General features: G+C 37.8%; 1 protein-coding gene across 1 annotated transcript; it reads right to left on the bottom strand.

Moving 5' to 3' along the window:
- Positions 1–27,095: 27,095 nt before the first annotated feature.
- LOC113934759 (60S ribosomal protein L12-like) lies at positions 27,096–27,655 on the bottom strand. The gene has a single exon (XM_035723754.1). It carries the CDS (start codon positions 27,591–27,593, stop codon positions 27,096–27,098), a length of 498 nt encoding a protein of 165 aa, XP_035579647.1. The 5' UTR covers positions 27,594–27,655.
- Between the last annotated feature and the right edge of the window lie 44,434 nt (positions 27,656–72,089).

The following is a 72,089-nucleotide window of genomic DNA, read 5'->3' as shown; positions in this document are numbered from 1 at the left end:
AAAGGGGCGCCTGGGTGGCTCAGTTGGTTAAGCAACTGCCTTCAGCTCAGGTCATGATCCTGGAGTCCCGGGATCAAGTCCCGCATCAGGCTCCCTGCTGAGCAGGGAGTCTGCTTCTCCCTCTGACCCTCCTCCCTCTCGTGCTCTCTATCTCTCATTCTCTCTCTCTCAAATAAATAAACAAAATCTTTAAAAAAAAAGAAGTAAATAAAGAAAATAAAAATAAATAAGTAAAAATAAAATAAAAGCTATGAGTCACAGATTTAGCCTAAAAATGAATTAAAAAAAGGCTTGTAAGAGTAAAATTAGTTAGTGTAAGCACAAGACAAATAACTTTGACACCTTATATTATGGGTTATACCATAATTACTTAATACCCCTATCCTTTCAGTTACATTCATAATAGCCTTCCTAAGTCTTTTAATTTATCCCATATAATAACTTCATTATAATGTTTAGTGGGCATAATATCATTGTTATTTATTGTAATACTGTATTAGAACTAAATGCTTAGCACTTCTTCTAAGACTGATAGGTATACGCTTGTTTTTTTAATTTCAAAATTCTCAATCCATATCAACTTTAAAAATTGCTTTCCGACCTTAAGTATGGTGCTCCAAAACAAATAAAATCTGAAGTAACTACCTCTTAAAACCTCATTATTTAATAAATTTATTACATAAAGAAATAAGCTTTATGTTTTTATTGTCCTATTTTTCAACTCACTATCTACACCCTTGCCAGTAGATACAAGTCGATTATCACTATTCATACTAGTTGCTAGCCAATTTCACCTAACGTGCCTGAAATCCCCAAATAATGCTCTATTTCAATGTTTATTTTGGTTCAAATAATTTTAATCAAACAATCACTAGCACAAAACTTATCTTGTTTTATATATTATTTGAAGCAATATTAGTTCCAATATTTATTATTGCCATTTGATAGGAAATGAGACCCCAAAAAATGAATACAGGATTCTGCTTTTCATTATATAAATTAATAAGATCCTTTCCACTTTTAATAGCACTGATTTATATTCAATATCATAGACTCACTAACTTTACTTATAATGCTGTACTTTCCAGATAATCCCCAATAGGTGATCTCATAAATTACTATGACTAGCACCCATAAGGACATTTAGAGTAAAAAATAACCCTACAGAGGCTTTATCTTTGACTCCCAAAAGTGCACATCAAAGCACAAATTGCACCAATTATGGAATGAGATTATGGAGACAGCGCCCCTATCATTTTTTTCCTAACATTTACTATGCCTTAATATGCCTTAGAAATGTCTTCCACTGAGGGATACCTAAGACATTATTTAAATGTTGATTAATTAAATTAAAATATGCTAAGTACATTATTTTATCTATTTGCTTTTGGAAAACATTTCTTTTGAATTCCTATCTTTCTAGACTCTAATTAACCTCCAAAATTAGTAGATATACATACTAGCCACTCCTCATCTTAACAATATTCCAATTGATCATGCTTCCTGTACGTACTTACAAAGAAAATTCTCAATGAATACTACTATGGAAAAGATAAAATTTCCCCTGCCATTCTTTTTTCTGTGGGTAAGAAAATCTGAACAGGTGTTATCACCAAAATCAGCAACTTAAATTATTAAATAAAACTACTCTCTTATTCTTTTAGCCCCAGCTTCTGTTCAGTTTAAATGCACTAGGATTCTGGTCCCTTCAGTGGGAATACAAGTGTCAGTAAGTATCCTGGATACTTACACTCTTCCATTTTCTGCCTGTCACAATGGCTGCACATCTTCAGTTCATGTTGTTTCTTCTCCCTCATCTACCTGATCTCTTCACAACAATGTAAAATGGAAACAGTTGTAAGAATTTATAGCACTCTTTGAAGACTATTCAGAAAAAAAAATCTTGAAAATTAGTATTGATAGAATTATTTTAATTGGAGAATTTAATATGCTCTCATTTCATGGTACTTGAAGAAAAACAGGGAATATAAAACACTTGGATTGTACAATTATAATGTTCGTAGAATATACATGTGTTAAAAACAAGGCCTGGATGACTGGTACTCAGGAGGCGCTCCCATCTCCCATACTGGCACGTCAAACTGGGTTAGTTGCTATACCCAAGCTCTAAATATCCCTCCTTCTAACTCGTGTGTGATTGTTCATATTGCTTACATGCAGTCTTACTCTTAGACTCAGGACCTTGTTGATTTGTTTGCATTATTTTGTTTTTATTGTTTCTCTCTGTTAAAAGAAAATAAATAGGGGAAAGCAGGAAGGATCCCATTAGCTCTAAGGAGAGGAGCAGCCATTTCAACAGCCTTTAGTCTGTAAAGAGTTTCCTATCTGCCTCTAACATTGGATGTGTATTGTGGATGCAAAAAAACCACTGGAGAAAGAAATTAACCATAGTATGCCAAGATGAAGGAAGATCTAGGAGATGTGATTGGTTGTGTCAGGTGCTACTGATAAGTCCGATAAGAGGGCTTAGAACTGACTTTGGACATAGCAATATGATGGTCAGATGATGGCCTTGACAAGAGCTGTTTCAGTGGAACCATGTAAAAGCTCAAATGAAGTTTGTTCAAGAGAGACTGAGGAGGGAGGAATTACAGACCTCAAGTATACAGAGATCTTTTGAGGGGCTTTCTTTTTTTTTAATTTTTTTATTGTTATGTTAAGTTTTTGATGTAGTGTTCCATGACTCATTGTTTGTGCATAACACCCAGTGCTCCATGCAGAACGTGCCCTCTTTAATACCCATCACCAGGCTAACCCATCCCCCTACCCTCCTCCCCTCTAGAACCCTCAGTTTGTTTTTCAGAGTCCATCGTCTCTCATGGTTCGTCTCCCCCTCTGACTTACTCCCCTTCATTCTTCCCTTGAGGGGCTTTCTTGAAGGGGAAAAGAGAAATGAGCAAGATTTGGAGATGCATGTGAGGTCAAGAAAAAAATAACATAAAGTGAGAAAATTAATGGCATGTTCTTAGGCTGACAGGAATGACCCCAAAAAAGAAAAACTTTGAAAATTGAGGAAAGAAAAGACACAGTTGTTAGCCAAGTTTCCAGGAGGGAGAGATGATGCATTCTAGTGCATGAGGGGAAGAACTGAGAGCAGCCGAAAGCACAGACAATTCTCCCCTAACAACAGAAGTGAGGAGAGTATGTGGTGCAGACGTAGGAAAGTTAATCTTCTACAAGTGAGGCTAATTGCTGACGAACTAAGAGGCAAGGTCATCAACTGACAGAGTATAGCAGGAGCTTTGAGGAGAATGAAGGCACAAAAGGATAATTTCAGGGAGTGGAAGAGAAAATAGGCTAAGGAAATGTCATATGATTATTGTTCTATTCTGTTATTTGCTTTGTTTTCCTCTTTTCCAATATTTAAATGAGAACAGGCCAATTCTACCAAGCTTGATATTTGAAAAAGACATTTTTTTTTTAAATGGAAGAAAAAAAAAAAGTACTTTCCGTATATTCTACTTAGGTCTCCTTCATGTCTGTCTGAACATTTGAATTCTCCCTAAGGTATGGTAGGACCGGATGTTGTAGATTTTGATTATTCATTCAGACAGAGGAAAAAAACTATTAAGGGAGCTAATATTATGCAGGCAGTCACAATTGGAGAGATACATTTTTGCTTTCTGTCTCTCTAATTCTGCCTAGAGAGAGTTTTAATCTTAGTAGTTGTGGCACTCAGCTCACAAGATGGACTCTAATCATTCCCGCCTCCTCGTATTCATATTTTTGTCTAGTTTCTTCCTACATTGAATCAGGATGGGTCTGTGTGTCCAGTAGATACGGTGGAAGTGTGATTTCCAAGGCTAGACCATAAAAGGTATTGCAGTTTCTGTTTTGGGTTTTCAGATTGCTCACTCTGGGGGAAACCTATCATGATGTGAGGACATTTAAGCAGCCCCAGAAAGGCCAGGAAAAGGCACTGAAGCCTCCGAGTAATACTGACCAGCAATATTGCAACAGCATCTCCTAGAAGTGGATCCTTCAGCTCTCTGCAAACTTTCACGTGGCTGCAGCCCCAGGAGAGCCCTGAGCCCAAACTTCCCAGCCAAGTCCCTTTCAAACTCCTGACCCCGAGAAACTGTGAGAGATATGAAATTATGACAGTTGGGTTTAGAAGCTAATATTTGGAAGATCTGCTACTAAGCACCAGATAACTAATAAAGGAGAATTTATCCCATTGGAGAGATATGTAACTTGGTGAGATTTCATGGTAATGGAAACTCCTATGGCTCCCTGATTTTCTCTTTTCTTCAGACTGCATGCATTGCTGGTAAGAGTCTGTTGGAATTTGGCTCCAAATAGGTTGTTCTCCCTTTTTCTTAAATTCTCACAATATTTCCCCCATCTCACATTTATTTTTTAGCTAACTCTAGATTAAAGAAAGTATTGTCTTAATCCTTTTAGCATGAATTCCACATTTCAAAATACATTAAAAATGCCATGCTGGTATCAAAGTAAATAGGCCAAGTAGACTATAAAGGTAAAGAATCCTAAATATCTACCATATAAAAATGATCCATCATTACTTTAGGAACTCAAATAGGGAGAATATAAAATACAGATATATTTAAAAAATAGCAAGCTATATAAGCAATATGCAAAGAGAGAATAAATAAGGTCACTTTGACTGAAACTCTCAGATTGTCAAATACAGGGAGTCAGCTGATAAAATCACACACTTTCCCAATTGCCGACACACCCCAGGGGGATCATCTGCTGAACAAAGATAAGCCATAAAAGGAAAAGCAAAGGTATTAGATAAATTGAAGAGTATTAAAGCAAAAAACAAAATGATGATATAGCACTATTTTCAAGAAATCCAAGAAATATTTTTCATTTCATACAGAGCTTCATCTTGTTTATTTTTTTAAGATTTTATTTGAGAGAGAGAGAATGAAAGATAGAGAGCACCAGAAGGAAGAGGGTCAGAGGGAGAAGCAGACTCCCTGCTGAGCAGGAAGCCCGATGCGGGCCTTGATCCCGGGACTCCAGGATCATGACCTGAGCCAAAGGCAGTCGCTTAACCAACTGAGCCACCCAGGCGCCGGAGCTTCATCTTGTTTATATTTCAAGATTAAATATCTTGACATCCTCATCACTTTCTCCCATTTTTTACCATGAGAGTTTCTAAATACTATTCGTTCAATCAGCATGTATTTATCGAGCACCTACTATATGCCAGCACTATTGTAAGCACTGGAAATAGAACAGTGGATAAGAAAGACAGTCTCATCCTTCATGGAGCTTAAAACTAGTGCAGATAAAATTATTAAATAAGCATATCACATGAGATGAGTATTAAGTGCTATGAAGAGAAATTGAAAAGGTAAGGTGAAACGTAATCAAGATGGATGGTTTTGATGCAGGCCGACCAGGTCCAAGAACCCAGAAGAAGTCCCACAGGACCAGCCAAGAAGGTCTTTGGCTTCACACAGGATGGAAATCAAACACAAGCTGAGAGGAAGTGAGAGTAGTTTGTGGAAGACAAAGAGCAAATACAGAGTGTCTGGGAGACCCAGAAGGGAAAGAAGAGAGAGTCTTGTCCTTGCTTGGGGTCCAGAGTTTTTACTGAGGACTGTGGTCTCTTTAGGCATCCAGGAACAAAGACGAGTGTTTAGGTGTTCTCAATAAGTCACTTATGCCCTGGAGCCAGGGGTCTTGATGAATCAGTGGTCTTGGAAAATATTCCTGATGATCCCACCTGGGCACTCCTTAGATGTTACCTATTGTGCTGGAAGACTCCAAAGAAATCATTAACTCCTTGACCTTTACAAGGAGCACATCCATTATCTGTTCTATAAGGCAGGCGTAAGGTGAGGGTATAGGTCCCAGCAAGAATAGAAGCAGGAAAAGGAGCAAAAAAGCAGTTTTTCACTGGGTCTCTTTAGTTTCCCTGTCTCAGCCTATTTAAGAGAACATAGTCAAAGTCTAACAAAGTCAGTTACTATTAAATGTAAAATAGGTATAAATTTGATTCTCAACACTTGAGTGCATAAACTCTCTCTCCCTATGTTCCAAATTGAGTTCAATTTGTCTTTGAGGACTTCCTTATCTCTACCCTCTCCTTGAATGTTTAATAAGAAATTCAATCAATCATTTTGCAAGAGACTCACTTTCTTAAGGTCATTTAGGACTCCAAACATAATAACTTTGGAAAGCTTAAAGGAAGACCACAGATCTATGCGTCGTGGTCCCCACAAAGATCTTCATTGTCCAAAGCTGCATGGGTCATTCAAAGGCATACAGTGTTGATGCTCTAGACCAAGTCCCAGCTTTCTCATTACTATGATTCTCAAGACTCTATCACTTATTCTTCAGTTCCTAGTAACTCAAATGCCCCATTAAATGTGCCTACTACCTCTGGGTGAAGAACAAGTCTGTCTTTAACCTCAAAGCATTCAATTTACAAAACTTAGGGAATCCATTTGTCCTCAGGGTCTCCTCCCTCCTTTTTTAAAAACCCAGAATTCTACTAGGCTCAAGACAGTTCAGCTTTTACCTCCTGAAAACTCTTATTCCAAGAGAGAAAGAGAAAAAGAGGCAAAGAATTCCCATCATTCTTTCCTGATAAGCCCAGAGGAAGTGACTACAGCAAATTTTTCAGTGAGGTTGTCTGCCACAGATACAAGAATAAAGAGGAATTAAATCCAATTCCTCCAGTTTTTATAGAGTTACACTTGTCAGAAATCAAGATTTGACTACTAGATGTCACAATGTATTTGCAGCAAGACAGAGTAGGCTGGAGGAAGATTGGGGCATAGCACTAAACTTACATATTTGGAGCCAGTGAAACACAATTTAGGTTACAAAGCCTGTTGTAATCAGTACAGAAATCTCTGTTCCTCCTTAAGGTAAATATTTGAAAAGGGGGAATGAAATGAAGTATCAAAGAGTCTTAATATTCTAAGTCAGTAGAACAAAGCAGGGAAAGTTTGGATGCCCAGACAGCCCAATAGATGGTCTCTTTAGGTATGATCAAAAGGAACCATGACCAGAAGAAGCACTGGGCTTTGGATCAGGGGCAAGACTGCTAGTCTCAGGGAAAGAAATTGATAATAACAAGACTATGGATTTCTAAATAAGCTCTTGGCAAAGAAGGGTTTAAAAAATAAAACAAGCAAATAAATATAGATTGTTTTAGATGGAATACAAAATAGAATATGGTTAGGGCTTAGACATTCTTGACAAGGTGGGTAAAGGCAAAACACTGTATCTCATGGAATGGGTCAAGAATACCCTTTATAGGGCACCTGGGTGGCTCAGTTGGTTAAGCGACTGCCTTCGGCTCAGGTCATGATCCTGGAGTCCCGGGATCGAGTCCCACATCGGGCTTCCTGCTCAGCAGGGAGTCTGCTTCTCCCTCTGACCCTCTTCCCTCTCGTGCTTTCTATATCTCATTGCCTCTCTCTCTCAAATAAATAAATAAAATCTTTAAAAGAAAAAGAATACCCTTTATAGGGGAAACCTATAAGCCCCAAGTTACTAAGTGTAGACACATACTCCACCGTTCTCTCATCATACCACAGAGAAGCCAGGTGAGGATACAATGAGGCTGGAGGTAATAGCCATGCAGTGGTACTCCAGGGAAGGGCCCTGTCCTCTCTTCCATACCTACTTATAGTGCAAGTTGGTGCATAGTCTCTGAAGCGAGGTATAAAAAGGAAAGTACCTAGGCACTAGAGAGTCTATAAATGCCAGTGCATTTGTCTGAGTTGTCTGAGAAATTGTATTTAAGCCACTAAATCAATGTTCTTCAACCAATTTTTATTATTGCCCTACCTCAAAGAGCCTTTCGTAGACTTTGCTCCTAATAACATCCCTGATGAAATTTTAATACCCAATATACTATATTTCTGTCTGTGTGATATATGTATATCTTATGCTTAAAAAGAAGATTTTTCTCAGCATCCTCCCCCAAGAACCAGTTTTTACCCCCTTGGGGGTGTATTACCACCACTGAGAATGCATATACCGGAGAAAGGAAGGGAGTCTCACTATCTGAAGGTTAAGTTCGGGTGCAGTTCCTTCCGTGAGGGAAATGTGTCCTTGCTCATGGTCCACCTGTGATGGGACAACCTGAGCTTCTAGGGTCATGCATACGATAATCCTGCTTTTCTTCCTCTATTGTTTGTCAAATAAATGAATAAATAAAACACTCAGTCTTAAAAACTTAGCAATAAAAGCCAAATTGCTGATTCTGTGTTGTTATGGTGGTTTCGGGTCTTCTTGCCTATCTAGTAGTGGTCATAAAATATTTTAACAACTTCTCTTATGATACTGATGTTGCAATTTCTAGTTAAGTTAAACAGACACCTAGTTTGTGACACACAGCAATTCCATTCTTAGATATATTCCCAAGAGAATTGTATCATGTACAAGAATGTTCAAACCAATTTTATTTGTGATAGTCCCAAACTGGAAAGAGCCCAAATATCTGTCACATAGTCTAGAGCATATTCATGGGGTAGAAGACTATTTATCCATCCATTAACAAAAATCAACTACTGATGAGTATAAACCTATGTCAGAAACATTATGTTGAGCAAAAGAAGCTAGGCACAGAAGATTTGTGATGTATTTTATATATATATATATATATATATATATATATATATATATATGAGTTATCCAGAATATATGATGTATGATACCAGTTATACGAAGTTCAAGCCTAGGCAACACTAATCAATGTAGAAAAATCAGAAGAGTGAATGCCTAGGGAAGGGGGTGGATTGATAGAAAAGGGCCATGAGGAACTTCTGTTAGGTGATGAAAATATCCTATATCTTGATGTCAACATTTGTCAAGCTGTGAACTTAAGATCTGTGCATTTTACTGTATATAGATTGAACCTCATAGATAAAAAGATACTGCCACCAAAGTGATGTTGTCAGCAAATGTCATGGCAGTTTTCATGGTGGAATCCATTTTTAGTTAAAAAGTAACTTTTTCTGCCAAGAGGAAAATACTCTGTAATTGCTATTTGCTGCAACATAGCAGAGGATGCTGATGGAGCAGGCCAGCATGCTCCAGATAGAAAGCTTCCAAGCAGACTGACAAAAGACATTCCTGACTTAAAAAGGCACCTGTTTTGTGCACAGCCTAAAATCAGCAAACAGCCTATACACAAAGTGAACTTTGAACATTTAAAGCCTACATAAAAGGAATATGTGAAATCACATTTCAGGTCATGAAATGAGTAAACATTATCCCAACAGAAAATGATAAGTGATCAGATCCCACAGGACTCAGAACAAAAGGGTCAATTCAATGGATGCAATGAAAGAAAAACGAAGGTCCAGCCTCATCCAGACCAAGGATTATGATTTTAATCCAACATAGTAAAGAGAATTACTGTTTCTGTGCAATAGCAAAGAGCTGGGAATTCATGAATAAATTTATGTTCATGTGAATAAAATTATCCAAAACATAAAATGTACATAATAAAAGCATCATTTTCTTTACATTCTTTTGAATGGGTTCAATCCATTTCAACGAATATATGAAGTAATATCTACAGTGAAAGAACCTCTCCAGCCATTGTTGCAGAGTTACCTGGACTGAGTGTATCCTACCTAGTAATTCTACCTGATTGTGCTAAAGATTTTCCTTTAAAGCACAAAACATAGTGCTTCCTCCCTGAAATCCATACAGGCCTGAGCATTGGAGCAGGACTGGTCCAAAGGCAGGAAGGAGACCACACAGCAAAGAGAATGAAGTGAGGGGCTGATTTCTAATTTACTGAAGCCTTGCTCAGCTCTATACCTAATTAGCTATTAATAACAAAATGAGAGTCAGGCCAGAATGTGTTTTGTTAGCATGTTACAAGTGAAAGAAAATGAAATAGAGAAAGAAAAACAGTGTTATGTTTCTATCACTTTATAGTAGAAGAGGAAAGCATTTGAATCATAAATGTGTAAATGTGGTCATCTTATAAGGAATACATTGAATGTGTGCACGTGGCTTAACACTTTCACCTCGATTTTATTCTTTTCTTAGGGAGCATAAAATGAAACATACCATTTTCTTGGGTAACCGGCTTTCTCAGACTCTGTCTAGTGAGCAAAGTTGAGATTTTCAAGACTTTGGGGATCACAACCATTTTAAAATCTACTTAATCGGTCGATCAATCTTAAGCTGGCCAGGTTCATGTGAAAATAACTATTATGGTGAAAGAAGGCAGTTAAATATCGGAACTATTTGGTGACCATTCTTTCCATTGCAGGTACCAAGGAGAGCTTTATCTAAGACAACAGTTGTCTGTTTTTCCATTATGACCTAAGGAACCTTTTCAATGAATCCTTCAAAGGGGAGGCCATCAGTTTTGGGATGCTATTTAAAGGATTCATATATTAATAAGCAAAAGATGAGTAGGTAAATGCATTATAAATTTGGGGGCCAGGTAGACAAACTCTTGTAATTTGACCCTGCTGCTATGTAGCTATGGGACTTAGAGCAAGTTATAGCAGCTTAGTTTTCCTCATCCATAAAATTAAGGTAAAAATAATCATCCTCACAGTGCAGATAACCCTGAGGAATAAGTAGTATAACATAACAAAAATACCTACCACGTATTTAAGGCCTAGAACATGGTAGTTTCCTGTTTTATTTTCCAGTGGCTGCCTGAACCACCACAGTAATACTATAAACTTGGTGGCTTAAAACAATAGAAGTTTCTTTTCCCACAGTTCTGGAAGCCAAAAATTCAACATCATTTTCAGTGGGCCAAAATCAAGGTATTGGCAGGACCATACTCACTCTGCAGCTCTAAAGGAGAATGTGCTCCTGGCTTCTTCTGGCTTCTGCTGGCTTCCAACATCCTTTTGTTAGTGTTCACGTCACTCCAATCTCTGCCTTATCTTCACAAAGACTTCTTTTCTCTGTGTATCTCTTTTCTGTCTCTCTCTTCACTTTTGATGGCATTTAAGGCTCACTCAGATAACCCAAGATGATCTATTCATCTCAGGATTCCTAATCATATCTGAAAAGACCCTTTTTTCCAAATAAGATGACATTTATGGGCTCTACTGATTACGACATGGACGTATCTTTGATGGATGGGGGTTACTGTCTATCCCACCTCCGTGCTCCATAAATGCTAAGAAGCTTTCTCTGTCATATATATGTGAGCATGAGGAGCAAGAACTTGATCCTCTTCAAAGCCTGAAGCCATATTTGTGGGACTGGTCTAACAACAGTGGGTGCAAAAACCATATTTCTTCACTAAGGTCAAGAATAACTAAAAGTCAAGGGAAACCTTAGAGATATTTTCTTTTCCAGCCATCAGAAGTTTTCTCTTAAGCAAAAAAGAAGTATTAAGATTACTTTATCAAGAAATAAGCACTCAACTAAATACAGCTTAAAGAGCAGTATTTCTTAAGTAATAATAGTATATATATTTTCTGTGAAGCTTATATTTGTATAAAAATGTGGAACATTCACACATTCAGTTATTTGAATTTGGTGTCTGTTGAAAACAAAGCCAGAAAAATGTTGAGACTTTCAAAGTAGGTCACATATGTAAAACAAAGTGTGGTAAAAGTACCTAGCTTGGCAGATGGCTCGGAGTGAAATCACAAAGTGGTGTGGTGAGACATTTAATTAAAAAAAAAAAAAGCAGTGATAAGCTGTCAGCTAATGCATTATTAATTGCACTAAAAACTTCTTCTCACCAAAATATACTAAAAGGCAAAATCCTTTGCACACAAATATATGCTAAAGCGCTTTCCTTTTCACATCCAAAGAGGAAGATTGTTTTTCAAAGCAGATTAGAAATCTTAAATATTAGACTTTCATAACCCATCTACATAATAATTTGTAAGGTTTTTATGAAAAAATAATTCTTCCTAAAATGTCTGAAGTAATGCTTACATAATTAAAAGAAAAGATACACCAATAGGGATTCTCAAACTAAATTGTCCTTTATTCAAATGAAAACCAGTGATGATGGAAAGTAGAATAGGAATTTCCTTCCATCTTTTGATAAATGCATTTTTTTCAATCAACAAATTCACATTCTGATGATATGCTATCAGTTCCTCTCACAGCTAATTCCTAAAATGTCCAAATCTTCAATGACACAAAATCCAGCCCAGCCTCAGTATATGAGACATGACCCTTTTAAAAACATTATGGAGCACTCTGGAGGGTAAGTTTAGATGTATCTCCCTTAGAGCCTCCTGTTCTCAGATACACTCCAGATTCACACACCCATCATTTTGTAACCGAACTCGAGGGGTTCCTACTTAGGTGCAGCAGCATCAAAATGAACACAGCCCAAGGAAGTATTGAAAGCAAACAAGTTTTTATTACTTGTCACAAGTGAGGAGACAGGAAGATAGCTCTCAAAGTACTGTCTCTCCATGGGGTTAGTGCAGGAAGCTTTCATCAGTCTACTACCAGGTGGGGGCAGGGAGCTTACATGGGTACTTTTGGTTCAATTGTGTATGTCCAGGATGTCAACATGCTAAGGCATACATTGTCTGTTCAAAAAATGGCAGAAACCTCCACCCATAGGAGGAGATCTTAGTATTATAATGAAATAAAGCTAACTTTAGAACAACTGCGTCCTAGCTAACAACTTGCAATTAATTGTTCACAGCTTCCAGCCCCATCTCCCAATGTCAGAACAGTTGGGTAGGCGTGTAAGTTTGAAAATGACTCCTCTCATGCCTTGAGATCTATAGGCAAAATGGATTTATGCATGCCTTGAAAAAGTTGATCAGAAAGACTATTCCAAGAAGTCACTAGCCTTGATAATACTATAAGCTAGGTTACAACATGAAATTACTCCAATAAAAGGACTGACATCTATCAGCAGAAGGGAGGAGAGAAAGAGACAACAGCAGGGAAGGAATGTGTTTTGTTTTGCAGAACTAGCAATTCCCTATAGCCCTTTATGTGAGCCAGTTTGGAGTGGACACAGGCACACAAGCCCCACAAGTTGTCTTAGTTACCTTTAGCTCATTAGAATAGTAAGATTCCCTCCTATGGGCGGAGTTTTCTGCCATTTTTTTTTAACATAGGATGTGTTCCCTAGCATGTTGACATGCTAGGCATGAGCAATTGAACTAAAGTGCCTAAGGAATAGAATATGTGTAAGTTCCTTAATGCACATGCAAGCTCCCTGCCTCCACTTCCTAATACACTGAATAAAAGTTTTCTGTACTAACCCCACAAGGAGACAGTGCCCCGAGAGCAATCTCCCTGATGTGGGTCACCAAGGGCAAAGTTCAAGAAAGATTTCTTGAGACATTTTATGATGCAAAAAGGTGCTTCTATGGGCAGAAAGAGCTGCACTTACGATTGTGAGGAGCAACTCATTATATACTTCCGAGTTTTGGGGGGAGGGGTAGAGATAACTACATCTCTAAAGGGATTTCTGCCTGTTAATGAAGAAGTATAGGATCCTGGAGGGCTGGCTATTGTCAAGATAGGTTGCTTTTAGTCTCTAGCAAAACATTCACATTAAGGCAGCCTTGAGTTCCTTGAGGAATGTCACGCTCTGCATGCCTCAGATATTTATCAGTGGGCTGCAAGTTGTAAGGAAATTTAATTTTAGCTATATTTCTCTTGCCTTTGTTCTCCTCATCATCCCTGCCTCCTTACTTGTAACAAGTAATAAAAGTTCTTTGCTTTCAACACTTCCTTGGGGTTGTGTTCCTCGGGTTGTGTTCAATTTGATGCACTGCAAACAGCAAACCCCAGGAGTTTCATCAACTACTACATTTAAAGTACCTCCTGGTTCCATCACTTCCTCTGTATTTTAAGCTGCTGCCCCAGAGACTGAGCCTTTGTGATGTCATCTTGTCTTCCTCCTCAGCACCTTCCTCAGTTTTTTTTGTGTGTTTTGTTTGCTATGCATTGGTTAGCCTTATTATTCCTTGAGTAAACAGAAAGATCTAGTTGGCCTTGGTGGCACACTCTGTTCCCTATTTGGCAGCCTAAGTAGAAATGAGCTCAGCAGGACTGATATAGCTTCATTGTCTTAGGAAAGGTCAAGGGTGTGAGTTTTTTGATGACTAAGCCCTTGCGTCTGCTTGCCAGATAAAATACAAAATGCCCAGGTAAATCTTTACTTCATGTAAACAAGGAATACTGTTTTAATGTATGTCCTAAATATCATATGAGGCACACCTAGACTCAACAACTATATTCATTGTTTATCTGAAATTTGAATTTCACTGAATGTCCTCTTATTTTTTCCCCCTAAACTTGGCAACCTTACCTTGGTCACATGTCTTTCCCTCTTTGGTAGCTCAGATAGTACCTCAGCAGGTCCATGAAAGATAGCTCCATGGAAGCATCCACTTGAAAAAAGGTATGCAGAAGAAAAAACTTCTCTCTATCCCACCTAACATAACCCTGAGAAGGTTCCATTGCTTTTGATTCGGAAACATATCTGCTTTCGTCCATACAATCACAGCTTTCATGTGACTGGCATATTTTTATAATTAAGTTTATATTTTTCTGTTATAAATGTAATTCATGCTCATTAGAGAAAACTGAAAATTCAGAAATGTGTGAAGTCACTTTGTGCTCCTGCATAATAATACTATTCACAGTGATAATAACTATTCATAGTTTATATAAGTTATTTCATGATTGCATTTAATTCACACCGCAGAAGTATAAGATAGTTCTATTATATAATCTACTTTTACTGAGGAAGTTGGAGCTCAGAGAATAATTTGTTAGAGAGAATGAAGCCAGTAAACAGCAGAGAAAAGCTCTAAACCAAGATCTCACTAACTCTAGAGTCTACTCCACTGTGCTCCCTCTGTGCTATTAACATGTTGCCATATTTCATCCCAGGGTTCTTTCAAGGGCTATTCTGCATATTATTAATTATAATAAATATGCCATTTTCCAAAACAAAGGACTGTTTAAAAACATTTCTCTAAGGAAGTATAATTTTACATACAATAAAATGCCCCAGCCTCTGCCAGGAAGCTTTCCTTTATTCTCTTGGCCACTCTGACCTCTCCTACTCAATATGGTTAATGTGCACATTTGGTTTTCCACAAATAACTCATAATCTCCCAGAAGGCACATATGGTGGATATAATTCCCCATTCACACAGAGCTGAGCACAAAGCAATAGTCCTATTATTCTAATAGCCTCTAATTAAGTTCCTCTATGGTGAGAGGCTCTTCACACACATTCTCTGCAATCATAACAACAACCCTGCAAGGTAAATATTATGTACATCATAAAGATGAAGAAACTGAGTCTCAGAGATGTTAACAAGCACCCTTGGGGCACAAAATACCTTTGTGGGAATGAGACAAAGGATTCCCTACTTCAGGGTGGAAGGGGCTCCGAGCATCTCCTGGCAAGTAGATCTTGGGCTGAACCTTCATTGACTGAGAGAACTTGAATGGGGCACAACCTGCACAACCATACACAACAGCTCTGCGCAATATGACTCAACTACTAAATAGCTGTGTTTAAAGTCAAGTTGTCTGACACCAAAACACATATGTATCCACCATGCTATGCAGAGTCTGACTCTCTGATTCCTCCTATTTCACTCTGAAGTCTGAAGTCTGATATATAAGTTTTGGAGCTACTCTATCAACATCCCTCTTACAATTCTCCCACAAATCTCCAGTTCCTGCTCCAGATTTTCTGACAACACCCATAGCTGTTGCATCTCCCCACTTCTGCCTCTGAATCATATTATGCTCAATGCCTCGGAGGAAAAAGACATTATTCCCTCTCCAGTCTAGGTTACAGTGTATAAAAATAAGCTCTCTCAGGATCATGGGCTTGCCTAACATGGTAAATTCTATACTTTTGGTGGATTCTCTAATTTTAGCCATGGAGAATTAATCAAAAGCATAGAAGTCACATTCACTTGTGCCATGATTTGTCTTTGATCTTACATTTATACAGAAATTCTTTGCATAAACTTTTTTGCTAGTGAGTTGCAAAATTAATTAATAGATTCAACAAAGATCTAATGTTGTTTTCATCAGTACTCAAATCTGATCCAGTGTTTTGGTCTTGCCCATCACACAGTATTTTACCCTTTGTACATCAAGCTTAAGTTATTTAAGTTTGCTTATTAAGTTTTCTAAAAATGATGCACAAATATATTTATGAAACATAATCAAATGTTCATACAGAATCATAACCTTTTTGGGTTTGAAGGACTTTTTATAGAATCCAGGCTAATTTCTAAAACAGATGAGCATGCCACCCCTAGGGCATGTGGGCCCTGGGCAAATATTTTTTGTGGGGCAACCATCTATGTAATTAACTTGGTTAAACCTTTATTAGAAAAACTACGGAACCTTAAGAGTAGTAATTTATTGATGAAAATATAGAACAATGAGTAGAGAAGAGTTATTTATGTATTTATTATTGTCTCATCAGTGGTCGTGAAGATTCTACATAGTTCTCAAGCACTATCTCTTTCCCCTCAAGTCAATAAATTCTTTTATGTTCTATATTGTGAAAGATGCAGTTCCTGGCTAATTTTACATCTCCCAACTTAAGAAAAATGCAGCAACGGTTATTACTCACAATGCAATGGCTTTATAAACAGGTTTGTACTGAAATAATATACAACTTAATATCCCTGCAGTTCTATAATACCATTTATTTAATGCTAATTACATCATTTCTCATAATGCTGTTATCTACTATGCTACCCATGAACACTGACTTCCATTGATTCTCTCAAAAGTTATTACCCTGCATTGTTGACAATGACCACAAATGCAAGTGTTATACAGATTAAACAGAAAAATGTAAATAATAATTCACTATATGAACATGTTGAATTCACCATTCAGAATCATACATATTAAAAATATAGAATAACACATCTTCCAATAATATATTCTCTTGAACTCTTTAGGTCTTGACCACAGCTTTCTCTCTATCTCATACCACCCCCTGAAAAAATTTCATGCTGGTCAGTGGGAGCAATCAAATTGCCAGTCCTGGACTCAAACATAGACCCTTAAGCAACTATACACATGCCAGTTATGGAGATCCCTGGGGTATCTGGTCAGCCCCTCACATGAAGATAGAGTTCAAGAGCATCCAGAAGTGGGTTGGAGAGTGGGGCCCACACAGGTCCTCGCACTGGCTTGGGCAGGATACTGCTGGCCATGGCTGGTCCTAAGTAATTGAAGAAAAACTTAAAATATTCAGGAATATTGAATATTCAGAATCTCCAAAGTGCATTCATGTTTGAGTGCTTGTGTGGATCTACAGAAATACTAAAAATAATGAAACTGTGCTTAAGTGACGTGGCCAACAATTCTCCAAAGCCTGTGAGAGAACTAGTTCTACATCTTAGGTCTTCAACTTCCAGGGCTCTCATCCTGTCAATGATTATTTCACAAAAATACAAGACTTGAAAGAAATCTAAAGTTCATTTTGTTAATCCCCAAAATTGATCCCTACCTGTAACATCTCCAGCAAGCAGTCTCCTATTTCACACTTAAACTGTTCTAATTATAGGAAACTTACCACCTGCTAATACAACATTTCTTCTCCAAAGGGTAAATCAGAGAAGGTGCTATTAGACCTTTCTGTTCCCATGGTTCTTCACTATGAGTTCCTTCCAATATTTGAGAACAATTACAAGCCTTTTTATAATCTCCTCTTTCGTAAATTAAATGTCCTGTTCCCTTAGTGTTATATGATATGCTTTTGAGCCCTCTCAACATTCTGTTTTATCTACTTTGTCAGTACTCATCTTAAAATGTGAACAAGATGAGTGCGGAAGACCTGAATCTTTCATTTTCAACAATAATTATCAGGATTTTCTTATTGGACAGTTCTTATCATTTCATGAGTTACCCTATTTGACCAAATGTTAACCTTTGAATTCCTTAGTGTTTATAAAGCAACTGATGAAGAAACCAAAGTATAAGTTTGCTCTAGGTCTAAAGGAAATATCTATTCAATATTATATAAGAACTATATGGACAATTGAATGAACATAAAATGATACTGACAGAGGATGAGGGAAAAAATCATATGCAATGTCTTAATTAAATCATGAAAAAGACTCTCAATACTGGCACTCATGTAAGCCAGTTATATAAAAGAATTTTAAGGTTAAAAAAAACTGAATTTTGTCAAGCAGTGCCTGAAACAATTATAAAATAAGCACATATGGTTTCTCTTAAGTCATTTTCTTTCTAACAGCTGTGAATGAAATCCCAAGAGCATTCACTCCAGGCAAATATGCTTTAATACTGAAATTGGACTCAATGTAGTCACATTTCTCTCTGGAGGTCATGGAAAAGTTGGTTGAGAAATTACAGGCTTCATGTAGTCACCTCCCTTCTACTTTTTTGCCAATAACCCCTTCCTTGACATGCTCTTAGTCATGGCATAGGAAGGTAAAAAGCGAAGAATACTTCACTGTAATGATGCCAGCCAACCTTTAGCTGTAAAAGAGAGATTAGATATTAACAAAAAGTTAAATAGTCTATACCAAATTCTTAAAATAAGTTTCCTATTTTGTTTTGGACTGTACTCACTGGAAGTTTTGATAGGCTAAAGTATCTTCAATGCACCAATTTGATCCAACAAGAAAAAAAAAAAAGAATTCTTTTGTGTGAAGAAGTTGGCCATCATTACGTTGCCTAGTTTTGGTAGCTACACATGAACCACAGCAAAATGACTACGATTACAAGCCCCTGAGTCAGACTGCTGGGTTGAGATTCTAGTTCTCCTATAATAGCTCTGTAACTTTGGGCAAGTCACATGAAAGTGTTAAGATCTAATAATAGTAATTTGTAATGTATTTTATAGTTCAAGAGATATTGTCACATCTGTTAACTTATTTGTCCTCATAGCAACTGTCTCAGAATAATAAAATCGTTACTTTTTTCCATCCCTCATATGTTTATTGAGAATCTACTTTGTGTCAGGACATAAGGAATCAAAAAATGTGGACAAGGTCTGAGCTTTCATAGACACATCATGCTAACAGATATAATCAGGCAACATCACGTAAACAGTGATATATAAGGTAATTTCAGATAATAATAATTGTTAAGAAGCCAATAAGGTTAGAGCTGAGTCAGGTTTATCATTTAAAAAAAGACCTTCTATGAAAAGGTACTATTTAAGATGAGGACTTGAATGGAGAGAGGAAGTCAGGGAGAATATCTGGGTGGATAGGGGTAGGGGGATGGTAAATGCTCTAAGTAGTAAAGTATTAGGTAGTTTTCAATAGACAAAAATCACCGAACATTAAATATATGTAGTTTTTTTGAATATCAATTATACCTTAATAAAGCTGCGTGGGTTGTTTTGTTTTTATTTTAAAGTCAACTGAAGGGTAGTGAGGACAGGAAGGATGGAAAGAGAGTGGGTCAGGGAACTAGCTAGGACCAGAATCCTTCTGCAGTGTGCAGGTTCATAATCAGTAAGAGACCTATCCCAAGGTCACTTGAGGGCCAGGACTAGAGTCTAGGTTTTCTTGCGCCAAATACATCGCTCTTATCCTTGATAAGATGCCTTCCTTGATAAATCATACTGCTGCATAGAACCCAGGAAAAACACCTTGTTCACTTTAGAATATCTTTGTTGAAAAACATTTATATCTTGTCATAAAGTAATACTCTTATTATCTTCCTCAATTATTATTGAGTAATTCTAATGTAGCACATACTCACCTAAACATTATGTGTGTTAAGGTTACTTATCCTACCAATAACACTGTGAAGATAGTAATTAAGTTCTTTTTTTAAATGATGAAACTTAGATACAAAGTATTTATAACCTCACCTAAAGTAACACATCTAATAAATGGTAGGCTTAACATTGGAACTTAGTTCCTGTAGTGGACATTTTGACAGAAGACACCTTAAATGCTTACGGGAAAATAAAAACACATATTCATTTCACCAGACATTGCCCAGGTACCTTATTCGAACATCCTTCTTAAGCATTTGAGAGCTCGTAGGGGTAGAATTTTACGATTGTTATGAAGTTTGTCTTAGAAACCTCAAAGTGTAGCCAACATATGATCAATACAAAGGTTGCCAGACAGTGATCCTACTACCAATAGGCTTACGTTTACCTCAGTTGACATTACAAATGGTGGGACAGGGACCTTATTTTTCAAGCATGAAAAAATATGTCAAAAAATGGTTCAGATTGCTGAGGTTATGTGGATCAGGTTGTTTGAAGGGTAGGAGAGTGGGGTAAGTGTGGACACAATAGTGGTGAGGTTTATCTTGTGGTGAGGTTTCTTTTGCAGTGAGTAACTGAAATTAATTTCGATCAACCAGTAATCAGGATATTTATCAATTTTTCTACAGTCTTTTTCATAATTAGATGCATATTTATAAGACAAACACAAGAGCATTCTACTGCTTTCACATAATGAAACCAATATATACAACATTTTACAATATAATGATTAACGTTATGGACCCAGGAGTCAGACTGCATGGGTTCAAATTCTAGTTAGAGAACTAGAGAGGTAATAGCTGAAAAACTGGGCAAATTACCAGCCTCCAAGTGCTTTGGTTTCCTCATCTTAATTGAAAAAAATAATATATGTACTTTATGACAGTATTCATGAGAATAGTATTTCGCATGTAAGCATACTGAACAGTACCTGACACAGAGCTATGATTGACTCCAGAAATAGTAGGTGTTATTATAATTGTTATCATTGTTATTGTGTTTTATGTATTGTATCAACATAATATTGTATTTTCTAGTAACCATAAGGCTGCTCAAACTAACTGCCGAGCACTAGAGTGGATGTTATGGGAAGTGTGGAATTTTCAGATGAGTCCAGCGCCTTTTTCTTCCACATAAACAGTACTTCTCGTCTCTCAAATCCTGTTCTCCTTGCAGTGCTTATTCAAAACTAGCAGAAGAAATAGCAATTACAGAGAGCAGCTGAACATTGGATTATTAACTATGACTCCTAATGTTTTTCCATTGTCCACAAAATGATGAAAACAATCCCCCCCCCCAGCCACTATAGCTATTAAAGTAGAGGCATGAGAATATTTGTGTTTAGTTTAACAAAATTTTATTGTGCACTGACTATGTGCCAGACATGCTTTGGCTTTGGATCACAGAAATAAATGATACGGAGTCCTTCAGCTTTATAAAACTCCAATTTTTCCCCCCTTTCCTGGTAATTTCATTCTTCTGTTTCTCTCTTTTAGTCTATCTGGAAATTAACAAAAAGTAAAATGAAATCATAAATCAACCCCGTCAGGTGTTAGTTTAATAGCCACTGGAACAACAGAAAAGTTAAAAAAAAAAAGATTAAAAGTTGCTTGTCTGAAAGACAAGTTCCTGGTTTCTCTTTAGAACTTTGCGGCAACAACAGGACCCAATTATGATTTCCCCTAATCTTATTAAAGGCAAAGTAGGGACCATATTTTGTTTGACTCTGTATCACTTTTAATCCTTCAGATAATTAAATAAGTTCTCATTTCTGTGCACTGAGGACACTGCAGTCTAGGTTCTAGTGACTCTCCTAAGGTCACTGGTTGCAGGGGCAGAGCCAGAGTCAGAAACTCTGTCCTTCGGATTCTATCCTTTGCTTTTCTCCCGATATCCATCTACGTTCTTAGATATCTACCCACGTCTTTCCTGGTCTCTTCTTCCTCATGCAGCACTTCGTTCAGGGAGTTTATAAAGACTGAGATTAAATTCATGAAGCTCTGAGATTACTTAACATCATCAACTTCTAGAGGGTGGTGAACACGACTTAGCCAGGTTTACACTGCCAGGCCGAGCATATTAGTCAGATAAATGAATGCTCAACACACACCTCCTGAATGAGGCAACTAGTGAGCCAACAAACAGGAAGGAGGAGCTGAGACTATGAGGAATTTACTCCTTGATGACAAAGAGCTCATCATCAAGTATTTTAAAGCACTCTGTTGGATATTTTATAAGGTCTAAACAACATATAGTCTGTTGCTCACTGGATTTGTGGTACTTTTATAGAAGAGATGTTATCACGAGCTGAATTTTGATATTATAACGCAGAGAGAGAAGAAAGTAGAATTGTGTGATTGTCTCAAATATTTGTGACAAATTGAACTTGGCTGCAAACACATATTAAATCTCAGTATTACAAAATATCTTCCCCTTAAGCCAAAAAGCACTAAGGACTGAATTTGCCCAAGACAAATAAGGGCATGGAGATTAAATGGGAAAATATGGTGACGATTATCTTGATATGAAAATTCATCTAATGATGACAATTTTTTTCCTTTTATATTCCATTGGTTTTCAGCTAGTAGTAAAATACATCTTGAAAAAAAATATTTATCAGCATGATTTGACCCTTGCAAAAGAAATGAACTGCTCCACAACCCTCAGTTTATAGACTAGGCCTAGGCCATTTCTGAACTATTTGAATTAAATAGACAGAAAGCACAGACTGATGGCTCTCCATGGCTGTCCCAGGACCACAGAGAGCTCATAATCCATAAAAGCAACCAGATAAATGTAAATATAGCTCTTTATGAGAACACTGGACAAATTCACCCCCTCATTTAATAAAAAGTCGCCAAGTGAGATGATATTCCCAGGAATGGTGCAAATGATCTGCTGTGGGGATGAAAAAAACAAAGGCCTGGGTGTTATATGCAAACAATGAATCGTGGAACACTACATCAAAAACTAATGATATAATGTATGGTGATTAACATAACATAATAAAATAAAAAAAATAATAAAAAAAGAACAAAGGCCCAGGACAGATATTTTCTATATAAAAACAGAAAGCACCACATTTGTAGGAGCTGTTGGACTGATGCGCTTCTGTCAGATAAATACGCACCCCTGTTTTTAGCAAGGCACTGAAAGTTTCCATTCAAGAACATCAATCAAGTACACTGCTTAAAAATCAGGTACTCTAAACACACAGTTATTTATTTGTTAACATGGAAAAAGTTCTATTCATCTGAGCTTTTGTGCAGATGACATAGGTATAACATGGCACTGCTATTTTTCATTTAATCTTTTGTGAACTTGGCTGGGGAAAGGAAATATGCTCACAATCACAGGCGGAAGAAGGCAAAGAATTTTAGAAGCAGAATGTAACTGTACCTCTTTTGGTTACAAACAATAAACTGAAGTTCTGGAGTATAGATGCAATGGCCTATGTCATAAACAGACAGGGTAACAGTGTTGTCTCAACTAAAACTTTGGTTGAAACATCTATAGTTTTCGTTTTTGTTTTTCAGTACTTCAACCAACTATTTTGTGATGTGGACCTTTTAACAGAGATTGAAAACTGGTTATGGGCTTAGTCCCCATTTGGGTCAGAATATTGTTTTTGTTCTGACAGGTCTGCATGTGAGGCTCACCTCTCAGGCTAGGTAAGAAAGGTCAGGAGCTGTCTGCTGGTTATTCCACTCTGTTCCAAGGCAGTTGACTGTAGCCTGAAACCCCAACTGTTTTGCAAATAAGGAGAGTTTGTAACAGGGATAGTGGCCCAGAGTGGTTATATGGATTCCTACAAAATCTTCAGTGTTGCTAGAAAAACACTGTGAAATGATTCTATATGAAGAATGGAGTATTTTTATTTACCCAGTGTTAAGCTCTTTGAAATAAAAGCCTCCGTGGAGCTTATCTAAAACCATTATGACTTTTCATAGACTGATTTAAGAACTTCTGTTTCCCAGAAAATAAACACAATATGGACAAATACAGCAACAAAAAATCACAACTCTATCCTAAATCAAGCAAATACATCGTACCGCTTCTCTGACTTACTAAAAACAAGAGGACCTCACAGGAGTCTGGATTTGGAAAGATTTTCTTTGTAGTCTGACAAGAAGTATTTTCCTACTGATAATCAGGTTTAAGGGAAAAGTGAGGCCGGAGAGCTGAGCTCAAGATTAAATGGATCAGGATCAGATAAAAATTTCAAGATGATTTTTTTTTCTGTTTCATTTGATCTTTCCTCTGAAAATATCTGACTTAAGAACAAAAATATTGCAAATGTACTATTTTTAAAGAATTGGATAGACAAGTGATAATCACAGGGTTTGTAACATCTGTTCACTTCCAAACACACACAAACACACATGCACACGGGAAAATAATGCTCTTACTCCAAATGTTACTGGGTTTTTTTCATAAAATACATGATCAGGGTTATGATGTTTTTTTCCCCTTTTATAAAATAAGACTCCTGGGAATGTTTTTTTATATTTATATCTTGCTCAAACATTTCAAAAAATTAGCATTATTCCTACCTTTTGAAGAAATAGGCAAGAATATAGTTTTAGAAGATAATTTAAAACTTTGATTATGCTGTCATCATTAAAACTTAAAATACCTGAAAAGGTAATGATCTTATACTTGAAAAACAGATTAAATCAATAAACAAAAATGATTTTAAACAATCTCAGAGGAAACATGAGAAATTTGAACTTTTATAAAGGTAGTTTATTCTACTTTTCTCCATAACAGAAAAGCATTTCTCCAATTAACAAAAGACAAAACAAGGACCTGGGACAGAGACTCCAGACAAGCTTCTCAAGTGAATATGTTGATGAATGAAAGACTATGGTTCACATGTCAATTTAAGGCTTATCAGATCATATACAAATCAGTCAGCAAATAAGGCATAGCAAGTCAAAGAACTTTATTGTTTAAAAATACGCCTTGAAATTAGGGAGAAGATATTTTAAAACTCATTTCTCAGACATATTTACCATATTTTGTAACAATTTAAAACATATGTTTAAAATGAAAAGGGGAAAAAAATAAAATGGAAAGGGAGCGATCCAGTTTTTTGTTTATTTAGCATCTTTGTGGAAATGGAAATCGCCTTTGCAAAATTGGGTTCGTGTTATAGAAAAAACATCCATTGTATGGTCTGTCCTGATGAGCTATCTCAGTTGAGGTAACTGTGCATATTTAGAGGTAGAAAAACAAATGACAAATCGGAGTAGTAGTCTCTTTTCTCTTTGGGCTGCCAGCACAGTCATCAGCCTAAGGCAAGCTCCCACTTGTGGAGGCAACCAAATGAGCTTCATTTTCTTGCCACTTCTTACCTCGAGGCTGATGTTGCAAACCACAACGTGACACGGGCATGAGATTGTGTAGTTACAAAAGTTGGAAGGGAAACCCTCTATGTTTACACACCCCAGTTAAAAAGAAAGCTCTGCTTTGGTATGTGAGAAAAAAGGCAGGTCTATTAAGAAAGAAGGAAATCTGTTACTTGGATTTCTCTGGCATTATTATCTCCTGTGCCTCTGTGACACATTCCCCTCACAGAGACTTCATTAGGGACACTCCATGGGATCAAATAGGAACAAATGAAGATAGAATCAAATACAAGCATCTCCTGCTTAATTGTAGTTAACTACTAATAAACATGTTTCTAGTAACTTGGAGCTTATTTCCATTGTGTTAAAGAAAAATTATATTGTATTATATTACTTTCCCAAACCTCTATTTTCCTAAAATGTAACCAAAACAAAGTAATGGAACCAAATTATCATTAACAGGTAAAATGATTAAAACATCATTTCCTGATCACCAAACAAGACGGTTAAAAAACAGGGATTTGGGGGGCGCCTGGGTGGCTCAGTCGTTAAGCGTCTGCCTTCAGCTGGGGTCATGATCTCAGGGTCCTGGGATCCAGCCCCACATCGGGCTCCCTGCTCCGCGGGAAGCCTGCTTCTCCCTCTCCCACTCCCCCTGCTTGTGATCCCCCTCTCGCTGTGTCTCTCTCTGTCAAATGAATAAATAAAATCTAAAAAAAAAAAAAAAAAAACAGGGATTTTTGTTTTGTTTTCAGTTATGTGGTAACAAGCAGAACTTTCGTGTTCTGCATTTATAATTCAACATGGCAGAAAAATACTCAGTAACAAGTATATCTGATAGAAAAAAATGCAGAAAATTTTACAATAAAATATGAAGCAATCTATGTATCTAATTCCTTAGCTTCAAGAAAGTTTGAAATCAGGGCTAAAGCAAATTCTTTTTTCATTCGTTCATGTTGTTGCATGTTGGTTCTTTTTTGTTTGTTCTTTTCAATTCCTGAATAGAATGTCACTCTATGATTGTAATAGTTGGCTTATTCATTTTCTAATTGATAGATACATGGAAGTTTCCAGTTTGGGGCTATAATGTAGTGAGCATAACAAATATTTTATACATATGGTTTATGCTTCAAATCTTTTAAGTACCAATAATAAAATTGTTGAATCACAAGGCAAGTGTGTGTTTAACTTAATAAGATATTGCAGAAGTTTTCCATAGATGTTGTACCTTCGCATGTTCCCCCAGCAACATGTAAGGGAAACAGTTGTTCCCTCTCCTCTCCAACATTTGATTCGTTAAATCTTGTTAATATTAGCTATTTTAGTGAGTAGTGGGATTTTACTGTGGTTTAAGATGCACTTCTCTAACAACTAATAATGTTGAGAATCTCTCCATGTGTTCATTACGTATTTGTGTTTTCTTTTGTATGAAGTGCCCATGGAAGCTTTTGCCTATTTTTTACTGAGTTGTTCTTTTTTTTTTATTGACTTGTAAGAGTTCTTTTTGTAATGTAAATATTATTCCTTTGATGAATACATGTACTGAGAATCTGATTATGCAGTCTATGATTTTCTTCGTGTTTTGATGAGTACAGTTCTTAATTTTGATGAAGAACAGTTTGATGTTTCTGCATTTAAGAAATCTGAACTCATTCACATTGCAATAATCTTCCCCTCTGTTTTCTTTTATGAACTTTCTAAATTTAGCTTTTACAGCAAGATCTGTAATCTACCCTGAGTTAATTTTTGGTATGGTGATTTTATGTATAACGTGAAGCTTAAGTCGTGGTTCAACTTTTTTCCATACAGATATTCAATTGGTCCAGAGCCATTTGTTTAAAAGATTTCTTTCCCCCACTAAATTATATTGGTGCCTTCGTCAAAATTCATTTGTATATACGTAAGTCCATATTCTGGGTATTTTACACTCCATTCTTTGTTCATCTATCCTCAACCCCATTACTGTTTCTCTACCTCTTTTCTTCTTCTTTTTTTTTTTAAAGGTCCACTGGTTGTCAAATGATCCTTTATTGAAACATTTTCCTTTGTAGTTAACTAGCCAGGCATTCCAGCGCACCACTGTTGATGTCATCTATGATGTCATGAGGGTGGCGGCCATCTACATTGCAGCCCACAGACTGGGCAGTCCCCAGGATCTCTTTAATGGTTCCAGAAAGTTCTCTCGCTAAAGATCGGTGTCGCATCTGTCGGGCAATATTGACAATCTCATCAAAAGTGATATTTCCACTGTGCTTAATGTTTTTCTGCTTCTTTCTCTCTCTTGGTGGTTCCTTGAGGGCTTTGATAATCAGGGCAGAGACAGAAGGTACCACTTCAATCTGGGCCTGTCTGTTCTGAATGGTCAGTTTCACCGTAATCCTTAGACCCTTCCAATCACCGGTTGCCTTGGCGATGTCATCACCAAACTTTTTTGGAGACAGACCCAGCTGGCCTATCTTGGGGGCCAGGGCAGACGTGGCACCGACTTCACCACCGGTGCACCTCAGGTACACGACTTTGATCTCGTTGGGGTCGAACTTAGGCGGCATGGTGGAGGTGGCTGGTGTCGGATGAACCCGGATTCGGGACGACCGAAGAAAGTTGCACCTTTGCCTCCCCAAGCCGAAAGCCAAAAGCTCTACCTCTTTTCTTCTGACCCAGCTCTCCTCTCATTCCTGTGCTCTACTTCTTGCAACCTACTCACAGCCTCTCTATCATCCTTAAACAATACTTGAAAGGTGTCCTTCACTTTGCCTTACATTATTCCTCAAAGGCATGGCTAGATCTCTCATAATGGATATCACTCCATTGTCTTCTGGTTTGCATTGTTTGAGAAAAATTCAGTGGTTATTCTTTTTTAAAGATTTTATTTATTTATTGGAGAGAGAGAGAGAGTGCAGAGTGAGAGAGAGAGAGCATGAGCAAGAGGGGATGAGGGAGAGGGAGAAGCAGGCCCCCCACCGAGCAGGGTACCCATTGCCAGGCTCCATCCCAGGACCCTGAGATCAGGACCTGAGCCAAAGGCAAGTGCTTGACCGACTGAGCCCCACCCAGGAGCCCCTCAGTGGTTATTCTTATTGCTTTTTCCTTGTATAGAGTATTTAACCACTAATCCTGAGTAGTCTTAGAATCTACTCTTTTGTCGTTAGTACACTGTAATTTGAAAATGATGTACCTTGGTTTGTATTTCTGAACATTTATTGTTCGTGATTTGTAGTGGTTAGATTTGTAGGTTAAAGTCTTCAACAAATTGAGTAGGTTTTAGTCAATATTTCTTCCAATGTATTTTTTGCCCCATTCTTTTCTAAGAAGAAATTACAAATTACACATACCTTAGACTGTTTGATACTTTTCTATATATCACTGATTCAATTCAGCTTTTTAGTCTTTTTTTTCTCTTTTGCCTCATTTTTGGACAGTTATTTGGCCTGTCTTCACAGTAATTCTTTCTCTTATGGTAGTCATTCTCCAGTCAAATCTTCCAAAGTTGTAGATTTTGGTTATTTTATATTTTTCAATTTATGGAATTTAGAATAGAATTTATAGATCTATTGCTTCTTCTGTGGTTTCCATTGCCATGTTCATTCACTCATTTTTCTACATTTTCCTGCAATACTTTGAGCATATTAACAATAGCTATTGTAAAGTTGCCTGCTACATCTAATATCCAAGTCATCTCTGAGTTGGCTTCTGTTGCATAAGTTTTCCTTAGGTATAGGTTCCATAGTCTTGTGGCTCCATATAATTTGTATCTTTTCATTGGAATACTAGATATGGTGTTGATAAGAAGAGTGATGGCTGGATAATAACACTGCATATTTTTCCTGGAGAATAGAAGCTCTTTCTTGTCTCTCAGCTAAGGTGAAAAGTACTAGAAAGAATTGAATTGATCTGAGATTTCACTTTAGTTTAGGATATTTGAGTACAGGGGTACAGTTCTGGATAAGCAAACTAAAACCTCCAGCTGCAGTAATCAGCCACTACTGCTGGGTCTGCACGGGGGTGATTCCACTTAAAAAGTGTTCGAGCTTAGGGACACCTGGGTGGCTCAGTCTGTTAAGTGATGGACTCTTTATTTCACCTCAGGTCATGATCTCAGGGTTGTGAGATTGAGGCCCAAGTAGGGCTCTGCACTGGGTGTGAAGACTGCTTAAGATTCTCTCTCTCCCTCTCCCTTAGCCCCTCCCCCACTGCACATGCACTCTAAATAAATAAACAAATAAATAGGAACAGTTTGAGCCTGGAACCAGGAGGATATTGAGACAGCGTACAGTTTTTGTGTTCAGAGGTTCTATGAATCATGAATACTTGAGACTGCAGGGGCTTCCTTTGCCTTTTAGTACCACCTTCACTTCTTTTTATTTTATATAATTAAGGAGCTATTGAGAAGATATTGATATTAAGGATGACAGAGATATCAAACAAGTTATTGTTACATTTGGGCCTTCCAGACATGAATAAACCACTTGTCCCTGCCTTTTTGTTTTAATTTTATTTTTAAATTTTAATTCCAATTCATTAATATACAGTGTTATTTAATTTCAAGTCCAATTCAAGACTTCCATACATCACATAGCACACCTGTCTCTGCTTTTAGTTATAATTCAGCTGGCCCCTCTTTCCCCAAGACCTTCCTGGACCCAGTGTTTGCCCACCATGACTGACACTGTTTGCCCAGGGAGCTCACTGCTCAGCTCAGAAAGACTCCTTTCTTGGAAACTGGAGTTACAATACGAGGAGAGTTAAGGACAACACATCTGTGAACCTTAGGCAAAGAGGTGATCAGAGAAATAGTCCAAGTAATAGTAAGGAAACAGTTAATGATAGGGAAACAAGTGGTTGAGGAAGGAAATCTTTTCATATAGAAAATATAATATAGTCACATATTTCTGGTCATGACACAGTAGAGAAAGAAAACATGGTAATTCAAAAGACAGGAGAAATTTGAAAGAAAAAAAAAGGAAGCCCTAGAGTATGAAAGAGGAGACAGGACTTACAGGACAGGTGAATGGATTGGGCTTCAGTGGGAGAGGAATCATGTCTTCCATTAGGAAAGTAGGGTAGGTGGTCATTACATATGTAGGTAAGTTTGTATACCTGGATTCCATTTATTTTACCAGTCAAGTATTACATCAGCTAACAGCAGTGGAAGAAAGAATGTGTTTTTGTTTAAGAAGGTCTGAAAAAGCCAGACTGGAAAATAAAGCAAATATATTAAGGAAGAATGAGGTCAGTAGAAATAGTGGGTAATGATCTCCAAAAATCCTCTCCTCCATAAAAACGAGGGGAACACTGGCAAAAATTGTCAAAATCATCTTTTTATGAACTCTGAAAATTAAAAAAAAAAAAAGGCTCGCAACACCAGGAAGCAATTATTCAAGAAAAACAGCTGCATCTTGGTAAGAACAATGAGGTTTTTGGTATTTAAATTACCATAATCTCATCCAAATCTCTCTGAACCATGGTAGCCTTGAAAACCAAGAGCCCCACAATCATGATAAAATCAACCCTCTACCTACCTCTGAAGAGGGATTTAGAGTTCCTCCAAAACCCAGTTCCCAGATAATTTTCATTATTTGATGCGTTTGGCAGATCCCCAAAAAAATCCTGTTTGCAAGGTTTATCTTTATTTGACCTTACTCAGAACTCATCCAATTAATACTGACCTCACCTGCTCACTACCGACAGTGTTATCTCCGGGAGGGGGAGACCATACAAAACTATCAGTGGTAATCATTTAGCATTGCTGCTACCTAACGTGATGACAACTGTGGGGATGAACAACAATCTGACTAAAAACATAAAGGAAAAACTGGGGAAAGAGATGTAACTGGATGTCTTTGAAAGCTAGAACATACCCCTGAAACTCCAGAAGACCATGCAAATATGTAGGTGTGTGTCCATGTCCAGGACTGGATAAGTGCCTGGAAAAGACCTACATGTTTACCTATGTCTGACCTAAGGGCTCTGTACAAACAAGAAATGAAGCTTCGTTAAGGTGGAGTTGTAAAATGTCATCCTAGCATTGAACACACACTCCACATATACCTAGAGCTCCTTGACAAAGTTTAGATCGTTTACTTGTTCCAAACATTTAAGGGAATCTCTATACAATTATTAGATAATCACTAAGATAATTGAGCAAAGATTTCAGTGGTCTCATATGACAAAGAATGAAGACTTTACAGAATTAGTTAAGGGAAATCACTATTTCATCCACATCCTCTAGCAAAATTAACAGATAAGCCAATGTTAATAGTTTGCTTAAGTATGTAATGCCATTTAATTTGCAGTTCTTTCTACTTTAATGCTAAAAACACATGGATACACATTATAAGATGTGGCAAAAGCACCTATGGGTGGAGTGAGAAGCCAGATGAGGTAGCTGTAGGAGGAAAATATGGATCAGACCATCAAAAGCCTTGGATGTAATGTGAAGATAATTTGCATTTGAACTTCAGAAAGATCTGAGACTCTGGGATGGTAAATGAATAATTGAGTTGGTGAGTGTGCTGGATATCTTCAATTTGCCCCCTAGCCCTCCACCCTTCCCCTTTAAGGTTGACCTGTATGAACTGTATCGATGGGCTCCCTTATCCTATGGCTTCTGGTTGGATTTTACCAAACGGTAGCACTGGTAGATCAGGGGGAGGCATGAAAGACGTGTTGTAGTATTTGTTCACATTCTATCTTTGGAAGGAGTGGGGGTAACAGTGGGCAGGCTGTCTCCTTCCATCAGACTCTCACTTGAAGGTCCTTGTATCCCTTTCCACATGCAACTCTATTCTGGATTTGGGAACATTCCTACTCTGCTTATTCCAGCCTATGGAAGGTGGTGGAAGCTGGTAACTACTATCCCTTGTAGATATGGCTTTTCTACGTTCCACTCACATCTTTGTAAATGGTCCTCTAAATTCTTCCCAAATTATCCAATTTAAGTCTGCATCTGTTTCCTGCCATAGATCTGGATAACAATAGGGAGAAATAAATTGATATATACGATTGCATAGTATCACAGTGGACAACAGACTGAAGTAAAGAAATGTGCACAGGAAGACATTACCTTATATCTGCTCAAGTAGTACACTTGATGATGATAAGCACATGTACCTTTGTATGAAGAAAAATCTGCTGCTCTTTCATGGCAGGTAAAACTCTACACCCATATGCTCTGCCTGGTGAGCTAAGCATGGGCTGGTTTTCCAGCTTCCAAACTTTAAGTTTCTAATATTTATGATTTTATGTATAGTGACACCATTAACTAACAAAGAAAATACATGAAGAGGAAATTTTATGTGGTCAAATTTGTTAAGCTGAGTTCCAATGTACTAAATTTAATATACCACTTTAATGGCCACTAAAGGGAGAGAAAAATTAGGAAAGAATACCATCAGAAAGTCAAAAGAGGGGGCCATTTCCAAAATGAAATAGCCTCTTGATGTCTAAAGCTGCAGAGATTACATAAAATAAGGACTGTTGGGCACCCACGTATTTTAGCAACTTAGAGATCACTGGTAACCTCATCAAAATCGTTCTCTCCTGATCAGAGGAATATCTTGTCTTCATTGGTTTAAAGAGTGAAAAGGGGTGATCTCATAAAAAGGGTAAATAATTTGTCTTTCAAAAACTTAAAAGAGATGAAAAAAAGTTTATCAGAATGATCACGGGAAAACCTGGAGGACAGGTTACTCTTTCATGAACAAGTAGACCTTCAAAGATCAGATGATTAGGTCCAATACCTTCATTTAAATGGGAAAGCAGAGTCCTCCCTACACCCCCCCAATAAAATTAGGGTAGTTTGTTTAAGATCCCACATCTAGGTCAGAAATTTTGATTCCCAAAGCAATGACCCATCAACATTATATTTTCAAACCATTGGAATTTTGTTTATGTGATTGTGCTACATTTAACTGTGTTTTTATTTAAGGTATTCATATTTAGCTTAGCTTGAATGTCAGTTTGAACAAAATGATGCATTGTAGACACATTTTCATATTCTGTATATGTTAAAATAAACATCTGAACTGCAAAATAGAGTGTCAGTAGAAATTATAGGAATTTTGCATGCTTTGAGAGCTAAAGTTTTATTTACAATTAGAAGTACATTGCCTCAACTGATGTTAATTTTGAAACTATTAGGAAATCATTTCATATTTTAAAACTTTATTTTCCTTAATTTTTAATAGTTGGTGATGTCTTTTTAATTTTTTGGACTATATTTGACATATAACATTTTTTTAATTAAGGGGTACATGTTGATATTTTTACATATTATAATCTGATTGCCATTGTAGCCATAATTGACACCTCTATCATATCACATAATTATCATTTCTTTTTTGTGATGGGAGTAATTAAGATATATTCTTTTTTTTTAAAGATTTTATTTATTTATTTGAGAGAGAGAATGAGAGATAGCACAAAAGGGAAGAGGGTCAGAGAGAGAAGCAGACTCCCTGCTGAGCAGGGAGCCCGACGTGGGACTTGATCCCAGGACTCCAGGATCATGACCTGAGCCGAAGGCAGTCGCTTAACCAACTGAGCCACCCAGGCGCCCAATTAAGATATATTCTTAATTAAGATATAGCAAGTTTGCCAATTATAAGGCAATACTGTTGTCTATATTTATTACAGAATGCATTAGGGCTTTTTTGTTTACTAGTGCAAGTTACATGAAAGTAAAAATTCTTCCATTTACTTATATTTCTTAGATGTGAACAAGCCAACCAATGGCATGTATGTTGGTCAAACTTGCAATGTGACATAAGATACTATGTTGTTTATTTCATGAGCGCCTAAATAACAGGAGTCTCTAAACAATCTTCATATTTCAAAAATTTTGCCTCTTTTTTTCTTTCAAAATATATCATAGCAACTGCTATTTTGTTATTCTTATTTCTTTTAAGGATTAAAGTAATGATACTCATGATAATTCATGGTCTGGGATTTTCATAATTTGCAAGTGATTTGACCTTCTAAGTCAGTAAGGTTGCCTGAGTAATCCAATTAAAACAAAGTAAATCCATAATTTAAATATGAGAGTTCACAAACTTTATTGAATGTGAATATACCACAACGAAATCTGTTTAGATCTGTTCTTGCCCCATGAATAGGTATTACTTCTTAAAAAGAGTTTGGTAAAACTTTCGTATAAAACCCCATTACGCTTTCCCTGTAGAGGAGTCTCTTACCCACGCTGGGTGTTATAAAATTCTGAAGCTTTATCCTTCAACAGAATTGGGTGTGAACATTTAAATGCAGGGTTACTATCATTTAATTTCAATATTTCAAACTCTAAATGGACAATTATAATTTTGACCAAGTGATTAAATTTCAGTGCAGTTTCCCTTAAATGGAAATTTTATTAGCTGTCATCAAAGACTCCAAATCCTATTCCATAAAATAACGCAATATCTTTTCTGAACTACTTATTTAAAATTCCAGCTAGACAGAAATGCATTAGGATACAATTAAGTACTAGAAAATCAGTGCTTTTATTCGTTTTCTTTTTTTGACCTAAAATCAGACGTTTGAACCAAATGATTAATATTTAAAGTGTGAGAAGAATTAAGTCTTTGGAGTTAAACTATATTTTAGGTATATAATTTGCATAATGTGCTTTGCCTAACTCATCATGAATCATTTTTTAATATATTTGAAAACTGGCTGAGCACATAACACAATTATGAGCACCTGAGACTGTCTCATCGCAAGAAAAAAAAGACACTTTTCTACATTTCACTGGCTTACTAAATGCTATCTGCACAGAGCTACTGAAATTCTTGAGATGTGTTAATTTGCAAAAGGGAGAGCTGCTTTGGCAAGAATACTGTGGTGCGCCACACAGATACACTATGTCTCAGGCCCTGGCATGTTTAATTGTCACTCATTCAACTAACAGTTACTGTTATTATGTCCTTCTATGTGCCCAGCATCGTGGTAGGAGGAACGGAGTGGAGGAATGATCACAACTTGTACTAAGGTCAGGAAGGGAGAATACTAGGAGGTGAACCTAAGAACAGAGTAAGTCCACTGTGGGGGAATTAAATAAGAGGTGGGCCCATAATAAAGAGAAAAACTTCCTCACATTCTATTGCCTCCTCATTTCCATTCCCAGTGGGAACAGCATCAAAACTCATCAAAAACTTAAACAGTACATACTGTACACAGTATGTTATTTTTTATGTGAGTGTATATAAGAATATATAGAGATATTTGTTTGCATTTGCCTAAAGAAACACTGGAATCATAATAAAACCCCGGAAATACAAAAATGGTTATCTGTACTGGTAAGTGGAAACAAGGTAGGAGCAGGACTTCTCTGTTAAGCATTTTTTAACATGATTATGACTCTTGGGTCATGTAATTATATTATTTCAAAGCAACTAGCAATTTGTAAGGACACATAGATAAAGGAAAGTATGTTGGGATCTTGAAAAAATGGCAAATGTGCTAGTAGTTACTTAGGAATAAAATCTATTATTTGTATTATAGTGTGCTTTCATATATACCCCACAGCTGTCCAATCTCTGGGGAATAGTGTTTGGGATGCAGTAACAGACACCATATATTCAGGACAATTTCTGTGCCAACCTGCACAATAATGTTTCACTTAAGATATTTAGCAAGTTCAAAATGTTTTTATTAACTTCTGGGGTTTTTTGTGTTTTTTTGTTTTGTTTTCAGGTGAGGAAACCAAGTGGAAGAGAATGGATAAGTCCCTAAAAGCCTGTGTTGCCTGAGTTGCTGGAAACTAGAGTTCCCGTTCTCCAATTGCAATGAACTAATCCAAGAAAAACTTTCCAAAAGAAACTGTGACTTTCTCCCCCTGAAGAATACCGCTCTGAGACCCCAAGTGCCTTTCACAGACAGTACCTGTCCACAGCTGGCTCCCAGTTCCTGATTTTCCCTTAACACGGACAAGATTCATATTTCTATACCCTAATCCCCATCCACACCCCCCAGAAAAAGAAGGAAAATAAAACTCATGAGGATAAAGAATTTCTCTGCTAGGGCGCCTGGGTGGCTCAGTTGGTTAAGCAACTGCCTTCAGCTCAGGTCATGATCCTGGAGTTCCAGGATCGAGTCCCGCATCGGGCTCCCTGCTCAGCAGGGAGTCTGCTTCCCTCCTGACCCTCCCCCCTTCATGTGCTCTCCCTCTCTCATTCTGTCTCTCAAATAAATTAATAAAATCTAAAAAAAAAAATTAAAGAAAAAGAATTTCTCTGCTAGAAAACAGACCCAAAAATGAGGATCAAGCAGAACACCCTAGCACCCACAAACCTTGATGTCAGATACCAGGAGATGGGGAATCTGTGCCTTCTTTTGTTTCCTTGCTGACTGTGGTCTGCTATGTTTTTCCTTTCTTCCTAACCCTCCCTGAATCCAATTGTGTGATGTTGCAGAATTTGATTCTAATCCGGAAGTAGAGCAGGTAGGGAACCAGATGGGACCTAACTTTGCTTGATGATACCCACAACTAGGTTTGTACCGACTTTGTTCTATACCCAGGCTGAGCATCAGTCTCTGCTGGGCTTCCTAGCACTTTCAGAGGTGGGTCCATAACCAAATGGAGTGTCCGTACCTGAATCAACCAGGGAGTGTCAGACGACTTCTGCAGAGTGGCTGCTTCCAGTCCACGCACCCATTTCAACCTCTCTACCTTTCAAAAAAGCATAATATAAATACATACTTCACTAAAACTCCACTTACTTGTATAAAACTGTTGCAGCATAGTTCAGTGGAGGTCAAGATAAAAGAGGTACAGCCACTTTAAATGCATGTATGCTCTAAGGAGGGATACAATTTAGCAGATAACTTTCGAATGCCAGACTCTATGCTAAATCTTTTGGAAGTATTATCCATAATCTTTACTGTTACTTCAAGATACTATTACTGCATTGACCCCTTTTACACATGAGGAAAACAAACCTCTCCCAACTAATACTGTTTTTTGGTTTTTGTTTTTGTTTTTTTCCAAGTGGCCCATTAGTTACCACTTGGTAACACCAGAAATCAATTCACGGTGTTTCAGATGTCAAGGCTATGTCTTTTCTATAAATCTCAGGCTGTTATTCATTTAGAGGAATAAATCCAAAAAAGGGTTATTAAACACTAAATTTGGAATCAGTCATAGGACAGAGCTGCCAATGGCAACTGCTCTGAGTATCACTTGCAAATAAGCTAAACAAAAACTGATTTCATAAAAACAGAGCTTTTATCTCATAAATTTTGAATCTCATTTGGAGGATGATAATCTCCAAAAGGCTCACAGAAGCCACATGCTGACAATGCTGCGTTTAATGAAGGTTCTGATCAGTTAACATGAGCCCCAGACAAAGTCAAACTGCATGGTGCAGGTTCTAGAGAAACAATACTCATCATTTGAGCTATAGATACAATTCATTTGGAAAGAAATAGGGATATATGAAAAATGTCTTCACAATGTTAAAGTGGTATTGTGGGGAAAGGGAGAAAGATGTTCTCTCTCTCTCTCTTTTTTTTAAGATTTATTTCTTTGAGAGAGAGAGAGAGAGAGAGAGAGGACACACACATGGGTACTGAGCAGAGGGAGAGAGAGAATCTTAAACAGACTCGTCACTAAGAGAGCAGCCAGATGCCAGCTGGATGCCAGACAGACCGGACAGACGCCAGGCTCAATCCCAGGACCCTGAGATCATGACCTGAGCCAAAATCAAGAGTCAGACGAATCATGGAACACTACATCAAAAACTAATGATGTACTGTATGGTGACTAACATAATTAAATTAAATTAAATTAAAAAAACAAAAGAGTCAGACGCTTAACCAACTAAACCACCCAGGCGCCCCAAGGAGGAAGATGTTCTATGTTATTCCAGAGCAGTGTTTGCTTACCCTGGCTCAGTACTGGTCATCTGAGGAGCTCTTAAAAAGCTCTCACACCTGGACCCAATCCTAGAGATATTGATTTACATGGTTTGAGGTAGGGTTTAGGCTTTTGCAAAGTATCCTAAATAGAAGCCAAGGTTGATAGCCAATGCTTTAGAAAGAAATGAAAGGACAAACAGGTAATAGTAACATTGAGGGAGGTTTCACTGATCCCAGGATTGACGTCAAACTCAACAGTGATGCTGAGTACCTAAGAAAGGCACAAAGATAATCCCATGAATGTAGCATAGTCCTTCACAGTCTTTACCCACTAAGAACTTATACACCAGGAAGAAAATGCTTTACGTGGAACTTTAATATACTGCATACTATAATAAGAGTTGTGCTAATTTGTTTAATGGACATCATAAAATCTAATGAACAAAGAAGAAAGCTTAAGTGTATTTAAATCAATTTTAGAGACCACAGCAGAGTCAAGTTGGAGTAATGATTTTACTATAAAGCTTGAAAAATAGAACGTTGAGATAAGTCTATCAATACAACATGTAAAAGGCTAAGTTGAGAAGCAGGGTGCTTTCCAAAAATGAAAATACTTGAAAACTGGAGGATATTTTATCAGATATATAAAAGCAATTTCTTCATTGGGTAGGAAATCAGACTAGACAGTAGTATCAGCCAGGGTTCTCCAGAGGAAATTAAAGCAGTAGGAAAACAATCTATTGATATATAGATGATTGATAGATAGATTGAGAGATAGATAGGCAAATAGACTGATAGTCATAGAGAGATAGATCCATGGATAGATTAGCTAGATGGATGAATGGATGGATAGATGGATGGACAGACAGACAAAAAGAGATTTATTTTAAGGAATTTGTCTATGCAAGTAAGGGCTAGTGAGTGAAATCTGTAGGACAGGTCAGCAGGCTGGAAGGTCTCAGACAGAAGCAGAAGCTGATGCTCTAGTCTTGAGACAGAATGTCTTCTTAGGGAAACTTCAGTTTTGCCCCTCAGACCCTTCATCTGAGTGGGTGAGGCCCACCCACATTATTGAGGAAAATCCCCTGCACTTAACATTGACTGAATGTAGATGTCAGCTGCATCTACAAAATATCTTCACAGTAATACCATGATTAGTGTTTGATTAAATAACTGGGCATCATAACCTAGCCAAGTTGACACACAAAACTAACCATCTAGCAACCTATAATTGTTCTTCCTACTCTAGGATTTTATGATTCCAATTAGAAAAACAAAAAGAAAAAAATATTCTTTTCACATGTAAGCCACCTGTCCAGAAATAGAATGTGCAGTCACCATGCCCACTATCCACTTTATGTTCTAAATGACTGTCATCCTTCATTATTGTCACACATCTCATTTATGCAATCTAATTACACTGAGATACCAATAGAAAATTACGGAGAGATCCAGGTCTGTCCAAATGCTGTCCTTTCCATTACTTGTTTTTCCTTCCTTCCTTCCTTCCTTCCTTCCTTCCTTCCTTCCTTCCTTCCTTCCTTCCTTCCTCTTTCTTTCGTTGAGTATAGCTGACACAATGTTACATTCATTTCAGGTGTGCAACATAGTGACTCACCATCTGTGCAGGTTAAGCTGTACTCCCACAAGCGTAGCCACCACGTGTCACCACACAACACTATTACAATTTCACTGACTATTCCCTATGTCTTTCCATTACTCTTTATCTCCCCCTGGATGCTGTCAATGTTGACACATGCAAGGAACAATAGTTCTGAAAATAAAATAGTAAGTTATTTATTTAAAGATTATTTATTTATTTGAGAGAGAGAGATAGCATGAGTGAAGGGGCAGAGGGTGAGGGAGAAGCAGACTCCTCGCTGAGCAGGGAGCCTGACACAGGACACGATTCCAGGACCCTGAGATCATGACCTGAGCCAAAGGCAGATGTTTAATGGACTGAGCCACTAAGTACCTGGGATCAAGCCCTGCATCGGGCTCTCTGCTCAGCGAGGAGTCTGTTTCTCCCTCACCCTCTGCTCCTTCCCCCCCCCACCCATTCTCTCTCTCAAACAAATAAAATCTTTAAAAAAATAAAAATAAATAAAATGAGCATTATCCCAATAGAGGATCCTGGTAAAGGTAGGTTTTAGTGGCTTTACATCAGAAATCCAAGCAAAGCTTCCTCCCTCTTTCTAAGCTTACACCTCAAGTTAAATCTTGGATTCTCATGACCCTTTGCTTGTGTGCAGAGTAACACCTGGAAGTACAGACCCCCAGCTGAGACCTGAGTGCAGAGTGATAACTGGTAGAACCCAAAGCAGGTGGAGCGGACAGTAAAAGCAACTGAGCTGGGGATGAGCCTATGATACTTTTTTTCTCAAACTGACATGACCTAAGAAGGAACGGATTTATGCTTATTCATATTAGTAGTTTCTTCTTCATAATATAGAGGAGATAATAAAGAATAAAGAATAGGTGAGAAAAAGGCCACTCGGGCAAAAATAAAAAAAAAATTTAGGAACTGGGACATCCTCACATATCACTGCAATAGAAAAACTAAGGAAAATTACTGCAAATGTTCCAAATCACAGAAAAATCCAGCCAGCTGTTTATTTGGGTTTGGCTTTGGGTAGTTAGGAGGTAGGCCTTCGTACAATTTTCTAATTCAGGAAGTTTTAAAGATCACTGGGTTGGCCTCTGGAAAACAGTATGGAGGTTCCTCAAACAGTTGAAAATAGAGCTACCATATGATCCAGCAATTGCACTACTGGGTATTTACCACAAAGATACAAATGTAGGGATCCGAAGGGGTACGTGCACCCCAATGTTTATAGCAGCAATGTCCACAATAGCCAAACTGTGGAAAGAGCCAAGATGTCCATCGACAGATGAATGGATAAAGAACAGGTGGTATATATACACGATGGAATATTATGCAGCCATCAAAAGGAATGAGATCTTGCCATTTGCAACGACGTGGATGGAACTGGAGGGTGTTATGCTGAGCGAAATAAGTCAATCAGAGAAAGACATGTATCATATGACCTCACTGATATGAGGAATTCTTAATCTCAGGAAACAAACTGAGGGTTGCTGGAGTGGTGAGGGGTGGGAGGGATGGGGTGGCTGGGTGATAGACATTGGGAAGGGTATGTGCTATGGTGAACGCTGTGAATTGTGCAAGACTGTTGAATCACAGATCTGTACCTCTGCAACAAATAATGCAACATATGTTAAGATAAAAGAAAAAGAAGAAGATAGCAGGAGGGGAAGAATGAGGGGAGTAAGTCAGAGGGGGAGACGAACGATGAGAGACGATGGACTCTGAAAAACAAACTGAGGGTTCTAGAGGGGAGGAGGGGAGGGGGATGGGTTAGCCTGGTGATGGGTATTAAAGAGGGCACATTCTGCGTACAGCACTGGGTGTTATGCACAAACAATGAATCATGGAACACTACATCAAAAACTAATGATGTGATGTATGGTGATTAACATAACAATAAAAAATTTTAAAAAACGGTGAAGATCACTGGGGTGGGACGTGTTGAGGGCATTAAACATCAATATTACTAGGTCACAGTGAATAATCGACTATGCTTTCATACAATTGAAGCTTATTTTAATTTTGCGCTATTACTTTTAATTTGACTGGAATCATGAAATACTCACAAAGGTATTACTCACATAAATGTATTTGGTTTTGAAAGGAAATGGTGCAAATGTAAAACTCTGAAGAGAGAATTAAGAAGAAAAAGAGGTAATTTATAATAGAAGGAGCACAGGTCTGGGACCTGGGGCTATATTCTGGCCCCAACGCTACCAATAATTAGCTGGGGAGCACAGGAAAAACTGCTGAGCATCTGGAGCCTTTAATTTCTTCCTATAGAAGTCGAGTACATGGACCACATCTCTAAGACCCTCTTATTTCTAAAATATCATGAATCTTTTACCTTGAAATAGGTGAGTAGATAGAGGTTGAGCTTCTGAATACAAACCTCCCCTATTAAAAGTTGTTCAGAATCCCCATTGTCTTTATAACAAAACCTGTGATATGAAATATCTATATACAGTACTCCTCTCTCTTTCTAGTTTATTCTCCATTGCACTAAGTTCCAAGCATGCTGAACTGCTCACATATTCTCATATACCCAGATTCCTGTGTCTAGATTCACCCTCAACAAACATTCAGAGGTCAAAAAAAAAAAAAAAAAAAAAACATTCAGAGGTCAAGCTGCATTTTTATACTGAATGGGACAACTTACAGTGGTAAAAAGGAAGGACCTGAATTTGTAGCCCTAATTTTTGCTGGGGATTATTTTGTTCTCATATGCGAATCCCTGAGCTTGTCCTCTAGAGAAGAAAATTAGTTCAAAGTATGAAAGGATGCATGTTTTCCCAAGCAATACCCACTACGGACTTCCTGAACCATGAAGAGCCTTAGGAAAAGAGAGTATCCTTAAGATAATTGCACCTATATAAAATGTCTCAAAACCATCGTCTGTGACCTAACAGAAGCAAAATGTCCTATTACAGGAATTATTTTCTCTGTGCTCAGAGATGATGAGGTTCCAGTAGGAGTAAGTCTGATCATCTCAGTAGCATTTGGGAGTAACACAGGGTTCTATATGCCTGACTAACAACAGGGTGAGCACGGGATGCTGAAACGTGGTCTTCCCGTCAGCTCAAATCTTCAAAATTCTCCTTAGGTCTGAAGAGATTTGAGACATAGGCACAGGTAAAGAAAGTAACAGAGATTTAGGATTGAGGGGAAAACTCCAAAGTTCCATTGCAGTAATCAAGGATAGAGAGGAGAAATATTTTCCGTACACTTTAAGAGTCTGAGACATGATAAAGTGCTCAGTTATCAAGTGGGGACTTCAGTTCTACCATGTCCTACTGATGATGTCTATTACTTAAACTTGTCAAGTTTGTCTTTCTGGAATGAAGCATGACCTAAATGAACTTCAACTCCTACGAAAAAGGTTTTTAAACAGCTAACACTTCTCAGATATTACTATGAATCAGATACTATACTAAATACCAGATATATATAGTGTTATTTGATACTTAAAACTCCAAGGTAGCTGTTACTATCCTCATTTTACAGATGAGGAGACTGAAACATAGAGAGATTAACTAATTTACCACACAGTTCACAAAAGGAAAGCCAGGTTATGGACTCAGAAGCATCTGGCCCCAAATTTGTGTACTTAACCACTATGCATACTTATATTACACTTGGAATAACTGTAACAAACTGTATTATTCAGGGCAGACTTATTTGTCTAACACCCAAACGTAGAAACATTATTGCTCATTCACATTACAGTCCCATATTCAGTGTGTGTGTGTGTGTGTGTGTGTGTGAGTGTGCGTGTGTGTGTGTGTGTGTGTGTGTGTGCATGTGGTATGGTATGTATGTTGGAAGGAGAGACAAGAGGGACAATGGCCCCTTACAACTTTTGACCCACCACGTATTACACTAGGCTTCCAGGGTGTCTACAGAAAGGAGAAGAGAGTGGAATTGCTTGAAGATGATTTGAAAGTAGATGTAGTACCATCACTTATACCCCTTTTTCATTGGCCCAAGGTCAGTGCTATGGTCAGCTAACATGCATGTAGCTGTAATCAGAAAAAGAGCAGAAGATACCCATTTCTGTCACAATGAAACAGGGGTTACATAGTGACGAAGTTAAATCTAGGAAAGTGACACCATCATACAATATTATTATTCACCAAGAATATCTCTTTACTATGAAAAATCCATTTCATGCTTGTCTACTTTGGTAAATAGCAAAATTGAGTTTAAAATTTGTTAAAAATGAGAGTGATCACAAGAAGACTAAAAGGCATTTGATGTTGATAATCAGAGGCTGGCATTTGCCCAGATGTTAACATAATCTAATTCCAGTTCCTGATCATAGTCTGTGCGATTTCTCTTCTTGGAATGGATGCTCACTTCTTGTCTGCTCTTCATGTCCTAAGAAATGCTGAATTTTTTTTTCAAAAACGGGAAAAGTTGCACAATGACTACTACTGAAAACCATAATCTTTAGGGTCTAGTCCAACCTAGGCAGCATTTAGGATGTATGTCCGAAAATATCAGGGAAAAAAAACAGTTTTTTTGTACTTGCTATAATCACTGAATTCTAACATCTTAGCAACCACGCAACAAATGAAAGATTTATCCAGATAGTTGCTTTCATACCCACCACAGAGCAAATCAAATGATTTGAAGAGGGGGATAAATGTAAAGTTTATTGTTTCATAACTACTATAATGTAGTAATTTTCTCATTTATAATACTTTATATTCATAGTCAACATTGTAAGAAAGTATCATGCTGTTTATGATTGGTACATTATAATAAATGAACCATCAAACATTTTCCTATTCATAAAATTTTGTATTCATGTTTGATGGCATCATTTGAAGATCACTGCAATGTACTAATGATAAACAACTTTTTAAATTTAAACCCAAGGAAATGTGATTTTGTAAAATTGTCAGTCTACAGAAATAAAGAACTATATACAAAGAAAGAGTAGATTAAAAGACAAATACAAAACCTGTAAAAGGAGTATTGGAACCAACAGGTAAAACTATTGCTTTGTATTTATTTACTTCTTTTCTGGTAACTCAGGGTCCAAAGACTATGAAAACTATACCAATCCTAAGACAGTTGCCATTGCTTCTTTTTATTGTTTATTTTTCCCACTATGGGAGGGTGGGTAGTGAATTTGAGTTTTGTGTGTATTTTATACTTTTTTTTACAAACATAAAATAACAGCGCAGTGAAAGAATAATGGCACATTAGTTAAAAATTAGACTCTCTGGGGGCGTCTGGGTGGCTCATTTGGCTGAGTATCCAACTCTTGATTTTGGCTCAGGTCATGATCTTAGGGTCATGGGATGGAGCCCCAAGTAGAGCTCCATGCTCAGTGCAGAGTCTGCTTGTCCCTCTTCCTCTGCTCCTCCCCTGATCACTCTCTCTCTCAAATAAATAAAATCTTAAAAAAAAAAAAAAGAAAGAAAAGGAAAGAAAAGAAAAGAAAAAAAATTAGACTCTCTGATCTCCGATTTACTGGCTGTGTGAACTTTGAGATGTTGGAATCTTTCAGAAGCTCAATTTACTGGTCACCGGTCACAAAAAAAGGGGATAAGAAGAATCATTAACTTACAGAAGTATCATGAGTCTTAACTGAAATAATACATATAAAACACTTGTAACAGAGCAGATGTTATGATCTCAAAGCATGTATGTTATTAATATTATCATTATTAGCTATTATTATCGACCAAAAACATTCACTACATTATTAATATATTATTAATAACTACCATTATTTTCCCATCTGCATCTCTTTGTTCAGGGTGTGGTCACATAGCATTAAGGCAGAAACCTGTTTTATCCAAAACACTTAAGAAAAACAAAAGGTGGTGACAAGTAAAAGGTCATATAACCAGGAGAGCTCTGGATAAAGCTACAGGCTGCATTCCCTTCGGTCCTATGTCACAGTACTAGCATGATCTGTAGGAAGGAACATATGCATGGGATATTTTCAACAATATTAAGTCTGGAACTGTTGAAAAATCTGTAACTGAGAAGAACAGAATCAAAATTGATGGAAAAGTCTCAGAACTCTGAGCCCCAAATACCAAAATATAATTCTGCTGGGAAGGATGCAAACTAATATCTCCAGGGATGCATAAATAGTAATAGATATTCAATGAGCAGAGAAGACAGAAAACCTTTTTACTGGGTGATTCCTAGGAGTGTTAATGGGAAACAAATTAAATGTGAATTTATATTAAAACATACGAGTTTTAAAGAATGAAGTGAAATGCTAAAGGCTTAATAATAGCAAAGTACTTATTTCGCTGGAAAAAACTGATAGGATCCATGATTAGACAATCATGTACAGGCAACTCTGTTTTCTGAGAGAAGTATCACAGAGACAAAAACCTCATAAGTAGGATTATTTTACTGAGGGATGGTGAGAAAGAACTGGCAAAAGGCATAGTCCCCACTGATCAATGGGCATTGGGAGAACATCAGAAAGCCCTCTTGTTGGAAGATAAGAGAGTATAGTGGATAATCAACAGAAGTCTTAGGGGAAAGTGATTTTAGGATGAATTCTCATAAGAAACCTTCTTAACAAGACCCACTGTATCAGTTTCCAAGGAAGGAAATACAAATTAATCCACTGAACTTGTTTATAATTTGAAACATTACCCAGGAAATGTGTGTATGGGGAAAAAGATATTTCACTAGGTAAATAAAGTATCTCTGTTTTTGGAAGGTGAAAACATGTTTTAGAACCTGGAAATAATCAAAACAAGAAGAAAACCCTATGTATCATTATAATTTATTTCACAAAGACAGTTCTGATCACTAGAAAAACAGCAAACTCAGGCTTCAGGGTAAAGATGGTAGCAAGCAAGAGGCACCGGCATGGCCTTCCCCAAAAGTCTCAATAAAGTACTTGGATTCCATTATTTCATATCTTGTTTCCATCCATTTCCAACACTGGCATGGCTACCACCTCACCCAAGCAGCTTCCATAGTGTCTCCTGTGCTCCAGTCTGCTGTAATGTCTCTCGACTCCAACGCAGGTTATGAAACACAGCCTGACTTCCCAACTTCAATTATTTCTCTGTCACTAATTTGCTCAAATCTGTTCATGGCTCCCTATTGCTTACAGATTCCTTAAGAAAGACAAAATTCACATGAATGTTGAGATTTCCTTTTGTCAAGCATCGGGCCAAACATTTTACATGTTTCATCTTATTAAAGTTCACTGGAGTTATAGATGGGGATTATTGTCCCTAGTTTACAGATACAGAAGGTTATATACCTCACAGTGACAAAAAACCTATTCCATCTCAGGGCACTGTGATTTAAAATCCATAGTCTTATCACTACTATACCTTGATATTAGTGTTTATTTATCTAAGGGAAGATGGTCCCATGTTTTCTCCCATTATTAGGAAATTTCTACTGTCTATAGAAGTTGGCTCTGGAAAGCCTTGGCAAATATTGAAATACATACAGACATGGAAGTAGTTAGACGCAATTTAAAGTTCTGCCCCACCAGGCACTCCACTACACATATATTAACCCAAAAAATATCTCCAGTAATTGCTATCTTTCATTGATAGTTTCCATCAATGTAGCATATCACCAGGTCTTTTGGGGGTTGTGTTTTTTATTTATTTTTTTTTTCTTTTTTAAAGATTTTATTTATTTGAGAGGGAGAGAGAGGAAAAAAAAAAAAACACAAGCAGAGGGGAGGGGCAGATGGAGAGCGAGAAGCAGGCTCCCCGCTGAGCAGGGAGCCTGATGAGGGACTCAGTCCCAGGACCCTGGGATCATGACCTGAGTCAAAGGCAGATGTTTAACCGACTGAGCCACCCCTATTTATTTTTTTCTAAATTGACATGGATATATCCCTCCTACAGCTCAAACCTACAAAAATATATCTGCAATTCCAAAGAAGGAACAAAAGGAATGTACTCAGGAAGAGAACTGATGCATCTTTGATAATTTCTACAGAATTCTGATCTTGACTGCTATTTCAGATTTTTTTTCTTTTAGCTTTATCCCTTCAGTGAGGAAAAGCAGCAACTCTTTCCAACCATCCTGATTTAGAAAGTTAAGGCTTTTATTTAATAACTGACAGACTTCTCATCATTTCCAGGACAGAAAGAGAAGTCTCTAAATCTCTGATCGCTTATTTCAAATAGCTAGGAGAGATAAAATTACAACAAGGGGTCACAAACTTTGTGAACTTGCTGGATTGCTGAAATGTAATGAGCTGGGCTGAAACAACTGAGGTAATAATGTGAGGAGACACAGTTATTACGAATGTTAGATTATATTAGGTCTTTTTTTTTTTTTTTTTTTTTTTTAGTAGACTCCACACGCAGCATGGAGCCCAATGCAGGGCTCAAACTCATGACCGTGAGATCAAGACCTGAGCAGAGATCAACACCTGAGCTAAGATCAAGAGTCGAACACTTATGGGTGTCTGGGTGACTCAGTTGGTTGCCTGCCTTCGGCTCAGGTCCTGAACTCGGGATCCTGGGATTGAGCCCCATGTTCAGGCTCCCTGCTTCTCCCTCTCCCTTTGCCCCTCCCCCCCACTCATGTTCTTACACTTTCTCAAAAAAAAAAAAAAAAAAAGTCGAACACTCAGGCATCCTAGATCACGTTTAGTCTTAAATATTTAGTTAAATAAGGGGTGCCTGGGGGGTTCAGTTGGTTAAGCATCAGACTCTTCGTTTCAGCTCAGGTCATGATCTCATGGGTGGTAATATCGGAGCCGGAATTGGGCTCTGCACTCAGCAGGGAGTCTGCTTGAATATTCTCTCCCTCTGCTCCTCCCCCGACTCTCTCTCTCTAAAATAAATAAATAAATCTTTAAAAATATTTATTTAAATAAACATTTTTTAGATACGTCTATGGGTTAGACACTTAGCTCTATGTGCCCATATATTTCCTAGAGGTGTAGGTCACTTTGTAATAAAAAAAACATTCACTTCAATTTCCAAAATGTCATGAGACATATATAAAGAGGATATTATCCACATTTTAGTAATGCTTCTCTAACCGGCGATCATCTGATTTCAAGTTCATTCTTCATCTCTCATTGCCATTATCAATCCAAAATATGCATGAATTATGTCATCAATAGACCACTTGAATATATTCAAAATTATTGTATTAAAAATAATAAATTCTCAAGAGGCAGTGTATTATTGATTTGCATATGCTCATGTGTTGAGATGTCCCCCTTGTCCCACTCTACCCTCCCCCTCAAAATTTTATTCGTACTATAGGTTCTAAAACCTTAGACTGCTTTCCCCAATTGGTTCTTAGACTTCTCATTACTCCACACCATTTCTCAGAGATTTTATCTTTATTGCGATATTAGAGCAATATGTACAGACATCACAACTGACATAGCCCATATCCCATGAGCATAAGAATATGAAATAAGGGCTTATTTGAGGCTGGGTGTCTCAGTTAGTTAAGCGTCTGCCTTTGGCTCAGATCATGATCCCAGGGTCCTAGGATTGAATCCCACGTCAGGCTCTCTGCTCAGTGGGGAGCCTGCTTCTCCTTCTCCCTCTGCCTGCCACACCCCCTGCTTGGGCTCTCTCTCTCTCTCTCTCTCTCCCTCTCTCTGTCAAATAAACAAATAAAACCTTTTTAGAAAGGAAGGAAGGGAGGGAGGGAGGGAGGAACGAACGAACTTATGTAGAGGTAAAATAATTAGACAATGGTCCCAGGAAGCAAGAGTGAGGAACCAGGGAAGTGAAAGGAAGAAGGTAAGTAAACAGCATAGCCAATACAAAAATATTCCCTTATTGGCTGTGTCTGTGAGCAACTAGAATGTTTGATCCAATCACAGTATTTTTTTTTTTTTAAAGGGCAAAGAGAAAGGGAGAAGCAGACTCCTTGATGAGCAGGAAGCCCAACCCGGGGCTCGATCCCGGGACCCTGAGATCATGGCCTGAGCCAAAGGCAGATGTCCAACCAACAGAGCCACCCAGGCGCCCCAATCACAACATTCTTAAGACATATAGAACATGTTATGGATTCATCTATCACTTCTTGTCCTCCATTGTTTAAGAGTTTACCCACAAGGCAATCGTTTCCTGATGTTTGGAGTTGCATATATATGAGTGCACTGGTTCTTTGACAGAGTCAGAGAAACTTCTGGAACAGAAACACTAGGTTCTCTAAACATTTGAGGCAAGGTACTTAGCACTAAAGAAGTGGAAGCCTGCAGGGAACATTATAGCTATGACCGGGCTCAGTGACCAGGCCAAGAGAGTAAACTCTAAGTATCCAACACAAACGCATAGCCATGGATGTGTGATAAATGTTTGATGTTTATACCATCACAAAGAGCAAAGATTACTGCCACTTATACTACAAATATCTTTAGCTGATCCCAAATACTACCCGGCTTTATTTTTCACATATTCACCATGCTCCCTGCTCTTGTCTGGGTTGTTAAGATATTATTTCTGATATAATGGAGGAAGAGAATGTGCAGGTCCCCTATCCCCTCACTTCATGCCTATGTTTGATGCTATATGAGTGTTGCATTGACAGCGAATGGCAATAGAGACAAAAATACTGATGCATCTCTCTAAACTCTTCCTCAGAAATATGTCTTCTTTTCGTCTGAATTATTTGGTCTCTGATGAACATGATTCCTATAAATACATAGCCAGTGTGGAGAAAGGAGTTGGTAGAACTTGATAAAATCAGACAATGCAAACTAAATATCAATTTGATGCCTGAATTAACCAAATAATTACTAACCCTCTCCTTCTTCCTGCACTACATGTACTTTGCCTAAGAATTATCCTGGGGATTTATGCATGTGGATGCCAATCACTGCAAGGCGTTTCAAAGATAAACTATATTTAAAACACATGCAAATTCTGTTGAATTGCATTTAATTAAAATATTCATAGTGTACACATGAGTGGCAATGATATTTTGCAAATTACTAAGTGCCAGAGAAATTCCTAGCCAACCCAAGTAGTTACTGTATTCTATGCTTACAAAGATTCTGATTCATCCAGGGAACATTTATATGCAGACTATAACAAGTAAGCAAAGCTTTGTCACTCCTCTGATTAAAGGAATTGATTTGACTTTAGAAAGAGTGACTTTAATTAGCTGTGCAAATGCCATTAATTCCAATTAATCTTCTCACACTGTCAAGACAAAAATCCTAGGAGAAGATAAATTGCAGCAAATCAATATAGCCCTTGTTTTTACCAGGAACAGGTGCTCGAGGAAAGAGGAATGTCATTAATGAGTGTCTACATCAAGAACTATTTAAACAAGACAGTAATTCAATGTGAAAAGCTTCTAGATGATTTCTTATATCCTATTTATATATCCCTTAATTGCTTTCAATTGGATAGAAAGTATTTACCATAGAGATTTTGAGAATTATTATTGCAATTCTATGGAGAACTCTACTACAAATCCAAATCATTCTTGCTACTGTAGAAAATATTAAGATAAAGACATATGTTCAGATGCATTGTACTCTCCATGTGTTTTTAGTTCAAATACAAATATAATTGCTTAACATGATAACAATAATTAATAGTCACTACATCAAATTAAAACATCACAGTAAAATATCAATGAGTGTAAATTCAAGTGTTTAAGGTAAGAAAGGTTAAAGTAAAAACTTTCTATATGCTGACGTCAGAGAGATTATCCATGTCAATACAGAATATTGAAAGAGTATATATTCTTAGACTACATATGGTATTTTCTAAGCTCTAACTTCAGTTCTTACCAATTTCCTTCTCGTTCATTTATTCTCCCCTCAATTCAGTTTTTCTCTATTCCAAAATATAAGCTAAATCCATTGCTACCATCAGGACCCTTAAATTGGTTCCCAGCTCTGTGAGGCTACCCTGTGGTCATAGGCTCACGACTGTATATTCTATATCTAGCACAGTGCCTAAACCATAGTGGAGATTCTATGCATAAATAAATAATGAGTAAAAAAAAATGACTGAACTGTAAACACAGACACCTTCTTAAAAGTAGTACATAATGTTGACTTGTGGGTCATGGTCCTCTAAGCCACCTTCAGGCTCAGTGCTTTGCTTGAACTCACAAAATTCAGGACAGCTATTATACTTGTGGTAATATTTTATTACAGTGAAAGGATAGAGATGAAAATCAGCAAAGGGAAAAGGCACAAGGGATGAATTCCAAGAGAAACCAGGAGCAAAGTTCCAGTTGTTCCCCTCCCAGTGGAATTGTACGAGGACACATTTAGCTCTCCCAGCACGAACGCATTGACAACATGGGCGAAGTGTTGCCAAACAAGGGAAAGTCACCCACCCCTTAATGCCTAGAATTTTTATTAGGGATGCAGGCAGCACCCAAATGGCTGACCTCAGATATTCAAACCCCAGCCCCCCCCCCCCAGAGCAAAAAACATGATAAATCTAAATCGCACTGCTGGGATTAACTTCTCTGGTCACATTTATCGCCATACAGAAACACTCTAAGCCCCAGGGAAGTGGAGGTCCAGGGGACTGGGCCTTCTCTTTTGTCTCTAAGAGAAGTCAGCCTTCCCATCTACTCCTGAACTACTTTTTTTTTAAATATCTGTCTCTTTCTGCTGCTGACATTTTATACTTTGTTACTCCTGACTGAAATTGAGCCCTTTCTCTGGGCTTCCTTCCCTTTCACCACCTTCGGGTCCTTTGTCATCATCACACCTACTTCTTGGGTCTTCCATTCCCCCCCACCCTGGTTCCTGCTTGTAGTCATCACCTAAATTTCTTAGGCAATATCACTTTTAAAACTAACTAAAAAAGCAAAGTAGCAGTGACAACCACAACAAAAACCCTCTTGAGACCTGTGTTTCCTTTTTTTTTTTTAAGATTTTATTTATTTCCTTGATAGAGAGAGAGCACAAGCAGGGGCAGCAGCAGAGGGAGAGGGAGAAGCAGGCTCTCCGCCGAGCAGGGAGCCCGATGCGGGGCTCGATCCCAGGACCCTGGGATCACGGCCTGAGCCGAAGGCAGGTGCTTAACCGACCGAGCCACGCAGGCGCCCCTGAGACCTGTGTTTCTTGAGTAATTATTCTGTCTCAGGTTTGCATCAAGTTTCCGCAGATGGTGCACATTTGCTGATCAGCCTCCTCGCTTTTACTCTTCCGCCACCTCTAGCACCCTTGATCCCTTTCTCTGTCTTTCCACTACAATGAATTTTACCAAGGTCACCAGAAGTCTTTAATTACCAAAGATTAGGGTCACTTCCGTATCTTGCCTTACATAATTTCTCTTTGATATTTGGCTTTATGGACCACTTCTTTCAAGAAGCTCTTTAATACTCCACTTTCCCTGTGACCATTTTATTCAGGCTCTCAGCTCCTTCCCTAGAGCATCACTGGCTACATACTCTCCCTCTGCTCTATCCATTCCTTCTCAGCCTCCTTGTGCAGTTTCCTCATTTCCAAAACAGGGATAATAATACCTACTTTCCTGGCCAGTGGCTGGGAATCTGTGGGAACAAAAGTGAGGAATCACCTAGCATATCATTGTCACTGGAGCACCATTATCATTAGTGGGATCCCATCAGTTCGTAATTTATAGCAAAACCATCCTAAATCATATAATTTACTTAACTAGCAACAAAATTTCTCTTTTCCTTAGAAAGGTACATCTTATACAAACATTATAGTATCAGTTAAGGCCTTATTTTAAAATTGGAAAGAACAAGGTATAACAAACATGAAACCATTTTCAGGATCACAGATCAGTAATGCAAACAGCGATGTGGAATGTCGGTTGACTGGGAGCACTATCAATGCAACTGCACTAACTGATCTTTTGAATGATTGATTGATTTTAGCTGAAAGTTCTTCCACGAAAAGTAATTTACATAAACCACAGAACAGCTGGATAATGAATTACAGTTCTGAGAACTTGTTGGGAACACATGGTATGTTCTTCAGGGGCACACAGAGCTCCCTTGCTATATTTTATAAACAATGATGAAAGTTTTTCAATTTACAAGGAGCTATTTTTCCTTTTTTTTAGGAAATATTTTTTCTGAAAATTTATACTTAACAGTAATAAATTTATACTTAATAATTCAAACAGGCAAATAGAGTAGCTGCTTTTGCATTTTGTAAGATTTTTAGAAATTAAATTCACTCATCTAACACATATTAAGTACCATCTAAGTCCTTAACACTAGAAGTATCATGTGTTGCACTGTGAAAGATACAAAGTCAAGTCAGAAATAATTATTTCTTAAGTTAAATTTTTAAGGACTTCTCAACATATGTAAAGTTCAACTTGTTTTTCCTGGAAAAGCTCACATTGGTCTCTGTTCCATCAGAGAGATCAAGACTGAAGACAACTACTTCAAATTTGTCAGCATAGAATGGGTTAAACCCGGGACGTGAAGGAGATCACAGAATATATTATGATAAGTGAAGAGTTAGTAAAAATGAGAGTTGATGAGTGATATCGCCAAGACGGTGACACAGGTTATTCCTGACTTCACTTCCCCCCACAAGAACAACAACCAATGTCCATTCAAGAACAAGACATTACTGAGAGGATCCTAGAATGTGAGGGCGAAGCTGAAGCATTCCCCCCCGCACCTCAGAGACCAAGACAAAACTGCATCAGAAGGCTAAGAGGAGCAGCTATGCACTGACCACATTGCCTTCCCTCCAGGACAGTGTAGCGCCACATGGAAAGGTTCCTCCGGTGGGAAAAGAGAACCCGGGGAGGACAACAAAGCCTTCCTCAGCATTGGGGGGTCACTTTGTGGGAGCCCCTGCTCTGAATTTGCACCACAGGGATTGCAGGGAAGTCTGCAGGTCTCAACCACTGGAAATCTGACTATGATGGAGAAGAGGGGAGTGGCTTACAACAACCAGTAAACAGATCTTAGCAGACCAAGTTCATGCCTGCAGCGCCCAAGTAGTAATTTTGCTCGTCCACTGCACCAAGTTGGGGGCACACTCTGACCAGGGAACCTGGTGGAGTATAGGTCTGCCTGATTTGGATCCTCCAATGACAAGTTTTGCTGGTCCTAGAGCCCAACTTGCTCACATCCAGGCCAGGTGCTGAGTCACAGTCCCACCCACTGGGGAGACTGCCTTCCAGCCCCTTCTGACCAGTAGGGCTGGTGACAAGTCCTAGAAGTTGTGTGGCCTGGTGGCTCTTAAGCCGAGAGGTGGGTCAGCAGAGCTGATTGTTCCCAGAGCAAAGCCACTGCCAGGCATGGATGTTTCCCCTGCTGTGCACATGCAGGGGAATTAACTCATGGTCAAGGCTGAGAGTAGCTCGCAGCCCCTTCCAAATCGAGAGACTATCTGAGAAAACGAGAGTAGCTTGGGGCAGCAGCCCCTCTCCCTCTTGCCCAGGCAAGAGGACTGAGACATAGTCCCACTGACTGCACAGAGTATCTTCTGGCCCCATCTAACCAAAACTGCTCACAAAAGCACCTGAAAACCGTGTGACCCAGGACTGCCTGAGCCAAGAAAAAGGAAGATAGTTGATAGTTTGCACATCAAATTTGCCTTGTTCAGCTTGGGAACTTAGGTTGTTGGTCAGCTTGAGTCAAGACAACAAAGAGCTTTACCAGTTTTAGAGGCTTGTTCCATTACACCCAGGCAGGGAATCTAATCTGTAGCCCCTCTCATCGTCAAATACAGCTCTCAGCCTGTCTGACCGGGGAACCTGACCAGAGAACTCAGGGCTCACTCAGGCCTGATTCTGACCCCCAAACAATGAGCTATACAAGCCCTGGGCCCTGGCCTGCTATCCTGCCAGGCAGGGATGCTAATTCATAGCCTCATCTAATACTGATTATAGTACTCAGTCCCAAACATCTAGTAAGCCTGACCAGAGAATTCAGGCACCCATGGAGCCCATCCTACAGCCTCACTTAGGTAGGGAACCAAACCCACAGTTCTATTCAACTGTTCTCAGTCAGTTCTCAGCCCCCATCCCTGTCCTCAGAACTCAAACAGTTGCCTCACCCCAAAATTGAACATAAGAGCAGATCCCACCAAAAACATTACCAGCAGACACACCCAGAAACCCAAACTGAGCTCACTGGTGAAGAACTGTCTCTGCCAAAGCAAACATGTAAGGTCTCAAAAAGGAACCCCAGTACTCAAATGCACAGATACCAATGTAAAAAACCAAGGGTCATGAAAAATCAGGTAAGTATGACACCACAAAGGAAATTAATAAAGCTCCAATAAATGACCCTAAAGAAATGGAGATCTATAAACTGTCATACAAAGAATTCTGAATAAGTAACTCTTAAGGAAGTTTAGTGAACTACAGTGAAACATAGATAACTAAGCATACTCGGGAGAAAAATGCATGAACAAAATGAGAAGTCTGACAAAGAAATAGCAATCAACAAACAAAACAAAACAGAAATCCTAGAGTTGAAAAAACAATAACTGAACTGAAGGATTCCACAGGGAGTTTCAAAAGTAGACTTGACCATACAGAAGAAAGATCAGTGAAATGGAGGATAGGATGTTGAAAAATACCTAGTCAGAGGAACAAAAAGAAAAAAGAATGAAAAAGAGTGAAGAAAACTCATGGGAATTACAGGGCACAATGAAAAGAAACAATATTTGCATTATGGGAATTTCTAAAGGAGAAGAGAAAGAGAAAGTATATTTAAAGCAATAATGGCTGAATCCTTCCCAAACCTGGGGAAAGAAATAGACATCCAGATTCATGAGGCCCAATAGGGCTACAGAGAGACACATTGTAATTCAATTGTACCAAGTCAAAGACTTGGCTCAGACCGTTAAACATCCAACTTCTGATTTTGGCTCAGGTCATGATCTCAGGGTGGTGGAACTGAGCCCTGCATGGGCCTCTGTGCTCAGCATGGAGTCTGCTTATACTTCTCCTTCTGCTCCTCTCTCTACTCTCTCTCTCTCTCTCTCCCCCTCACTCTCTCTCTCCTCTCTCAAATAAATAAATAAATAAATGAAATCTTAAAAAAAATTTTTTTTCAGGCCAGGAGAAAATGGGATGACATTCAAAATATTGAAAGAAAACAACAGTCAACCAAGAATGTTACACCCAGCGAAGCTGTCCTTCAAAAAATGAAGGCAGGATACTTTCCCCAAACAAACAAAAGCTGAGGCAGTTCATGCTACCAGACACAGCTTACAGGAAATTGCTAAAGTGAGTTCTTTGAGTATAAATAAAAGAACTCTAATTAACATCATAGAAACACCAAGAGGTCGCATAAATTCCACTTGTAATGGTAAATGCATAGTCCTAATTAGATTCTGCAATATGGTAATAGTGTTGCCTAACTCACAACTGCAGTTTAAAAGTTAAAAAAAATCAAACATAGCAAAAATAACCATAAATACAATCATCCATTATTAGTTACACAATATAAAAACATGTAAACTGTAACAGCAATAACCTGAAATGTGAGGGGGAGGAGCACACGTGTAAAGTATATGAATTCTATTGAAGTTAAGTTGTCGTCAGTTTAAAATAGGATGTCGTAAGTTTAAGATACTTTATGTAAGCCTCATGGTGACCACAAGGGAAAATCCTTTAGCAATTATACAAAAGAACACAATAAAGAAGTAAAAAAATACTGATATGAGAGGACATCAACACACACACACACACACACACACACACACACACACACACACACACACACAAAGACAGCAGAGTAAGAAAACATATCTCCAGGAAGCCATCTAAGTCCAGGAAATTAGCTTTCTTTATTCTCAGGATATTTCTGTCAGGGCAAGGGCAGCTGGTCTTCTAGAGAACACACACCTGTCTCCTGGATAGTACTGGAAAACGGTGACAAATGCCATAGGTACCACCTTAGTGTGCCAGGAAAGTGACAGAGCAGTTGGACAGGAAACCGTTTCCTTTTACATTAGTGACATTTAAACCATGTCTTCCTCTACAGCAGGATTAGTCATTTTCCCCCTCTCCCAACAACATGTGTAAGCTCTCTCCTCAGCTTTCAGTGTTATGATTACACTGCTTTCTATTTTCACTTTCAGAAGACGTTCTTTTCCTTTTTCTCTCCTCACATGCTGGATATTCTAGTGTAGTCCTCCATGTGCCAACAATATTCAAGTTTTAAGAATGACTTTAAAGCTGTGTACCAGAACCATTGCATTTACTAAGAATTCACCAGGTTCTTCACAATGAAATTATTCAAACTAATTATTGATGTGTGTAAAGCTACTGAGCTGTGATGACTTACATGATTTGGGAAGGTGTAAATGCTCCGTGGGCCCTGAATTCTAATTAGTATATGAATATGTGTTAAAAATCAAAGAGGAAATAAATTTATACAGATCATACTTATTCATTCCAATGATTTTTACACATCTGGAAGAAGTTTGTATTATTTTTGATCTTGTAGCAAAGGCTATGCTGACATAGATGTGAAAGTAGAGAGTGGGAAAATTATGCATTAAATTAGATCATATAACTTGATCATGTGTGCGTGACTTTGTTAATTTTTTTTTAATGAAACAAGTATTGAACACATAAGTTATCTTGCATACTTACAGAATTCGGCAGTATATAAAGCAAAGAAGTATAAGCTGATTTTATGCTCTGGTCTGCTGTGAATTTCTGTTTTTTAAACATGAATGGGCATTGACCTTTCTAAACTATTATTTTGATATCTTCTGAAATAACCATATGGCTTTTCTCCTTAATCTTTCAGTATAATAAATGACACAGAATGATTTCCTAATATTGAACTGACCTTGTTTATTTGGAATAAACCCAACTTACTAAAAAAAAAAAAAATGAGGGTGAAGAGTATACTTGTTAGGCAGATGAAGATGAAATCTCAAATAAGGTAAAGGGGGTGGCCAGAGAGCCTGACCAAGGAGAATGACCAGCAAGGTTTAATGGCACCAAAAGCTCAAGTAAATGAGGACAGAAACAGTTCCTTATTTTAACTATGTGATGGCTATCCCTTCATTACCACCAAAACCTGTCACTCACATGATCAGTCAGTGCAGTTTAATTGTTCATGCTCTCGGAGTTGTTTGTTTTCTTTCATGTGTTACTGGAAAAGAGCCATGAAGAAAGAAAGAAACCTGATTGCAGGGGATTTGGGATGATGAATAGGAAATGAGGAAGTGGGCACAGAGCCTTGTCTGTGAAGAAAGGAAAGTTTGCAAGGATACGTGATTAGGTGTGTGTTTTTGTTACTCTCTTCATTATGAAACGATACATGAAAATTAGGTTCCATCTGCATTTCCCTGGAAACATCATCAGTTGTTTCAATCTGTACCTCACGGAGACGGTCATGGAAGGGAGACACTGGAACATAATTCCAATGTCTGCTTAAGTATGGCCCTGGCTCCCGAGTAGCAGAACCACACCGCAGTTTTTCCTGAGTACATGTGTGTTTCCTAGGTATTACTTTAACTTGGGGTGACTATTTGGAAAACTGTTTCGTTCATATGCTAGGGTCATAACTGTCATTTCAACTCCACACCGTTGGCTTTTAAAAAAGTCCATGAGCAAGAAGTTTATGGGGAAGGCTTGACAGCCATTTACAAACATGATCCCGATGTACAGGCTGGGGAGTCCAGACAAGCATCATCGCCTAGAAGACCTGTGCCTGAATATGTACAACCTAATCACAACATTGCCAAGTTGGAATAATAATGATATTAAACAGGCACATAACACCTACTGTAGGGTAAGCACTCTTTTCTGGCACTCTGCGATTCATTTAATCACAACAACTCTATGAAGTGGGTACTGTTATAACTCCCATTTTACAGATGAGGGAAGTGAAATTAAATAATTTGTATACAGTCACATTAATAAGGATGGAAGAAGTGGGTATTGATTCTGGAATCTAGATCCCACACCCTATTGTCTCTAGATTGGCTGTAATGTGGCTATTTTTAAATCCTACCCCAGCAACATGATTTTGCCTAAAAAGTCGGAAAACAAGAAAGATGTCAAAAAGGAAGAGTTCCATTTGCATCCCATGCCAGGGCCAAGGTGCTGATATAATGTGAAAGGTTGGAAGGAAAACTGAAGATACTATTCATACCTTGAATTGATATCAACAAGTTTTATTGTAACATAATTCTCAAAAACTAAATACCATCAGACTGTATTCAGCTCTGAGTGCTGGGCATGAAATCACTGAACTTGGAACCAAGCTCTGTGCTCTTAAGCAAATGATCTAATTTCTATGAGCCTCAGCCTTCTCATCTGTGAAATGGGAATAATAACTATCTCCTAACCCTCTAGAGGTGGGGCTAACCACCAAATCGTGACTGTCCATCACCTTAAGGATGCTGCTTCAGGAACATTGAGGAATAAACTGTTTTAAAGTAAATATTGTGATATTTTTGAGATAACTCATAAATTATTTGTATGAATGAGTTCCTTTAAAATATATTTATAGAAAAATAAACATAGAAAAGTGGAAGATATGCATACATTACAACCTCTCAATGCTATATCTGCTATAGGAAAACTTTGCTCAGGTATACAGTAGGCATAAAATTCAAATGGCACTGTTTTGTTTAACAAAACAATAAAACAGGAACACAACATAACTGCCCCTCACTCAGTAAATATTATGAAATACCCACCAAGCTATACACTACTCAAATGAATAAATTAGATCTAAAAATATCAAAAGAATAAATCTAAAAAAAAATGTTGCATGAAACAAGTTAGTAGCAAAAGGATACATGCACTGTGATAATATTCAAGTGTATATATCTCTAGATACAAATGTAGCAAAATCACACACACTCAAAAGCTAAGGAAAAATACCTGCCTTCCTTAGAGAGTGATTCTTTCTGTAGGGGAGGTAATTACTAGGAGAATGACCAGAAGTGGAGTCTGAAACTATGGGTGAATTTGTAACATTTTCTTTTTTGATATAGAAAAGATAGCTCAACCAATTTTTTTTTTTTAATTTTAGACAGAGAGGAGAGTGAGAGCATGAGGTGGGGAGGGGCAGAGGGAGAGGGAGAGAGAGAATCTCAAGCATACTCCATGCCCAGCACAGAACCCAGGGCGGGGCTCAATCTCACGACCCTGAAATCATGACCTGAGACAAAATCGAGAGTTGGATGCTCAACTGACTGAGCCACCCAGGCACCCCTCAAACAATTTTGATCAAACGCTAATGTCTTAAAGTAATGATGAGAATTTGGGTATTTCCTTTTCTTTGTATATGCTTGAAATGTTTTGCAAGTTAAATAACTATTACAAAAACAATAAAAAAGAGACTAACAAAGACAGCTACTATAACTCTCCTATTAGTGACTTGTCCAACATCTAGATGGTACTACTTGCCTAGATATTTGCAGGAGGGGAAATCTGAAGCTGGTGGGAGATTGTCCATAGTCATTAAGGTTCTTTCAGCTTCCAAAATATATGATTTTATGAAATAAATCTTAGAAAATCCTTTAGGTCCAATTTAGTTTACAAAATTTGTCTCCTTTGAACTCTAATGCATATGAAATTCTAAAAGCTGTTGGGCTTTTTATGACTGTTGGCTTCAGGATTGTTTTGTTCTTGTATTAGGAAACAAAGACAGCCACCTACTAATGGCTGAGTGTAGTTGACCCTGTCAGTGCTGGGCCACGATCCCCTGGGATACTGTTAACCCTTTCTGGGCACACCTGCCATGGATTTTATATGCTTTTGCTTCTAATGCCCAGCATCTATGACTCAAATGTCTCAAATGACTGTCCCAGGCTGCTGAAGACACTTTGCCTACTCAGACAGCTCCAAGTGTCTTGGGAGTTGACTTCCCCCAAGCCAGCCCCAGGGCAACCTTAGCCAATGACTAATGGAAAGTATGAAAGCCCAGCTCCTCTTAGGAGAAACCATACTTTGCACATCACAGTTCCTATAGGATTAGGCTGGGGCTGAGACTTTATCTGAATCCTGCCTTTGCTCGGCCTCTTCCCCTTTCTGGTTCTGCTTTCTGCACTCCCTTACTGTTATTTCCCTGGAACATTTAAATTACTTGCTCGCAAATCCTTGTCTCAGGGTCTCCTGAGAATTCTGACCCAAGCAAGCAGTTATGGAATTTATTTGTTCTTTTTTCATTACACCTCATACATCAAATCATTCTTGTAAGGTTAGTCATTCAAATCTGACCATCTCCAAACTCCCATGAACTCATATCTGGGTCTTAGGCAAAAACAGGGCTTTGAGGAAGAAATGAACAAAATCGCAGTAAGAAATAAGAAATTAGGACCCCACTATCAGAGTACAATATTAAGGTATGAAGTGGGGCTCATTGTCCCCCATGTTATCACAGATCACTTTATATGTTTGAATTTTGGAACATTCTTTCCAGCAGCTCTTGGAAAGGGATGGCAAGAGCCACAGTGCCAGGTGGTCCACTGTCGGGCCTGGCAGGTGATGTCAGCAAGGCTTGGCAGGCATGGTGGCACCGAACGAAAGCAGCAGAAGGGCCCAGCAATTGGCTGACACATGGCCAGCCCAGCAGTGCACAGTGGCTGGCAGAAACGCCTGGTAGGCATACATTTCCTAGCAGAGGTAACAAAAGCAGCATCTGACAGATGCCGTATGGTACCTGACTGGGCTAGTCTGAGAGCACATGTGAGTGATTCCTTGGCTGAGGATTTTGCACATGGCTGTGGGATGGCCTGAAGAGGTTTTGACAAGGGCCAACAAAAGGGGCTACTGGTACTCTGGCGCATTTATGCCCACAGCATCGGAGAAGTAGGCCATGCTTAAAAGACTTGCCATCAGGAAGGAGAGAAAAACAGTGTTGGAAGCCCAAAGCCACAATCATTTTTTCTAAGAAGTCTAAGAGATGACATTGTTTTTTGAGAAGCATTGACACTCCCGAGGATGAATAGTGGGTAGGTTATTTGTACTTTGTCATCAGATTTTTGTAATATCCAAAGTGGGAAAAGAGAAAGGAAGGTAATGAAAGAATAGATATAAGACTGTTTTGAATTAATGTGTTACATAATAAGAGATCAGGCTATTGGCTCCTTTAGTTAAGGAGTTATCTCATATTTCAAAATAATAGTTATTGTTTAAAAAAAACAGAGTTCCTTCCACTTGCTGATACTTCTATACAGAAAATAAATATAATTCACAAAAACTTCTGTTACTTTTAATATACATTTTATTGAACTGGGCATATAGTAAAACCATGTTCGGCCTAATTTCCATGATATAGCCCTCCTTTTATCAATAATTACAATAGATGCTCTACTCTAGATGTTATACTATATATAACACTTTTACTTTCATTTTGGAAATCTTTTCTATAACGTACAATAATTTCAGAAGTTAACATACAGTGATTCCAGAGCATCAGGTGTTAAATGGAAGTATTGAATCATGATATTATACACCTGAAACTAATATAACACTGTATGTTAACTAACTGGAATTTGAATAAAAACTTTAAAAGAATTAGGAAAAAAAAATACAGTGCTTCTTTATAATCTCTCTTAACAAGGACTTTTGATACCCATTTGGAATGTGCCTTCTGGAGATGTGTTCTGTCTGGAAATTATGAAAATGGAAATTGTTCAGTTATCAACTAAAATTCTTACACCTAGGTACCAAGTGTCCATACATCCTGAGACCATAGTCACTAGATTTTTGATAGTATCCTGACAATAAGGCTTTTGTAATACTTTTTCCCATTGGATATCTCCTTTCAGACATAACAATAAAGTGCAAATTCCATTATAGAATATGCATTGTAGTGTAATGATCTTCACAATGAGAGTGTAAGTGTCTCTCAGAATTCAGTCAAACATCTATCCTGCTAATATCGATGCATTAAGCACATATTCCTTTGTGAATTTTTGGCTTTAAAAATGAAAGCATGAATATGTTTGACTATATAATATGGGCCCATAAAAATAGTATGTTAACAACACATACAAAAAATAAGTCCAACCTCTTTTTCTTGGGGGGGCGGTTAGCAGGAGGAATGCTAAAACAACTTAAATTATTGAAGCCTGGGCCATTTGGGAGACAGAACTGTGGGGTATTTTTTTTTATTTTATTTTCTCTTTTTTTAAATTTTTTATTGTTATGTTAATCACCATACATCATTAGTTTTTGATGTAGTGTTCCATGATTCATTGTTTGTGCATAACACCCAGTGTTCCACGCTGAACGTGCCCTCTTTAATACCCATCACCAGGCTAACCCACCCCCCCAACCGCCTCCCCTCTAGAAACCTCAGTTTGTTTTTCAGAGTCCATCGTCTCTCATGGTTCGTCTCCCCCTCCGACTTACTCCCCTCATTCTTCCCCTCCTGCTATCTTCTTCTTTTTTCTTAACATATATTGCATTATTTGTTTCAGAAGTACCGATCTGTGATTCAACAGTCTTGCACAATTCACAGTGCTCACCATAGCACATACCCTCCCCAATGTCTATCACCCAGCCACCCCATCCCTCCCACCCCCCACCACTCCAGCAACCCTCAGTTTGTTTCCTGAGGTTAAGAATTCCTCATATCAGCGAGGTCATATGATACATGTCTTTCTCTGATTGACTTATTTCGCTCAGCATAACACCCTCCAGTTCCATCCATGTCGTTGCAAATGGCAAGATCTCATTCCTTTTGATGGCTGCATAATATTCCATTGTGTATATATACCACCTGTTCTTTATCCATTCATCTGTCGATGGACATCTTGGCTCTTTCCACAGTTTGGCTATTGTGGACATTGCTGCAATAAACATTGCGGTGCATGTACCCCTTCATGTGGGGTATTTTTTTATACTCTACATTCCTTGTGTCATTCGCACCCAGCTAAACCCAGACCCAGTCTTGAGGAGGGAGGCCTCACCAAGGTTTGTGAATTTTCAAGTGTCTCGACTTACCTTTTCACCCGTTCTCAGGATTCTGCCTCCATGAAACAGAGGCTCAGAAGAGATATTCTCATATCTCTTTGATACCTACAAAGATGGGCAAGTTTCACTTTATTAAGGGCTGAAGCGAATTGCCTGAAGTGAGGTGATATGAAAAACAATGCATCCTGTGGCCAGAGAATGAGCTTCCCTGTTAGAGAGATGAAGTGGGAGTTCTCCTTCTTGCTCATGGTAACTGTGAACTTGAGCATTGCCCAAGTCAATGACCTTTCACCATATACATCAACCTACGGCAATCATTTCACTTTGTAGTTCTCCATATCAGCAATTACTATATTACATAATCATATATGGTCGAAAGAGTCAGTGGGGTGTAGTGAAAAGCAGACATGTTATGATGGCTAATTTTATGTGTCAGCTTAGTGGTGCTCCAGCTATGTATGTGGTCAACCATGGTTTCAGATGTTTCAGTCCACTGTGGAAGTATAAAATAAAACTGTGTACACATTTATACTCAGGAGGCAATACTGCAATCACTTATTAATTTAAAAAGGAATAAAAGTACTATGAATTCAAGCAACTATTTTACACTACAAAATGTCAGAATTTACTTGTCATTTTAAAATTATACTTAAAATAGAATTTGATAAATAAGTGACACCAGCAATGAACTGCAGAAGTTACAGTAGTTTGAGCAGCATTAAGACAACATAGTATTTAAATATTTTAAATAAATGTGTTTTCAAATAAAATTTTTCATTTGATTGGGATTATTAACATTCAAGGTAATTTGCAAATTTCTATCACAAAATAAATATTTTCTAAATTAGTGTGTCCACTAGGAATAATCAAAATATTTTCATAATGGGTATTTGTTTAATATTAACAAATATTAGTATTAAATATTAAGTATTTTCTTCTAAAAGAAAAAAAATTTTAACTTCTGAGAAACTGAATGCAAAAAAGATGAAACAATCAAAATTGTTTCACTATCTGAAACATTGTTAATATTTTGAATTACTATAGATAATTGAGAGTATATTTAATAATGACATTATACATATCATTTTTAAATAATGACAAAATATTAATGTATCTATGCATTGCAATGTTTTGTTTGCAACTAAATTTGAAAATTATACAAAACTATTTAATGTGTTAGATATTGGGCACTGGAAAGTCTGCTTGGATTGCCATCACAGATTACCATAGATTGGATGACTTAAAAAACAGGAATTTATTTTCTCACGGCTCTGGAGGTTGGGAGTCTAAGGTTAGGGTGCCACCATGGTTAGGTTCTGATGAGGGTTCTCTGTCTGGCCTGAAGACAGCCCCTTTTTCACAGTGGCCTTTCCTCAGTGACTACAGGTAGAGAGAGACAGAGAGAATTGCTCACTGGTGTCTCTTGTTATAAGGGCACTAATCTCATCATGAGGACCCCACCCTCATGACCTCATTTAAGCCTAAATATCTCCCAAGGGCCCAGCTCCAAATACTATCACTTTGGGGGTTTAAAGCATCAAAATATGAATTTTGGGGAGACAAAATCTGGCTCATAACACATGCTCTCTCATAATTAAGGTCAAGGTAAAAAGTGGCAGTCACTGGCCCCATGAATAGAGGGGATATTGGATCAAGCCTTTTATAATGACTCCATAAGGACAGATACTTTTCCTAAACTACGTGAAATTCCAGAGTGGTAAGAAATATAAAATGTCTATCCACACCATGTAGGGATAAAGAACAAAAGGTTGGGATGCCTGGGTGGCTCAGTCGTTAAGCATCTGCCTTCAGCTCAGGTCATGATCCCAGGGTCCTGGGATCGAGTCCCACATCGGGCTCCTTGCTCAGTGAGGAGCCTGCTTCTCCCTCTCCCTCTGCTGCTCCCCCTGCTTGTGATTTTCAAAACATTTTGAAAATCAAAATGTTTTCTGTGTGGAAAATGTAGATAGCAGTATTAGTCTTGCTCACCAAATGTGAACAAGTTAATGGCACACAGGATTACTCAGAGTCTGCTTCTAATTAAGTTATTAAGCTAATTTGGTAATTGAAAGGAAAAAAGAAACCTTATTGATGAGAACTGAGATATAATAATCACTGTTCTACTGTATTCCATGAGCATATTCTAATTATGACCTTAAGGCCAACCTACCAACTCAAACAACATGTCTAGTGTGCTAAAAAATAAATTACATGGAGGTAAAATAAGATTACAAAGGACAAAAAGTAGGCAATGCATGGTTTAAAAGTTGAATATAAGAGATACAGATTATATAAAAATAATTATCAAAAAACATAAGAAATACAGAAAATTATTGGCTAATTAGATTTAAAAATTCACACACAAAAATTAAAATCATTAATAACATAGTGAAAATGTATATACAGAAGCAACATTGGAAAACTAAACATTTAAATGATAGAATTATTTTTTTCATTTTGAAAAAAAAAAAAACAAGACCACATAGGAATGGTCAAATCTTGAAAAAACTATAAGAAGCAAAGGTTAAACTTATATGTACTTATTTTCAAATGTAAGTTTTAATATTTTTTAAAAATCAGCCAACAGCAAAGCTAGCAATTACAAACATGATTTCCTAGGAAGGATCCCTGAACTGAAACATGTCCCAATGAATGGGACCTCTGGGGAATAATTAAAATCTTCCTTAAAAAAAATGTGGAGCATATTTTTCTCTACCTTTGACCTAGTTGCCAGTTCCCAGAGTACATCAGAGAAACAAAAAGACCAATTCTTACAAATATTTCTTATGGAAATAGGCAAAATAACAAAACAAGCTTCATTGACCTTATATCTTTAGCATTATTTATTTGTTTTTCTTCTAAACCACTGTTTTTTTAACTCTATAATCATATAGATGCATTGAGTGAAAGATGGCTGGTGAAATCACTGTTTTCTGATACTCTGCTTTTTGTTTTTAAATAAAACCTGAATATCCAATTATTCTTTTACTATTTTGTCCTCCTATGTTGCTATTTAATCATTAACTGTTTAATTCTTTATTTTCTTTTAAATGAAAATTTCCCTGTCCACCTCTCCCCCACCAAAAAGTGAAAATTCGCCTTGCCACATCCCATTGTCCTCAGGTCCGGAGATAACTTTATTTGCAATAACTTCCTCCCACTAAGAGACAAAACATTACTCCAAACATTTTCCTTCCATTTCAACACAGGACTCAGAACCCATTCTCAGTGTCCCTCTTAAGACATTACCCAAATCCATGATTCTTTTATCATAACAACACACATTAATTCTTAAATAAGGTCACTGAATTCATAGGTATGTGATTTTAAGAGAGTCAAATAGAGAAGTGCTTGTTCTTTACACGTAAATTGCATAAGCTAAAAAGAATGCCTTTTCCATCATTTAAAAAGACACATTGTAGTCCTAGTTCCCTTTAATGTTTTCTTCCTGCTAGCTTTTATTTTCTCATTGAACTCACTGTTACCATTTAACGCCTACTTCAGAACTTGGCCTCCATGTCTCTATATTCAATCCTTTGACATCTCTGCACTGCCCTTCCCCCCCACCACACACACAGGCCTGCACACACATGGAAATTTTACCATGTGTTCATTTCCCTCTAAATTCTGACAGTCACCCTCCAAGTTTTGGAACATAACTCCTGATGACTTCGTAACAATATCCTTAAACTTACCTTACTTTTTATTGCTGTTCACTTAAATTAAAAGTCATACTCTCACTTTTATGTGTCAGTAAATTAGTAACTACAATAATAAACCAGGAACATACATGCTACTTAATGTAGTTAAAATAAATTTCTGTTTGCATATTCAAATTTCATAAAATTATTATAGTATCAAATAAAATTATGCATACACAGTCCTTATCACAATATATGGGACACACTAAGCTATTAAAAATGACTGTAATAATTGCTCCTACTACTACTATTACCACCACTATGACTACATATTACCATACTAAAAGATGTCCATCACTGAAAATAGAATTATAAAACACACAAAGTTTTTAGGTGTATGAAAATGATGATTAAATGTATTGTTTTCTCATAAATTCTGAACTCTAAAAATAAATACAGAAGTTTTAAGACAAAAATAGCAGCTTAACCATTGGTAAAACAGAGCTAGAAAACACATCTTTGCTTGATGCATCCATTATCTTTCTACTTATTTCTGTTCCCTCAATTGTCTTATGCATTAGTCCCTGGCTACCCACTGGGCAATGGCTCATTATTTTGCACAGGTAGAGCTAGCCTGATTAATCTCTTAATATCACAGAAGTGGCAGGAGCAGAGAAAAAGAGCACTTATGAACTGTGGCTGCATAAGGAATAGGAAGGGAGGCAAAAAGGGAGGCGGGTGGACACATTGACTTCTCCCCATTCAGTAGTGTTTTCCCCATGTCTTCCCAGTCATTTATCATTGATTACATGATCTTCAGTAAAGAGAAATGAGTGTGAGTTGAAAATAATCAGAAATTCTGTCACATTCCCTAGGGGACCAAAGTTCCTATTTTATGGGTAGAGGAAGGAAAAGAGAAGAAAGGATGGCTTCCCTACAAAATATTTTATTTATGAAAACAACAGCAACAAAGTTCTCTTGATCACCTACCTGTCTTATTCATTCTGAGCAAATTATCCACAATAGTTTGAAGTCAGAGCTATGAGGGAATCACTTGGCAAGTTCCTCCCCTTGTAGACACCCTCCCCGTCCTTACTCATACAGGTAACATTAATGTGATAGATTGGCTCTGTCTCTTACTGGCTCATCCAATTGATGAATGAGAAAAGTAAGAGATATAAGGAGAAACAGAAGTTTTGTAGGGTGAAATTTACAGCAAGAAAGTTTTCTAGATTCTGATGCATGTACTATATTTATGGTAGAAAAATCATTACCTGAATTTCCCACTGTGCATAATATTTACATGCTATTTACCTAGATGAGTAACTGTTTATGTGACTTTTCTAGTCAAGTGGTTGTACATCAGTCATGAGTAGAAATTGTGTTTGGTATCTCATTTATAGCACCAGATTCCCATTTTGCAGCCATGACTTAGAAAGTTCTGGTGGGTTCTCCATTTATTATATCTTAAGTAGGATATTTATAACAAGTTTCTTTCTATGTGAAACATATTTTAAAAAACTATTTCTGAAAAGAATTTATGTCATATTTCATATTTTTCCTTCACATTCCTATATTTTGAGAAAAACTAGGAATCCTAAGGGAGTCTTAGTAGACAATTAGTTTTGGCTTCCAGGACTCTGTCACCCATTTATGGAAACCCTACCCTGACTTCCCACTGGGACATCACCCACTTTCTGACTTTCAGCTCATGCACTTCACGTAGTCTCTTCTGTCTATGTCTTTTTTTTTTGAAGATTTACTTATTTATTTTAAAGAGAGAGAGCACATGAGCAGGGGGAGGGGCAGAGGGAGAAGGAGAGAATCTCAAGTAGACTCCCTGCTGAGCGGGGGGAGCCTGATGCTGGGCTCAGTTTCACGACCCTGCGATCGCGACCTGAGCCAAAATCAGTTGGTCCCTTAACTGACTGAGCCACATAGGCGGCCCTCTTCTATCCATGTCTTGAGGGATGGAGTGTGTAATCCAATCCTAAACCAGTCTATGCATCACATGCTTCCAGCCAAATTGAGTAATTCATGGATACTCACATCCTTCAATCTATTGCAGTCATCTTGCCAACAAAAGGAGCCTGGGGGGACAAAGAGTTTTAAGAAAGAAGCATAAAGATAGAGGAGTGAACTTACAGATAAAAGAAAAAATGAGGAACAAATCTAGGGAATGCATGGGGCTCATCTAAAAGTTGAAGGTCTCAGAGTTCTTCTACATACTGTTCCCTCTACCTGGAATGTTCTTTCCCAGAGAACCATACTGCACCTCACTTCCTTCAGGAGCTTCTGCAAATGCAACTTTATGAGAGATATCTTTCCTAACCACCCTACCCTGGTTTCTCCTTCAAAAACTTTATAAGGAACTACCATACAGCATATTTATTTGTTTTGTGTTTATTCTTCTCTCTATTCTCCGCTCAACAGAGGAGACTTTGCTTATTTTTCATTGCTGTATGTCTGGTAACTAGCGCAGACCCTGAAATATGGCAGGAGTTTAAAAAATATTCATTGGATAAAAAAAATCAGCATCTGATTTGAGAAAAGTACAAACAGTTAAAAAGACTTTTTTAACTAATTGAAAAAATAAACCCACAAAAAAAGTTGCCAAAATGTTCTAAGAATTTAAGCTTATCTCTCACCTAAAATTCACAAGCTGGTCACATCTTTCCATAACTGTTCACCTCCCCATCTCTGTATGCATCTGCTTCCCTTTGCCAAGCCATCCAAGAGTATATATTTTCTTCCCCAGACACTTATGACACCTTCACAGTTAGGTAATGAATAACTTGTGTCAGAGAAAAAGCAAAAACAACAACAAAAATATTCCTACAAAATGTCAGAATCACATTGAGCAAACTCAAAAGAGAAAACAAAAGAGACCATTACAATTAGGCATTTTTTTCCTATCTATATGGATTTTATGAATTGTGACAGAGGATAAATCTGAATGACTATTAGGCTCTAAATTTTTTAGGTAATTAAGTTGGATGGTGAAAGGATGATTTTGCATAGTGGGTCATATTGCTGGGTTTTTTATGTTTATCTTCATTAATTTTATTGTGCATGGGCACACAAGGTGTTTTGAGTCAGAGAAAGATTTCTCATTAAATGCCTCATAGTAAATGATAAGTGTGTTAACCCCTTCCCCCCAGGCCTCACCCCAAAGGGACATGAAGAAAGCCAGGGCAAGTATCCTATGCAAGTAGCTAGACCACCATCGGTGAGTCAATAGGGAAAATGATCTTTCTCTGCTTAAAAAGGAGGCTCTTGTTCTGCTCCCCTCCTAAAAGCGGCTTTTTCTTACTCCAGCCCTTCGCCGTGTGAATAAAATCTCTTGGTGGGATCTAGTTAGCCTCATGTGTCTCCAGCTTTTATGACCTAGGAATGTCTCCAAATTCTAGACTACATCTCTTCTGACATGTGAATACCTAGAAATGCAGCCAAACCAGTGTTCTTGGCATCAGTTAGTCCTGATATCCTTTTCTGGCACAGAGTTCTAAAACCACTGGAATTTCCCAAGTAGTGAGAATTAGAAAGGTGTATTTTATTATGTTAATGAGGTGACTTTCAGAAAGCAGGTAGGTAACCTAAGGATGGGGGGCTGGTTGCCAGGGGAGCCAACCATGTGTTTAGAGGGTTAGAAATTTCAGTCCCACCCCTAACTCACCTCTGGGAGGGGAGAAGGGCTGGAGGTTCAATCAATTGCCAATGAGTTAATCAATCACACCTATGCAATGAAGCCTCCATAAAAAACCAAAAGGATGGGATTCAGAGAACTTCCAGGTTGGTGAACCAAACTGCTTCCACATGCCAGACCCCAAACTCCACGAGGTTAGAAACTCCCTTTGTTCAGGACCTTACTCTATGCATCTCTTCATGTGGCTGTTGATTCTCATCCTTTCCTCTGTAATAAACCAGTAATCCAATAAGTAAACTGGTTTCCTGAGTTCTGTGAGCCACTCTAGCAAATTAATGAAACCCAAGAAGGGAGTCATAGGAACCTCTAATTTAAAGCCATCCAGTCCGAAGCACAGGTAATAAATAAGCTGGGCTTGTGATTGGCATCTGAAGTACAGGGCAATGTTGTAAGACGGAGCTCTTATCCACTGGAATCTACTGCTATCT

Source organism: Zalophus californianus, chromosome 13 (assembly GCF_009762305.2).
Source record: "Zalophus californianus isolate mZalCal1 chromosome 13, mZalCal1.pri.v2, whole genome shotgun sequence".
Taxonomy (NCBI): Eukaryota; Metazoa; Chordata; class Mammalia; order Carnivora; family Otariidae; genus Zalophus; species Zalophus californianus.
Note: the sequence above shows the minus strand (reverse complement) of the source record. Positions and strands in the feature narration are given on the sequence as shown.

What these genes read in the sequence shown, in the direction of transcription:
- LOC113934759 (XM_035723754.1), bottom strand. Translation starts at nt 27,593, where the DNA reads ATGCCGCCTAAGTTCGACCCCAACGAGATCAAAGTCGTGTACCTGAGG.